The sequence below is a fragment of the Hyaena hyaena genome, unplaced genomic scaffold, assembly GCF_003009895.1.
Source record: "Hyaena hyaena isolate Hyena2069 unplaced genomic scaffold, ASM300989v1 scaffold_390, whole genome shotgun sequence".
Lineage (NCBI taxonomy): Eukaryota > Metazoa > Chordata > Mammalia > Carnivora > Hyaenidae > Hyaena > Hyaena hyaena.
The window spans coordinates 1,690,699-1,752,492 of NW_024081018.1; the positions used below are offsets into that span (position 1 = coordinate 1,690,699).

General features: G+C 39.6%; 2 protein-coding genes across 2 annotated transcripts; one reads left to right on the forward strand and one right to left on the reverse strand.

Annotated features, from left to right (window-relative positions):
- The first annotated feature begins 1,653 nt into the window (after positions 1–1,653).
- On the forward strand, positions 1,654–45,620 carry AKNAD1 (AKNA domain containing 1). The gene is made up of 15 exons (XM_039251119.1): positions 1,654–1,777; positions 5,713–6,807; positions 8,868–8,907; positions 9,514–9,662; positions 9,760–9,822; positions 14,764–14,894; positions 22,782–22,941; positions 29,590–29,675; positions 32,726–32,823; positions 36,373–36,495; positions 36,587–36,694; positions 40,671–40,752; positions 43,246–43,300; positions 44,052–44,150; positions 45,495–45,620. Exons 2-15 carry the CDS (start codon positions 5,821–5,823, stop codon positions 45,618–45,620), a joined length of 2,307 nt encoding a protein of 768 aa, XP_039107050.1. The 5' UTR covers positions 1,654–1,777; positions 5,713–5,820.
- Positions 45,621–50,467: 4,847 nt separating this feature from the next.
- LOC120244538 (syntaxin-binding protein 3-like) lies at positions 50,468–60,164 on the reverse strand (the record flags this gene model as incomplete). Its single annotated transcript, XM_039251121.1, has 6 exons — positions 50,468–51,179; positions 51,976–52,124; positions 56,246–56,331; positions 58,762–58,854; positions 59,398–59,504; positions 60,026–60,164. Coding segments are annotated over 6 exons (669 nt in total), but the record flags the coding sequence as incomplete, so codon positions are not given.
- Positions 60,165–61,794: the final 1,630 nt, after the last annotated feature.

The following is a 61,794-nucleotide window of genomic DNA, read 5'->3' on the forward strand; positions in this document are numbered from 1 at the left end:
CAGCCAACCTCCTACTATTGAAAAAAAGAAAGATGATTTGGAATTAAAGTATTGCTTATCTGTATTAAAAGCTTCACTGGTTCACTCCATGATGTCTAAAAACTCCAAGATGGAGGTGGCTTTCTATTGCTACTGCTATTGTTTTACCTCTTCATGTCAACTGTGGCATGTATTGGTTGAAGTCTTATAGAGCAGCATATTGTTTTAGGCAGTACAAAATATCATTGCAGGGGTACTTGGCTGGTTCAGAAAATAGATCATGGGGCTCTTGAACTCAGGGTTGTTGAGTCTGAGCCCCACATGGGTGTAGAGTTTACCTAAAACTTTTAAATCTTTAAAAAAATACATTGGATCATGAACTTAAAGCTCCTAACTGTAATTTATTCACATTCTTCATGACACACATATAATGGAAGAAGGAGAGTTTGGGTCCAATAGTCAACTATTTCTTTATTAATTAGTGGGGTTGATCTTACTACCTAGAGTGGGGTTCAAGACCTGAGTGTTAAGTGGTTCATACTTTAGTGCAGGGAGTTGTAGAAGGGTAGGTAGAAACGATGTCTGCTTTCTCCTCTGTCTTTGAGTCATACACACCGTGTCTGGAAGCTAGCAAAGGTCTAAACACAAAGTGGAAGATATTGGGGATAAGGTTAAGAGATTGTCACAGGCACATGGTCCCACAGTTTTCTTTTGAAGATGGCAATTATCATCCCTTATAGAACATGATATATAATGGGACGCCTGGGTGGCTTAGTCGGTTAAGCGTCCGACTTTCGCTTAGGTCATGATCTCGCGGTTCGTGGGTTCGAGCCCCGCGGCGGGCTCTGTGCTGACTGCCAGCTCAGAGCCTGGAGCCTGTTTCAGTCTGTGACTTCCTCTCTCTCTGACCCTCCCCTGCTCACACTGTCTGTCTCTCTCCTAGGGAAAAAAAAAAAAAAAAAAGAACGTGATATATAACATCGAATAAAACAAACATCACCCACTAGCCAAAAACAATGATTTGCTGACCATCTTTGGCCTCTAACCAGTAAGAAGTTTTGGTTTTCCCTTGTGTAGACATTCTTTTTTTTTTTTTTTTAATGTTTATTTATTTTTGAGAGAGAAAGAGAGAGACACTGCATACATGCACATGCATGCAAGGGAAGGGCAGAGGGAGAAAGGGGGACAGAGGATCTGAGGCAGGCTCTGTGCTGACAGCAGAGAGCCCAATGTGGGGCTCAAACTCACAAACCATGAGACCATGACCTGCGCCAAAGTCAAACACTTAACTGACTGAGCCACCTACGTGCACCCGTTGTATAGACATTCTTAGTTGATTCCATCAGATTCCTAGTCATCCCAGCCATGGTTACCTTTTTCTCTTAAACTAGTCAAAGTACTGAGTGTAAGTCAGCATTTCAATACCAAATTCAGACATTAAAAAAAAGTAAACTACACAGAGAATAGATGTCAGCATGGTGAGCGCCTTGTTCATCCCTGCTCAGGGCCCAGACTAAAGTGTTTTCACAGGGCTGGGTCCCTGGGATGTGCTAGCCTTGTTTGCTCAAAGTGTTCATGCTCATGGTGATTTGTGAGCTATTGCTGAGCACATAATGGTCAGTACAGCTACATAAATAGTCCTGGCCCCAAATGTGTTCACCTGAACTCAGTAAGTCAGATTGGGTCCATAGAAAGATTCTGTTGGGTTCTGACTGGAATCTCTTTGGATGTGCCTTCGGATTCCAAGACCAAGCTGGGTTTTGACATAAGAAGATGTTCCAGTTCCTTCCGGTTACCTGTAAGGGGCTCATTATAATGCCAAGGATGTAGATTGTCCTTTAATAGAAAAAATCCTTTTGATATTTTGTACACACACACACACACACACAACAATAACAATATAGAAACAGAAGCTGTTTTCCCATGTCTAATTAGAAAGTTCTTTAAACTTCTGGCTTATCTTGGTGGTCTCTTTCTATGTTTCTTAGCAAAAATTAGATTTCATCAGTTTAAGTGGGAAGGCTCTTTACTTCCTTAGCAAGAAAGGCTTAGAGGGCAGCAAGGGGCATCTCAAGATACAAAGAAGGCACAAGGAGGAGTTTGGGCTATAGCCTGGGTCACTATAGGTCTTGCAAAACTAGAATTCATCTTTCTTTTCTCTGTAGGTATTTAAAGATACTCTTTTTACCCTCAGAAATCAGACTTTTTATTGAAGTATATTTGACTTTTCATATTGTGTAATTTTAAAGTGTACACATTAAGTTTGATACATTTATATATATGACTGCCATTGTTTTGATAATTAGCATCTCTATCACATTACATTATTATCATTTCTTTCTAGTGGTTAGAATAATTAAATTCTAGTCTCTTAGCAAGTTTTATGATTACAATACTATATTGTTGTCTCTATTTACCATGCTGTGCATTAGAGCTATAGGACCTATTTGCCACTCAATGCAAGTTTATAACAGAAAACATCTGTCCTATTCCACCCCCCCCCCCCACCGCCACCCATCCCCTGGTAACCACCATTTTACTTTCTGTTTTTACAAGTTTGGCTCTTTTAGATTCCACATACAAGTGGTATTATTCAATACTTGTCTTTCTGATTGACTTATTTCACTTAGCATAATGTGCTCAAGGTCTATTCATGTTGTTGCAAATGGAAGGATGTCCTTCTTTCTTATCTTCTTCATCTACCCATCCATTGATGGGCACTTAGGTTGTTTCAAACCTTGGCTTTTGTGAATAATGCGGCAATAAACATGGAAGGGCCTATATCTCTTTGATATCCTGTTTTCATTTTCTTTAGGTATGTACCCAGAAGTAGGATTGCTGGATCATATGGTAGATCTACTTTGAATTTTTTGAAGAAACTCCATATTTTCCAGAGTGGCTGAACCAATTTACATTCCCACCAACAGTGTAACAAGGTTCTCTTGTCTCTGCATTCAAAGTTTGGTATCTCTTGTCTTCTTGATGATAGCTATTATAACAGGTGTGAGGCGATAGCTCATTGTGGTTTTGATTTGCATTTCCCTGATGATGAGTGATGTGTTGAGCATCTTTTCAGGTATCTGTTGACCATTTGGATGTCTTAGACACATTCTATTTAAATTTATTTAGTGATAGTTTTCAATGTCGAACAATATATTCATTTATGGGTAGATTTTTAACATAGTTTTAAAGCTCTTATAGAAATCATGTCTCATACATGCTGTTACTTCCTTTATTATTTAAATATTCCCACAGAGTACCTAACCTTCTGTATCTGGGCATTCTTCAGAATTCCAAACACTGAGATTGTTTGTGTTTTTTGTTTTTTCTTTCTTTCCTTCTTTTTTTTTTTTTTCTTTAAAGTAGGCTTCATGAGCACTGTGAAGCCGGCATGGGGCTTGAACTCCTGACCCTGAGATCAAGACCTGAGCTGAGATCAAGAGTCAGATGTTTAACTAACTGAACCACCCAGGAGCTCCTTGTTTTTCATTTTTCAACTACCAATTACTAAATGCTCACTCTGTGCCAAACACTATGCCAAGAGCTTTACATGCGTTATCTCATGTTCTCTTAGCAGTCCTGTAAACTAGGTATTATTATTCCTATTTTTCAGAAGAGGAAACTAAGACTCAGAAAAATTAAGTAACTTGCCCGATGGCATATAGTTAATGAGTAGAGAAGCTGGAGCTCACATTCAGGTCTCTTAACTCCTGTTTTCTCACTGTGCTCTTGACTTTCTTTGGGAAGCATTTTCCCTTGTTCTTCAATTTGGGTTGGAGTAATCTGTAATTCTGTTCATGAAGATATACCTCACTTTACGGTAAATATTAGGAACTAAATAATTCAAAGTAGTTCTGCAGTGATTCTCTTCTCCTCTTTCTCCCATCCTCCTCCTCCCCTCCCTCTTCCCTCCTCCCCCTCTTCTTCTTCCTCTTCTTCTTCTCTTCTCCCTCCCTCCTTCCTTCCCTCTCCCCCTCCCTTTTTCCCTCCCTCTCTCTTTCCCCTCTCTCCCCTCACTTTAAACAAAATATCTTTTTGATTTGAGTTCTCTAACATTGGCATATATCTATAAATTAAGATTTTTGAACAATGTTCTGTAGATTTCTTTACCACATTTACTTTGTACTCCTTTTTTTCTTGGAGAATTTAGCCCTCTCTCTCTTTTTTGGTCAAACATATTCTTTTAGATTTTCAGGTTATCTAATAAACCGCAAGTTCACAGACTCAGAAAAATTTAGAAGGGGAGAGAACCGCTGAGATCCACTCATCCAACCCTGTCATTATATGGGCAAGGGAGGCAGCTGGTGGCTGCAGGCCTCCTGGTTGAGTCAGAGCCTCAGTTACTCCACCTCAACCTAGAGGAAATCTTACTGTCTAAGGAGTTGTTCAACGAGTTCGCAAATCGAGAAGAGATATCTAAATGGACGTGGGCTTTTTTTTCATTCTGTTTTGTTTTGTTTACAAACAGGGAGGGAGGAAGGCAAACCATAAGAGATTCTTAAATACAGAGAACAAACTGAGGGTTAATGGGGAAGAGGAAGGCGGGGAAGGGGTAAATGGGAAGATGGGCATTGAGCAGGGCTCTTGTTGGGATGAGCACTGGGTGTTGAATGTAAGCGATGTATCACAGGAATCTACCCCGAAACCAAGAGCACACTGTATACACTGTATGTTAGCCAGCTTGGCAATAAATTATATTTAAAAAATAAAAATAAAGAAGTAAATGGATGTTTTCAATTTTACATAAAAGAAAGAAAGACTGATACCAAATAACAGATGGTTTTGTTCTAACCATTTTCAAGAGTATCCCTAACACACCCAGTTACCACCAGGCTGTGGCAACCTGTCGGGGACTGCTCAGAGCAGTCTCTGACTGGGCTCTGACTGAGTTTTAGTCAGAAGAGGGATGCTTGGTGGCAGACTGGCCTCCATGTACTCAAAAGGCCTTTTTGTTCCTTGGTTGTATTTCTGTTCTTCTCCTCTGCCTTTCTTTAACACATAAGAGAAAACCAGGAGAAGGGGACCAGAATGTCTGGAGGGACAGATGAAAAAGCACCAGAACAGAGAAGGATGGTGGTTAGGTTTGAGCTGAGCCAGCTTTTGGTGCCACACAGCATGACACATGGACAAATTACAGCCCTGCCACTTTAATTTTTTTAATGTTTATTTATTTTTGAGAGAGAGAAAGAGAGTGAGAGAGAGAGAGCGGGAGCGAGCAGGGGAGGGCAGAGAGAGAGGGAAACACAGAATCTGAAGCAGTCTCCAGGCTCTGAGCTGTCAGCACAGAGCCAGCTATGGGGCTCGAATTCACAAATCCATGATCATGATCACGACCTGAGCTGAAGTTGGCCAGTTAACTGACTGAACCTCCCAGGCATCCCTAGCCCTGCCACTTTAAAATAACAATCTTTCACTTTCACTCCAAGTTGCTATTTTGGGAGAGTAAGTTCCAAATAACATCTCCTAAGACAGTTTGATAAATATGTGGTCATTAACTAGAGATCAAATTCTACCTCAAAATTTAATGAATAAAACATGTAAGACCTCCTCTCAATTTTATTTTTTAATTCCTTGCTTATATGCCCCTTGGCTGAGCATACTTTCTTCATGTTTATAACCAAATTTCCCTAAATGAGAAGCATCCATTTTGTTCTGGCATAGACAGCAATATAAGCATAGTGTCATACATTATTCTAATATATTTAACAATGATATTCTTCTTGTTTTGCACAGACTAGGACACACAATGAAGACAACCAATGAGAACCAAAAGATCTGCAGTTATACTTGAGAACATCAAGAAGAGGTAGCAAAGGACAAAGGAGGTCAAGCTGCACATACATGGAGGAAGCCAGTTTCTCAGAAGACAGAACTTCTAAGCAACAGGAACGTTTGCCTTTTGGTAGAAATGTCTCCCAAATTAAGATACACAATGATTACAAATTTACCTCGAAAAATGACATCCTTGATGTCTCATATAAAATTATGTCAACAGTAGGTGAGCCTCAAGAAAAGGCTACATATAAAGAGACTTGCAGAAATGCAGACATGGCCAAGACTTCAGATGAAATGACCAAAATTGGTATCAACAAAAACTATGATAAAGAGAAACAATCCACCATAAATCTTGATATTCCAGCTAATGAAAGGGACCCTTCAAAGTCAAACCTTTCTAATATTTTACTCCATCATCTTTCCAGAGAGAAATTCTTAAAAGGTCAAGGCATTAATTGTGCAACTTTCCCCAAGATTTCTAATGCTGACCGTTCTGATGAAGCCGTTATTAAAAATATTATTTTGCGCTATACTAAGAATTCTTGCCCAAAAGAAAAAAACCCAGAACTCACAGGCCCTCTCAGCTCCAAAAGCGATGGTGAAAACAGCAATAAGCACTGTTGTTCTCGAACTATGAGAGAAGAAAACACCTCTGATTTAGAAGAGCCAGTGGTTACTGGAGAAAGCAGCTATCAAGAAACTTCAAATTTTCTAACTAAAATCAAGAGTCCATGTGATAAACCAAAAAGTTTCCAAGGGCAGCCACCCCAGAAACAGCAGACTGAAAAAGTAATTTCAGGCAGTGTGTTCAAATATGGCCATGGTCAGGTTCATTACCAGTTCTCTGATTTCTTTAAGGTTGCTGCCAAAGTGAAAATCCCTAAGATTAACATAGTTAATGAACCACTTATAGAGAAACAAGCCAGCCTTTCTCCTAAATTGAGAGATGAGTCAGTTATTGTGCAAGATATTTTAGAAAGCTTGTCTAGGTCAAATTGCATTGAAAAACAAAAGCAGAAAAGGAAAACTACCGATAATTCACAACAGATAGAGGTAAGTAAAAGTAGTCTCCAGGAAGTGCATACTTCCCATCCATATCAGTGGGCCTTTGCAAGGTGCATGGAACTGACTTCTAGTCTTGACCCCTCAGAAGCTCAGCGGGTGTCTTCCTAAGAAGAAGCAGGGGCTGGACAAACAATACATAATAATATAAACTCCAAATTCTTTGACCTGGAATTTTAATGTCCCCATTTTTTTTTCCTTCATCCTACCCTTATAAACTTAGCTCCCATCCCCCAGGAGTCAAATTCAATGACCTGGCTGGTTCCCAACCTCTCTGGCCAAGCACCCACTGAGCTCCTGTCCTCCATGGAACATTGCACCTCTGCTTATCAAAGATCTGCTCATGTTCATGGCCTCTTTCAATTCCGAGTTGGCCACAGGGCTTTTCAAACCCTCACTCCAACTCCCGGTCAGGCCTTCGCATCTTCTTTTGTTTAGTTTTCTCTGAGAGCATTTATCTCACCCTTCTTTGGATCATAATAAATTGGAAATATCTGTTTCTTCCACTAGATTTGAGTACTCTGGAGAGCAGTAACGTTGCCTTCATCTTTCCATTGTCTAATTCCCCTAGGGGCTTGGCCTTGTGTCTTCCATATATTACACCCTTAGTTATTAACACTAAATTGAATCAAATTAAGATCTTTAATAACATAATCCAAGCTTGCTATATTGGTAACTAGTACCATTTTTTAAATGCTTATGTTGGGATTCTTTTTAAGTAATCTCTACACCCATCATGGGACTCAAACTCACAACCCCAAGATCAAGAGGCACATGCTCTACTGATGGAGGCAGGCAGGCACCCCTGAAGACCAAATTTTGTTAATGTTTATACTATTTCCCCTTTCCTCATCTCCCCATCCCCCCATCCATCTCCCAACATGTTGAGGCTTGGGACCTCATTGATTATTTGAGGTTCGGTGGTTAGGTAAATTCACATTAATGATCAAAGTAAACATTTCAGTTCTCTGGCACTTTGCCAGGATGGTATGATCTTTCCCTTAAGCTTTGTTTGAAGGGCACTCTGGACTGAACACTCTCTACCTGTTTCCATTTCTACTCGTTCATGCTTCAACTCCCTTCTCTATCAACTGAATGATCTGGGGAGCTTAAACAGAACCCTTCCCTCACCTCCACCCCATACCTGAAGCCAGCAGCCCACCTGGCCTTGACTGGAATGCTTCTCGATGTCTGACATTGGCAAGTCTCAGGGGTCCTCATTCTGTTTACAGGAAAATACCCCTGGGTGTGCATAGTCCTCAGTGCCCTGAGGTTAGTAGGAACAGAGTGGATATTAGGCTAACCTCTCTCTGTCAGTGTGAGTCTAAAGTCAGGTGTCTTATTTCCTCTAGTCCTGCCAGTTGAGGTTGGAGAACTGGACTTTATCAGTTCTCTGTCCATCATAATAACTAAAGTCTAGTGTGACCATTTAGCTCTCTGGTACTGGCATGTTTCTGAGCTTTGTGTGTTAAGAACAATGGGAAGAGCCTCAAGGTGACTCACTCTGGAATTTAAGCTCCTGTCCTGTTAGCTCATGGTGAATAAACAATCACTATCGTGACACGCATTTTGAAACTTAATGCATACTACTATTTTATATTATTCTCTAGAATGTGGCTACTGTGTGCACAGTGTTAGAGTACCAGCGACAGAGCTAGCAACAAGGCCAACAATGTCCCCAGCCCTCATGAAGCTTATGGCCCAGTTTTAGGAGAAATGTTTCAGTATTCCCCATAATAGTAGCAAACATGGTAGTAGTAACAGATATGGTCATACCTAACATTTAATCCTTATATTAACCCTAGAAGGTAGGTTCTGTTTCTACCCTTATTTTATTGCTGAGGAATTTGAGGTTTACAGTGATGGAGTCATTGCCTTGGGTCACCTGGGAGGTAAGTGTCAGAGTGGAATTCAGCCTTGGCATTGGGGACCCAGCTCTTGACACAACTCTGGGCTGCCTCCATGATGATCATAACATTTTGGATCATTTTGAATAATGGCATCATTAATCTGTGTCAACAATAATGTTTTCTTCTCCTTTAATTGTGCAGATGGAGCCCACAATACATATTCATCGAGAACATCTCACAGGTACTAGCATTTTTATTTTATTTTATTTTTAATATTTGTTTATTTTTGGGAGAATGCAAATTCAGGGGGTTGGGCAGAGAGATGGGAACAAAATCAGAAGCAGGCTCTATGCTGACAGGCTGACAGTAGCAAGCCCAATGCAGGGCTCAAACACATGAACCGCAAGAAGCCAGCCACTTAACTGAAGTCAGACACTTAACTGACTGAGCCACCCAGCTGCTCCACTAGCATTTTTAAACCGATTTAGATCTACATTTAGAAAACTTTTTGTTTTGGGGCACCTGGGTGGCTCAGTGGGTTAAGCGTCTGACTTCGGCTCAGGTCATGATCTCGCAGTTTGTGGGTTTGAGCCCTGCGTCGGGCTCTGTGCTGACAGCCAGCTCAGAGCCTGGAGCCTGTTTCGGATTCTGTGTCTCCTTCTCTCTCTGACCCTTCTCTGCTCATGCTGTCTCTCTCTCAGAAATAAATATAAATTTAAAAAAAGAGAAAATCTTTTATTTTAATAGCAAATGGTGATGGTTGCCACAGACTTCTGTTTTTAGTACTTCATAAATCTGTAGTGAAGTTGAGATGAATAGAAGCCAAAACTTATTCTCTCTTATACAGGAATAGAATCTGAGGCAAGTTTCTTTAAGGTGTCATCAACCTCTCAGAAAGACCCTTGCCCAAGTTCTTCTTACATATTTCAAAAGATAACTGAAGGGAAACAGATGTGCCAGAAGTTAAAAGAACAGACTGACCAACTGAAGACTAAAGTAATATTTTTAAAGCTTACTATGACCAATAGAAGTGGCCAAATTCAGACATAAGACATCATGTCATTAATGAAATATTGCATTTTTTTCACCACAGGTACAAGAATTTTCCAAAAGTATAGCACATGACTCTTCTTATCATTTGCAAGACAAGAAGCTGGTAATAAATTTTATCCAGTTTTAAACATCTTTGTTAGGGAATTTGATGTGCCTGAATATGAATGAATTTATAGCACCATGTTTTCTCTACATTAGGGGAATTAGAAATGTTCTGGTAGAAATGTTTTGCCGAAGATTAAGGGCAGTGACCTCCAAGGCCTAGCCTTGTGTTTTACATATATTATGCCCTTAATTATTAATGATTAAGATCTTTAATTATCTATTTCAAGCTTGATATATTTGGTTACTAGTACAAAATTTTGTTAATGTTTAATTTATACTATTTCCCTTTTCCCTCTACCCAACCTCCCAACACGCTGAGGCTCAGGATCACATTGATTATTTGAGGCTCAGGGGTTTGTGTTACAAGAGCTAAAAGAGCTTAGAGCTCTATTTCTGTATGTATTTATCTCTCTCTCATTCTCAGAGGAATCTATTACTTATGGCTATTATTTCTCAGCAGCCACCCTACAATAAATCTGAGACCGTGGTAGGCTTAAGAGAATAACATGTCAGCTGTTATAAAGGGCAAGTCCATCCAGAGTTGATGGGTCCTGGGGGATACAGATTGTAAAATTTGCCAATATCTGACAACATATCAACATATATAACTTTGAAAACTTAAACCTGATCTTAAAGCTATACTTTTCAGTCAAAATCTGTGCTTTTCACATCCTTGCTTGTTGTTGCATTTAATGAAATCACTAATTTATATTGTAACCATACAGCCTTGTTCATCAGTGCCAGGGTGTGGCAAGTGGGGGTGGAGCATGGCAATGGGGCAAAAAGCTGAGATTGCTTGAGCCAGAAATGTGCAAAGTCAAAGATGTCATTCAGGCCACTGGGTCAGCAACAAGGCAAGTGGTCAGAAGCCCTGTTGTGAAGGACCACTAACAAAGCCAGGGCAGACTGTGTGGTAGACACCAGACAGCATAGACAAAGGAAAGGAGGACTCAAATGTTAAGAGACACAGTTCATCACTCTCATTCATTTATCATATTAATTAAATGACTCATTCATTCATACATTCATTTGTTCAACAAATACTTATCAGGTACTTCCTATGTCCAAGACTCTGTTCCAGGGACTAGGGATTTGGAGATCAAGAAACAATTTCTTTTTCAAGTGGCTTATAGTCTCCTAGGAACCACAGAGGGTAAAAGAGACAAGCAACATGAAGCTCAAGAAATTATGCTAACGGCAGCTTAGAGAGGCTTACTCTTGCCAGTTAGAGGGCACTTTGCAAGGCTCCCTGGAAGTGACTGACCTCTGAGTTTGGCATTGTAGGATGAATATGTATGAGATTGACAGGGTAGTGGCAAAAGGGTGTTCCAAGAAAAGGAATCAGCAGTCATGATGGCACAGGGGACAGAAAGCCCTGATGGGATGAGGAATCATGTGGTACTATAATTAGCCAGATGGAGCTCAGGGTTCATGTGGTGAAGAGGAAGAGATGAGACAAGGACTACTCATGAAAGACCTTTAAACCACGCTAAGAAAGTTAGGGGCACCTGGGTGGCTCAGTCGGTTAAAGCGTCCCACTTCATCTCAGGTCATGATCTCACGGTTCGTGGGTTCAAGCCCCGCCTTGGGCTCTCTGCTGACAGCTGGCTCAGAGCCTGGAGCCTGCTTTAGATTCTGTATCTCCCTCTCTCTCTACCCCTCCCCACTCATACTCTGTATCTCTCTGTCTCAAAAATAAATAAATTATTAAAAAAAAAGAATCTGTTAAAAAAAAGTTGGCTTTCACCCTGAGGTTGAGTGAGGGGGCAACACTGGAGTACTGAAAGCCAAGAAATGGTGAGCACCATGGGAGTAAGACTGTAGGGACAGCCTGGCTAGGAAGCCATACTCTAGGTAACAAGTTAAGAGGGCCTGAACCAAAATTAGCAATGAGGATGGAGAGGGGACAAATCTAAGAGTTTAACAAAGTGGTTGCACATTGAAAAGGGTAATGAAAGGAAGGGAGGAGGCTTGGATGAGTGTCAGATTTCTAGCGTGGGCAACCAAGGCCAGGACTCAAAAAGGAAGATCCAGTTCCTAATGGGTGTGGGAGGCAGGCAGGAGGCAAGGTGCCAAGTTCATTCTGAGGTCCCTGTAGGACATCCAATTGGAAAGATCCAGTAGGCAATTAGAGCAATGGATTTGGACCTCAGAGGAGTTGCTTGGGCCAGAAATGTAAATCTGGATATAGTTGTGGGTTGAAGCTATGAAGTATATGAGATTGACCAGGCAAACCTGCGGAGTAAGCAGTAAAGAAGTCCAAGGAAAGAATCAGCAAACAGGGGCAGGTAAAAGAGTTTTCCTCAAAGGAGACTGACAAGGAGTGACCTGAAAGCTCAAGGCAGACCTGCAAGGGGCAGAGCTGTAAAGCCAAAAGAAAAGAAGAGAGTGTGGGCCACAACAACAAATGTTCGAATAACGGGAAAAAAATCAAGAAGTGTATTGGATCTGGCAACCAAGAGATCATGTGGGACCTTGGCAAGCCCAGTTTTAACGAAGTGGTGAATCTGTAGAAACCAGATTGCAGGAGTGAAGCAGTGAATGATAAAGGAGATATCAAAAAAGCCTGGTTTTCAGGAACTGGGAGAACATAGATTTTTAAAGGGCTGAGCAAAGTAGAGGGAATGGGTTCAAGGCACTAGCTTTCTGAGGCCTTGATCCAGGATGTTTCCCCTTGATGCTAGAAGATATGTGCGGATTCGGGTTGGGATGAGAGGAGAGTCAAGGTGACTCCTGATAGTGTCAGCCTTGGCCTGAGAGTTCCAGGCTCATTTGTTTCAGCATTGGAAGAAGGCCAGAGAGGGCTAAAACTAACCTTCTCAGCATGAGCAACACAACAGAGTGGAAAGCATTTGGATGTTAGGATAGTCTAGTTCTATATACTGGCTGTACGATCTTAGGCACTTCCCATCCTAGAGTTGTAATGAGAATTACACGAGGTACATCTATGGCTAGAAAACCGTGCCCTATCTTCTTCTTAAATGTAATATAATTTAAATCCCAAGATCTTAAATTATAATTTGTAATTGGCTATCTCTCTTTTCTCTTTCCTTTGAACACCTAATTCCTTCTTACATTTTCACTATCTGCATGCTACCAATTCCTAAATTCCTGGTCCTAACTTCTCATCTACAGCTCCAAATGTTTGTGTGTATCTTTACTTGGCTCTCTCACTCTTGCTGAAAATTCTACGCGTCCAACATTGACAGCTCTGTTCAAACCTGTTAGCCTTTCCAAATTCCTCAGTTTAGTCAGGGGTTCACCTTCTTTCCGCCTCCCAAGCTAGAAACCTGAGCATTGTCTATGAAATTTACAGCAGTACCAGACAGGGTCCTGGCAGGAACTAGACATTTATTCTAACGGAGCAAATGAGGGGAGTTTAATAAGGCATCATTTTACAACAGCATGGGCAAGGATAAGGGAAACCAATAAGGGAAAACATCTCATAGAAGGAACAGTGGGGCAGAAAGGAAGGAGGAAGAGCAGATATTGGAGCCTAGGGAGAGTAGTTGTAGCGGTATAAGTAGCTGACAAGCTCTGCTTTTGGTAAAGAGACACAGCCAACCCACGGTGATACAGGCAGGAGGACATCAGGGAAATAAGGACCCCTACCTTATCCTTCTTAATTTTGTCTCTTCCGCTGTTGCCTTCCATTGGCTGAAACCAAAGCCAGGGCAGGGAAGCCTGTTGGTGCAGTCCACTGAAGGTCAGCTTCCTGGCTGGGGCACAGAGAAAGATGGAGTACGAATCTGGGCAGGAGGAGGGAACAGGGAAGACATCTACCACACTTGCCATTTTTTATGCCCTATGGCCAATATGTTTCCAAACTTGGAATAATAATCAGATTTAATAATGATGATGATGATGTTGATGATGATCCTGACACTAAGCACTAACTCACTTAATTTTCACAGTATAAGGTGAGGGCTATTATTGTCTCAGATCAGAAAAGTAAAGTTTAGAGTTCAAGTTGACTAAAACCATAATAATTATTAGGTGAAAGAGTCTGAACTTGAACCCTGGGGAGTCTGATCCTGTAACTTCATTGTGCTTTATACAGTGTCCCTCCAACTCTCCTATCCTCTCCATGTTCATGGACACTGCCTGGGTCAGGCCTTCCTGAGCATCTTTTAAGCCTGATGTATGTCTCATTTCTTCCACCAAGCCATGGCAAAGTCCTTGAATCCAGTCTCTTTTCCCAACTGGAATAAAATCCCTGAGACTGATGTAACTTTTATATCTCTCACACATTTGGCCCAGGGCCATGCATAAGCACTGCTCAGGGAATATTTAGCTATTGGGGCTGCAGAGCTGAAGCCTCTATACATCAAGACCAGACCTTAATCTGCACCATGTAAGTAAGTATTAATCCGCACAAGGCTGCATGTGTTGACGTCTAGAAGACCCATTTGAAGCTCTGGCTAAACTTCCTGATGTTCCATCCCTCCCAGTGCCATAGACTCAAACTCAGATCCTCTTAACTTCAGTCCCTTTTAAGGTCTATGTGGCTTCAGATATACCTCCTAGAGCTCTAATTTCCTCCCCTATATAACAGATAATAAAGTCTACTTTGCAACATTTATAACATTGACATGTGGATTAAGTAAGATAATGCTCGGGAAAGAGCTCTGTAAGCTAAAAACCATTCTGCAAAAGCACAGGACTATTGATATCCTGTTATGGAGTTCAGAGGTCTCTGAGTGGGCTCTGGGGGAGAAATCAGAAGTCACTGTACTGAAAAAGCTGTATGCTAGGAGGGCGTTGTGAATGTGGAGATGGCTCTCGGGTTGTCTCTGTTTTAGATGTCAGACTCTGAAACAAAGCAATTGCTGGGAGAAGGATGGTGGCTTCATTTTGAAACTACCATAGAGTACACCCTCCTTATATTTGGGGGGTAAACAAACACACGTGCATGATTCTGGTGACTTTACTGCTACAGGTCCTGGAGAAACTGCAGGGACATCTTGAACTACTGGAGCAGGAGTTTTGGGACAACAAGGAGATGCATCTAACTTTGAAGCAAGTTCACAGGCATGAATCCCCAGCTGTCGGTGACTTTGATCCCGAAAGGTCAGGCTTAAACTGTGTGAGGTGGAGGGGTCAGAGGCAACCTCCTTCAGGTGGGATTCTGATGTAGCTGCTGGCTTAATGCTTGCCCAGCCCCTGCTCTAGGGTCAGCAAAAATGGTGCCACCAATGAACAAGTGTTAGCGCATGAGCTAGGCAGTATGGAATTCCCGCTATGTATAAAGTCCTGTCCTGGGCACTGACCCAGATAGAGTCATCCAGATGAACAATTGTCCCCCAGAGGAGAGATTTTGAACTACAATCTTGCACTCTGTTGTGTGTCATAACTGATTCTGAGACCCAGAACAGCATAAGAAAATCCTGGAAAGGCTCACACGCTAACCCCAGAGGGCCTTCTCTCCAAGCTCCTCATGTCCTGTCCTTCACCCCACTTTTTCTTCTGTTTCCCCTGCCTGGTTCTCCTGTCCATCCCTTTCCCCCCCTTTTCTTTCCTATCCATGGACAATTCCAAAGGGGCAGTTGGGTATGAGGGGGTCATTGCTAGGTTGGTTAATGTGGGGGTGGGTAAAGGACCCATGAATCCTGATACATTTAGGGAAAAATGTTAAAGCTTAAAGTCAAAATGACTTCTGAGTTAATTCACATTAGAAACTTGGATGCAAACTCACAGAAGTTTCCAAGCGGCCATTTTTATGGCCCTGTGCTCCTCTCTCTCCAATCCAAACAATTTTAAGATGTATTCCAGGACTCAAGGCTAGGATTGTTTCCATTTAATATCCTGGTATGAATTAAAAGAATCCATTTAGGAGGCCTAATCTCTGTAAATTCAGTTCTTTCTATTCATAGCATTTTAACACGGAATCATTCTTGATGCCAGATTACTTTAATGGTTTATATTTCAGCACGGGTGTCCTGAGGTATTTTTTCCAAAGTACAATTTTACCTTTTCAAAATGAATGAAATCTCTGTCTACTGTTATTTCAATACTGAGTAATTAGACAGCAAGGATGAGGTTTTAATATTGATTTTCTTTCCCAAAAGCTTATTTTGTTTTCTGGGAAAAGAAAGATCTCTACATACTTTCACTATTTACTTAAAAACTAATAGAGTAAGGATATTTATTTTCTGAGGAATCCCACTTGTCTGGGCAGTCATTTTAAAGTTGGGCCTCTGTGCACAGTAAGACCAAAATTATGCAATGCTTTATTTATATCTTAGTTATACCCACAGTGTGCTGGCCCCAGTATAAGTCAAAATAGTTTCAACTGTAATTATGTCCCATATACAGGAAAAGTTTTCAACACTGGGGCCAGGGAAGGACCCAGTCTCTCCCAAAACTCAGTTCAAACCACCTCAGAGCAAGCAATGCTGCTCAGCTTGACACTGGGCCTCTTGTTTTCACATGGGTATAATGTGGTAATGAAAGGAACCCCATACAATGGTCCAAAGCTTTCTAAGTGTTGAATCTAAAGGCCATTGGAGATGGCTTTTGTAAGGGAATGGATTCTGCAAATTCATTGACTAATTACTTGTTTAAGTCCACAGGGTGCTCTTATTAAAACCTTCTTATTGCGGTGCCTGGCTGGCTCAGTCAGTTAAGCATCTGACTCTTGATTTTGGCTCAGGTCATGATCTCGAGGTTTGTGAGTTTGAGCTCCATGCTGACAGTGTGGAGCCTGCTTGGGATTCTCTCCCTCTCCCTCTCTTTCTGACCCTTCTGCACACACTCTCTCTTTCAATCTAAATAAACTTAAAAAAAAAAACAAACAAACCTTCTTACTGCCTTTAAGATGTAATATGCAAAAATAGTTGGTTGATTTCATTCATCCTATTTGTCAGAACGTGATCTCAGAGTCATTTCACACACTGACTCTAGAAGTCAAGGAGTTAAGAAATGGGGTTCTGCCTCCACCAATCCCTCTCTCTGATATTATCAACATACGGTCTTGTCTTCTGCTTTACAGAAGAGATCACAGATTCCCTCAAAAAATGACTTCTCTCCATCTCCAGACCTGCATGTTTTCACCACCTCTATCTTCTTTCACTCACCTCCAACCCATCTGGCCATGGTCCTTGAGCTCATTTCTTTCCTCTACCTTCAGGTCTATCTCCACCATTTCAGACATTCCTTCAAATTTTCAGCCTCTCCTCGTCCTCTGCCTAATTCTCATCTGCCTGCTAGATTAGAACATATTTTCCTTGATTATCAGTACCGTTTTCCATGCTTAGATTTTCGTCCCACCACTTTCTGAGTACAGCAGCCTTTCCCACTGGATGAAAAGAGCACTGCTATCAGATAAAAAACCCTCCCCATGTAGACAGGACTGGTTCCATTCCATCCCATTGATCTATACTTCTGTTTCTACATTAACCACACAGTTCTAAATCACTATAGTCTAGTGGTGCCTGGGTGGCTCAGTTGGTTAAATGTCCCACTTTGGCTCAGGCCATGATCTCGTGGTTCATGAGTTCAAGCCCCGCATTTGGCTCTGTGCTGACAGCTCATAGCCTGGATTCTGCTTCAGATTCTGTTCTCCCGCTCTCTCTGCCCCTCCCCCACTCATGCTCTGTCTCTCCCTCTCTCAAAAATAAACATTAAATAAATAAATAAATTACTATAGTCTAGTGTATATTTTGATATATTTCTTCTTTAAATTTTCTTTAGCTGTTCTTGCACATTCATCTTACTCATAAACTGTATAATCAGCTCACGCAATTTCCTTAATGACATTCTACTTGAATTTTGTTCAGAAATGTGTGGAATTTACAGATTAGAGTTAAATGTTTACAACAGGTAGTCTCATCCGGGAGCATGTTTTTTTCATGTAGATTTCATGCATGTTTTGTTAGATTTATTCCTAAATATTTTGTAGGTTTTCTCAGCATTATTAATAGTTATTTTCTGTAATTGATATACAGGAAATAAAGAAAAGTAATATAGTTATCCCGTGCTGGGCTATCTTATGCATTTCTGTTCTTAGTGTTTTTTAATTAGCTGTTGATTCTCTTAATTTTTTGGTATGACAAAATCATAGCATTTGAAAATAATGATAGGTCCCCCCAACTCCTGTTTTCCCCCTAAATATTTATACTTTATCTTTTCTTCCCTAATTCTTATATATTATATTTTTTATCTATTTATTTTATTTGCTAGGCTTTCAAAACAATGTTAAATAATACTGGCAAAAGCAATCATTCTTTTCATATTCCAAACAGTAATGGGACTTTTTTCAAGTATGATGCTTGCTGTAATTTCAAGTAGATAATCTTTATCAAGAAAGTTTTCTTCTATTCTTGATTTACTAGAATTAGATTTGGTTTTTTTTTTTTTATGTTTTAATGTTTACTCAAATGGGATTTAGAAATCTATTTTATTTCCTAACTCTATTAATATAATAATAAATGTCCTAATGTTTAATTATAGAATGATTTGGAAAATTTTCCCTTTTATTTTTATGTTTCAAAGAGTTAAAGTCTTACTAGAACTCACCCAGAATCCCACTTGGATTCGATGGCTTTGGGGAAGGTAGTTTTTGATTACCTTTTCTATTTTTCTCTGGTTATTAGTTTTTTCCAGACTCTCTTCCTCTTTTTGAGTAGACTTTAATAATTTATGTTTTCACAGAGACTTGTCTATTTCATCTAGATTCTAAACTGTATTGGTATAAAGTTGCTCAATCCCATTTGATTTAAAAATTTTTTCTTCCGGTATCTTTCCTTTCTCATTCTTAATGTTACTTATGCTTTTCAGTCAGACTTTCCAGCGGTTTCTTTTATAGATATTTTCAAAGACAATGTTTTATTTTGTTAATAAAATTCTTTTAAATTTATATTTATTTCTCCTTTGGGGGGTTTATTTTGTAGTTCTTTACTCTATCTTCCTGTTTTGGATACTTAGTTTATTGATTTTGAACTTTTCTCCCTTGTAAATGCATTTTAAGGCTATAAATTTTCCTCAGAGTACTGCACTAGCTACATTACATTGGTTTTCTTATTTATTATCCACTTATAGAGTATCCTTAATCTCTATTTTTATTTCCTATTAACCCAAGAGATAATAGGGTTAATAATATCTTAAGGGAGATAAGAGATAATAGGATGAGTGTTAAAATTTCCAATTAGTTGTTTGTTGTTCTTATTGTTGCCATATTTTTATTATTAATTTCCAGTGATCAAATTTTTAAGACTTTAATTTTTCAAGACTTTAAGAGCATTTTTAGCTTCAGAGGAAAATTGAGAGGAAGATACAGAGATTTTCCATATACCTCTGCCTATACACATGCACAGCCTCCCCCATTGACACCCCCCCACACACACCAGAGTGGTACATATGTTACAACTGATGAACCTACACAGGTAGATCATAACTGTCCAAACCCCAGTGCTTGCATTAATGGTTTACTGTTGGTGCTGTAAATTCTATGGTTTGGGACAAATGTATAATGACTTGAATCCATCTTTATAGCATCAGACAGAATTTTCACTGCCCCCCAAATCATCTATTCTCCACCTATTCATCCCTCTGCCCCCACCCAACCCTTGGCAATCACTGATCTTTTTATTATTGCTATATTTGCCTTTTGCAGAATGTCACATAGTTGGAATCATGCAATATGTAGACTTTTCAGATTGGGCTTCTTCCACTTAGTAATATGCATTTAAGTTTCCTACATGTCTTTTCACGACTTAATAACTCATTTTTTAAGTGATGAATAGTATTCCATTGTCTAGATGTACCATAGTTTATTAATCCATTCACTTCCTGAAGGACATCTTGGTTGCTACTAAGTTCTGACAAGTATGAATAGAGTTGCCATAAACATCTGTATTCACGTTTTTGTGCTGACATAAGTTTTCAACTCCTTTGGGTAAATACTGAGTAAGAATATGTTTAATTTTGAAAGAAACTGTCAAACTGTCTTCCAAAGTGGCTATACCATTTTGCATTCCCACCAGCAGTCAATGAGAGTTCCTATTGCTCCACATTCTTGCCAGTTTTTGGTGTTGTTAGCATTCCATATTCTGATCATTCTAATAATGTATAGTGGTATCTTGTTGTTTAAATGTGCATATCTGGCACAAAAAAACAGACATATAGACCAGTGGAATAGAATAGAGAACTCAGAATTGGACCCACAAATGCATGGCCAATTAATCTTTGACAAAGCAGGAAAAAAGACAGCCTCTTTAACAGATGGTGCTGGGAGAACTGGACAGCAACATGCAGAAGAATGAAACTAAATCACTTTCTCACACCATGCACAAAAATAAACTCAAAATGGATAAAGGACCCGATGTGAGACAGGAAACTATCAAAACCCTAGAGGAGAAAGCAGGAAACAACCTCCTTGACCTCAACTGCAGCAATTTCTTACTTGACACAACCCCAAAGGCAAGGGAATCAAGAGCAAAAATGAACTACTGGGACCTCATCAAGATAAAAAGCTTCTGCACGGCAAAGGAAACAACCAATAAAACTAACAGGCAACCGATGGAATGGGAAAAGAGTTGCAAATGACATATAGGATAAAGGGCTACTATCCAAAATCTATAAGGAACTCACCAAACTCCACATCTGAAAAACAAATAATCCAGTGAAGAAATGGGCAGAAGACATGAACAGACACTTCTCCAAAGAGGGCATCCAGATGGCCCACAGACACATGAAACGATGCTCAGCGTCCCTCATCATCAGGGAAATAAATACAAATCAAAACCACACTGAGATACCCACATCATGCCAGTCAGAGTGGCTAAAATGAACCAATCAGGAGACTATAGATGCTGGCAAGGATGTGGAGAAACGGGCACCCTCCTACACTGCTGGTGGGGATGAAACTGTTGCAGCCCCTCTGGAAAACAGTGTGGAGGTTCCTCAAAAAATTAACAATAGGACTCCCCTATGACCCAGCAATAGCATTGCTAGGAATTTACCCAAGGGATACAGGAGTGCTGATGCATAGGATCACATGGACCCCAATGTTCATAGCAGCACTTTCAACAATAGCCAAATCGTGGAAAGAGCCTAAATGTCCCTGAACTGATGAATGGATCAAGAAGACGTGGTTTATCTATACAATGTAATGAAATTTTTTTTTCCATGTGAATGTCCAATTGTTCCAGCAGCATTTGTTGAAAAGACTATCTTTCTTTGCTCCATTGTATCGCCTTTTCTCTTTTGTCCAACATCAGGTGTCTATACTTATGTAGGTCTATTTTGGGGTTCTCTATTCTGTTCCACTCATCTATTTGTATAGCCTTTCACCAATTCCACACTGCTTTGATTGCTGTAGCTTTATAGTAAGGCCTGAAGTTGGGTGGTGTCAGTCCTCCAACTTTGTTATTGTTTGTCAATATTATGTTGGTTATTTTGAGTCTGGCTCTTCATATAAACTTTAGAATCATTTTGTCAATATCCTCAAAAGAACTTGCTGGGATTTTGACAGCAGTTGCATTGAATCTATAGATTGAGTTGGGAACAATGGACATCATGACTATATTCAGTCTTCTTATTCATAACCATGGAATATCTCTCCATTTATTAACTCAATAAATGATTTTATTCATCAGAATTTTATAGTTTTCGTTATATAGATCTTGTATATATAGGTTAGATTTATACCTAAGTATTTCATTTTTTAGATCTTAATGTAAATAGTACTGTCTTTAATTTCAAATTCTACTTGTTCATTGATAGTATATAGCAAAGTGATTCAGTTTTGTATATTAACCTTGTATCCTATAACTTCTCTGCAACTGCTTATTAGCTTCAGTTTTTCTGTTGATTCTCTTGGAGCTTCTACACAATCATGTCATCTGTGAATAAAGACACTTTTATTTCTTCCTTTCCAATCTGTATACCTTTTCTTTTCTTGTCTTACTGCATTAAGTAGGACTTCCAGTGCAATGTTGAAAAGGAGTGGTGAGAAGGGACTTTCTTGCCTTTTTCCCCCCATTCAAGTACTAACCAGGCCCAACCCTGCTTAGCTTCCAAGATCAGACGAGATCAGGCGTGTTCAGGGTGGTATTGGCTGTAGACACCTTTTTCCTGATCTTAGTGAGACAGCATTGATATAATTTTCAAGGTTTTGGAATTTGTTGAGATTCTTCTTTGTGCATTAATATAAGGTAAATTTTTATAAATGTAATGAACTTGAAGAAAGTGGATTCTTCCTGGGTAAAATATTTATATATTTTTTATATTTATTAATAAATATATATTTATTATATTTATATTTATATACGTATATATGTGTGTACATATATACGTACATATGCATATAGACCAAGCTTGTTAATCAAATTATTCAGATAGTTCATGTCCTTCCTCTTTTCAATTGATATAAATCATTACTTCCACAGAATCATAGCTGTTAGAACTGTAAGGGATCTGGCGCACCTGGGTGGCTCCACTGGTTAAGTGTCCGACTTTAGCTCAGGTCATGATTTCTTAGTTCATGCGTTCGAGCCCTGTGTTGGGCTCTGTGCTGACAGTTCGAAGCCTAGAGCCTGCCTTGAATTCTGCATCTCCCTCTCTCTCTGCCCTTCCTCCACTTGCACTCTGTCTCTCTCTATCTCTCAAATGTTAAAAAAATTAAATAAAAAGAACTGTAAGGGATCCCAAAATAATTAGGTCCAGATAAGCAGAGTATTGTTATTATCCTATGTTATAGTTGAGACATTGGAGGCACAGGAAGATTAAGTGATTTTCTCAAGGATACACAGCTAATGAATAACAAAATGAGGATTAGAGCCCAGACCTTTGGAATGAAACTCTAAACAGGATGCATGTCAGGGCGGGTGTCCATTACCCTTCCCGTCTGAAGCCAAACCACATTAATCATACAGATCAATGCTATATTCAAGAACTGTTGTTGCTAATTAGAATGTTGACTGCATATCCAATAAGATGCTTGTTTATGTTTATTAGAGAAGTGGAAGGTGAAATTTTCAAGTTGGAGATGCTACTTGAAGATGTCAAAGAGAAAATTAATAAGGGCAAATATACATCAGCCGTCTGTCTTTCCGGGAGTTCTCCTCCAATTATCCCAGATGACTTGGCATCCACATCCTCTCCACCCTCAAATGAGGTAATAACAGCAACCTACAGCCTAATTTCATGCCAGGAAAAATGTTTTTTATGCATTTATAGAATCCTAATTCATGAACTCATGAATTCTATTTTAATATCTCATGAAAATTTAACTTTCCAAAGTCTCATGGAACCAGCTTTTAAAAATTAGAAGCTATTTTAAGTGTTGGTTTTTGAAATATCTTAATAGTTTAAGATGTAATAATGCAGTTTAAACTGATGAACCACTGAAAAGCTATTTCTTCTGGATGAATAGCAACATTTTTGTGGATCGTGCCTGGAAGAAATAATTTTTCTTCTTAATAGTTTTATATTCTGTCTTCTACATAAAGAATAACACACTCAGTGGGAAGAACTATTTTCCATTGGTCCACTTCTGCATTTTCCTTCTTTCAAGTCCAATTCTTTTGGATTGTCTACACATGCAAGAATAGGAATTCAAATCAGTCACCACACAGTCTTTCTGCGCTTTTTGTTTTTGTGGCCTCAACTATCAGAACATTCAGACTAAATTAAAATTCTGAGAAACTGAATCATCTGGATAATTGCCTTAAATTGACTCTTTTGTTTCAGACAGTTTTTGCCTGTGGCTGATATTCAAAATCCGAATAGGATTTGTCAGAGTTAAGAACAAGATGCTGAAGATTATATAAATACTAGCCTTGCCAGGGACATGCCTTTGACCCTTTAAAACACTTAACCTGCCTAGCAAAAAGTTCATCCATTTGTATAACCTCAACACAATGCCTCCCCACCCCGGGCAGAATTCTTTGCTCAGACCTCTGTGTCCTCACAGGACTGTGCTCATTGGTCCCTGTGCCTTTATACCTATATTTATATCCCAAACATCTGACTAAACGCCTGGTTAGTGTGAATGCTCAGTATAGTAACCTCCGAGCCCCTCGTGGATTTAACAGCTCCAACACCTCGCAACTGTCTCCAAAGTTCACAGCACTTTATGCCTCCAGTTCTGAACCTGCATTAGCTTCCAGGTGGTACAAGGGAGGCCAGGGAGTCAGCCTAGCCTTCCGCCCAGCAGCTCTCTCAGGTCTGGTTTTGCTCTTCTTTATCTGGTCCCAAGTTTACAGCACTTGCTATGAAATAATGAGAACTCTCTAACTTTGTGATAAATAGCCCTGAAGAGAGTCTACTGCCAGGATTATTCATTTATTCAACAAATATTTATTGCTACATGCTAGGTACTTTTGATATTGGGGTAGAACATAAACAAACCAGGGGCACCTGTGTGGCTCAGTTGGTTAAGCATCCAACTTCGGCTCAGGTCATGATCTCACAGTTTGTGAGTTCGGGCTCTGTGCTGACAGCATGGAGCCTGGAGTCTGCTTCAGATTCTGTGTCTCCCTCTCTCTCTGCCCCTGCTTACACTCTGTCTCTCTCACTCTCTCTCAAAACTAAACATTAAAAAAAAAAAAAGCAGACAAATAACTTGCCCTCAAGATACGTATATTTCTGTGAGGGACACATAACAATGAACAAATAAAGTTAACATGTGGTTACAGAATGTTAAAAGTGCAATGCACTTAACATTATACATTACTCCGACTCTGAAGCCGAACTGCCTGGGTCTGAGAACTGGCTCTGTCACTCATCAGCTTTGTGACCTTGGGAAAGTTTTGTAAACTCTCTGTGCCTCAGTTCCCTCCTCTGTAAAATAAAGATAATATCTGCCTAAGCTTCCAAGTCCTCTTCTGCAAAAAGTCTTTGCAAAGTGTAAATCTCTGAACCAACAGAATTATTGCTGTTTCTTTCTCATTATAATTTTGTCATTATCATTTAAAATTTTTTTAATGTTTTATTTATTTCTGAGAGAGATAAAGAGACAGCGTGAGCAGGGGAGGGTCAGAGAGAGAGGGAGACACAGAATCTGAAACAGGCTCCAGGCTCCGAGCTAGCTGTCAGCACAGAGCCTGACGTGGGGCTCAAACCCATGAACTGTGAGATCATGACCTGAGCCGAAGTCAGACGCTTAACCGACTGAGCCACCCAGTCGCCCTGTCATTATCATTTTAGACCCACAGAGTTTTAATCCCAGCACTTCCAATTAATTTATGATGAAATAATCTCAAGTGTGGCCCCCAGAACAAGAGCCTTAATATCACCTGGCAGTTCATTAGAAATTGTTATGATGTTGTTATGGTGTCGTGTTCATATAGGTAAAGGACTTGAAACAGAGCCTGGCTTATGGGAAGCATACTACCTGGGTGTTAGCTCTTGTGACTATTAGGTAATGGCATGTGACCAAAGTCACTCACTATGGGAAGGCAAAGTTACTCTGGAGACATGGTCAGGGAGGGTAAGATTTGAACTGAGTTGTTTGGGAGGGAGGGATGAGAAGGTGGCAGGGAGGTGGGGGGTCCGGGGACAAGGACCCCAGGCAGGATGTGATGGTGCCTGAGGGTGGGGTGGGGATGCTCAGCTGACTGGAGCCCTTTCCCATGAGACTGCAACCCTAAAGGCAGTCCCTCTGTGTGGCTCCGTGGATTCCCAAGGAACACTGGGGCCGTCCTTTGGAGCCCATGTGCGTGTGAGGGGACAAGGGCCCCCTGGCAGGAGGACCCTCCTCCGAGGGGCTTGGTGGGCTAGCCCCACAGCCCTGAGTCCTCGGCCCTGCAGGCCCCTCACCCCAGCTCCCTCAAAGAACACAGTGACAGGCCCCTTCCTTCTCAAACAAGTTCCCAGAGGAAAGAGAGAGAGTGGCCACATGATGCCCCATCACACCCTACCTTAGGTTGCTCCTTCCCATCGTCCCAGGAATGCCAATTCTTAGCCAAATAATCTCCCAAAGTGAGACTCCCACGTAGCTCAAGAACTGATTCTAAATTCAAACTGCCTTAAAAAAAAAAAAAAAAACAAACACTAAAACCCAAACAACAACAATAACACAGAGTAACTAGATCAAATGACCATAAGGTTGTCCTCTGATTCCAGGGTCATGTCCAGCAGCCCAGTCCTGCTTAGTTCAGTTCATTGTTAGATCTCTGACCATAACCAGTGTTACTGAATGTGGCTCTGAAATTGGCATTGTTGAGATCACCTGGCTCTTATACTAACACCTGGAGTGTTAGTGCTGGAGACAGCTGCTGGTATTGCTAATGTTTCCCTCTCAGCACTCAGGAAACACCAGCCTGAGGCACCTGTTCTAGATCAGGTCTTCTCCAACTACAGTGCACCCAGGAATCATCTGCAAATCTTACTGGATGCAGGCTTGATTCACTGGGGTGAGCCGGCAATTTTACATTTCTTTTTTTTTTTTAATTTTTTTAATGTTTTATTTATTTCTAGGAGAGAGAGAGAGAGAGACAGCGTGAGCAGGGGAGGGTCAGAGAGAGAGGGAGTCACAGACTCTGAAACAGGCTCCAGGCTCTGAGTGCAGTCAGCACAGAGCCCGACGCAGGGCTCGAACTCACAAACCACGAGATCATGACCTAAGCGAAAGTCGGACGCTTAACCGACTAAGCCACCCAGGTGCCCCGAATTCTACATTTCTAACAAGCTCTCAGGTGATGCCAATGCTTCTAGTATGGGGACCACAGCTTGAGAGTGTTTCTTTTCTTTTCTTTTTAAAAAATTTTTAACATTTATTTGTTTGTTTGTTTAAGTTCATTTATTTACTTTTGAGAGAGGGGAGAGGGGCAGAGAGAAAGAGGAAAAGATAGAATCCCAAGCAAGCTCCACAGTCAGCATGGAGCCCAATGGGGTTTGAACTCACAAACTGTGAGATCATGACCCGAGCAGAAACCAAGAATGAAACGCTTAACCAACTGAGCCACCCAGGCACCCCAACATTTGTTTATTTTTAAGAGAGAGAGAGAGACAGAGGGAATGAACACAGTATGAGTGGGGGAGGGGCAGAGAGAGAGAGAGAGAGAGGGAGACACAGAATCCAAAGCAGGTTCCAGGCCCTGAGCTGTCAGCACAGAGCCTGATGCCGGGCTTAAACCCACAAACCATGAGATCATGACCCAAGCCAAAGTGGGATGTTTAACCAACTGAGTCACCCAGGCACCCTGAGAGTATTTCATTAAGAATGAATTGGGAGTACTGGGATTAAAAACCCCTGGGTCTAAAATGATAATGACAAAATTATAATAAGCAGCAGTAAACAGTAATAGTTTTGGTGGTTCAGAGCTCCAATTTGTGAAGACTAGGCAGAAGAAGAGTTGGAAACTTAGGAAGGTAAGATTTACCTAGGATGAATATCAGGGGACAATGGATCCCCCAGTTCAGGTGGGGGGCACCTGCCTACACTCTGCTCATGTAAATCTGCCTTATATGTGAAGTGCAGGGAACCCTGTAGGCCTAGAAGTGAGAACTGATCAAAGAAAACACAGGGGAAAACCCTTTATTTTTTAAATTACAAAAATGATTCATGCTTATTGTAAAAAATAGAGGATAGAAAAAAGTATAAAGAAGAACATTTCACAGAGGGAAAAATCATAGCTAATATATTAGTGTGTATCTTCCCAGTCTTTTTTCTTGTTTGCATACACATATACATTTTTGCAAAAAATGAGATCATACTATACGTATTAGTGTTTCATAGATTTTTTAAATGTTTACTTATTTATTTTGAGGGGGGTGGCATGGGGGAGGGGCAGAGAGAGACGGAGAGAGAGAGAATCCCAAGCAGGCTCCACACTGGCAACACAGAGCCCAATGCAGGGTTGATCCCATGAACTGAGATCCTGACCTGAGCCAAAATCAAGAGTCAAACGCTTAACTGACTGAGCCACCGAGTCAAGCTATACATATAGTTGTCCCTGTATGTATTGTTTTATGACACTTTTTTTCATTTAACATTCTATTGTGGGCATCTCAACAATCACTTAGAAAAAATCTATAGCTTCATTTTTAAGGATCGCATTGTATTTATTATACCAATTTATTTAACCAATCCCTTGTTGTGGACATTTAGGTTTTTTCCAGTTCTTTGATACAATAAATACTGCTTCATTAACATCATTTTATATGCAAGCTTTTGACCGTACTTGTTTATTTCCTTAGAATAAAAGCCTAGGAGTGCAGTTAATGGTTCAAGAGGCACACAGTGCAAATTCTAGTAAGCCGGCCCTTAACAAAGCAGCATCTGCCCCAGCTGTGCCTGGGAAAGGAGATGTGACCACCTGAGTGCACCCTGGGTATTTTTTTCTTTTTTTCTTTTTTTCCCCCAGCCTTTGCTAAAGTGATAAGTGAAACCGGTTTCTCATTGTTTTCATCTCTATTTCTTTGACTACTTATGAAATTTACCTCATGTTCATGTTTCTTGGCCATTGTTAACTCCTCTTTTGACAACATCAACATTTTGTGTAATATTTGCAAAACTGAAACTGCAGCCACTTTTTTTTTTTTTAGAGCAGACACACTGGAAAATATTAAGAACCAATAATGTTCAAGATTGAGATTTTTACTATACAAAGTGCTCTGACAAATGCACAAAGGAGCAGTAAAATTATGGCTAAGAAAACAGACATATGAGTAAAGGTTCAAATCCCAGCTCTGCCACTTATACTCTGTGTGACCTTGCCAGGTTGCTTAAGTCCTCTGAGCCTCAGATGATTAAAAATGGGCATTAAAATGGGTACAATCTGCCAGGATGGCAGGAAGGAACAAAGGGGGCTGTTATGAGAAGCACGTGGCACAATGAGAGATCAATAAATGGTTGTTTTTATGAATATGGAAACACTGACATCCTCCAAAGGATATGAACTAAAAGTCACAAGTAGGAAACACAGCCAATAAATAAGCACATGGGAAAATGTGTATCTCCTTTAATAACAGAGGAAATGCTAATTAACACAAGGTACCAGCTCCCCCCCTCTTTAAATTACCAAAAACATTTTCAAGGGTAATTCCTGATGCAGAGGCAGGTGTGGTCAAACTGAGCTGCCCACATTGTTGATGGCTGTGTAATTCTTACCACCTTTGTGGAAAGCAATTTGGCAATATGTGTCATCACGCAAACATGTTCACTACCTTTGACCTAGACGTTTCCTAAGGAAGTAATTCAAAGTATGGAAAAAGCTATCTGTACAATGATGCTTATGCCAGCATTGTTTATAATGGTGAGAAGGGCACGTTCTCTGTTTACATAAAAGGTAGAAACATAGTAAAAAATACACACTGGGGGTGGGGGCGGCAGGCCTTTTTGGTGAAGAAGTGTAATTTTTCTGTGCTAAAAAAGGACATATAAACACTTTAAGCCTCTAAATAGTTCCTAAGCCTCATTTTAATTCATAGTTGAATGCATTTCTTTGGAAAAGCTTTTAGACCTCTGTTAACAGGGGTAAGACTGATGGATTTAAAAATGATCTTCTTAAATCTGTTCATCCCCTGGTGGAACTTGGGGTCATTTGAAACTAAGGAAAGAAAAAAAGGGAGGGGGGTGGGGAAGTATTCTCTCATCTGTAAACTAGATTTTCAAATGTTTGGAGAAGGAGAGGTGCCAAGACAGTGTTGCAGCCTTCTTTCTCTGAGCCCCAGGCCATTAGAGCACGGACCCCAACGAGGGAGAAATCAGAATGAAGGAGTCCTGGAGCGGTGAGTTGGTCTGCCGCTGTGCATGAGCAGCAGAGGGATGAGTCACTTCCTCGGTCACATCCACATCTGTGTGTGCTTTGTGGTTCAGGAGAATCCCAACAACACCTCGGAAAGGCCGGACCATGCAGAGACAACCAGTCCAAGCTGTGCCTGTAGCCACCCGGTCCTTGAATGGTGAGGGCTTCTCGCTGCTAGTTAAATTCCCAGGGTGGGCGGGAGCAGGTGCTGGGATAATAGCTCCAGCGAGAGTGGGCGTCAACTACCTGAAAAGGTGCCAGAAGCCACTGGCCAAGTTACAGAATCACGGATGTCAGGGCTGGGCATGCCCAGCCTCCCTCCTGATTCACAAATCCTTCCAGCAGTGGCTCTTGAGTGGGGAGAGCATCAGAGTCATAGGGGAGATTTTTGATTGTGCACATTCCTCAACGTCACCAAGTGTATCAGACTCACCCAGGGCTGGAGTGCTAGTAGGAATACTACTTTTAAATCTGTTCAAATGATTCTCCTAAATTCCCTTGGTTAAGAATCATGGCTGCGACACACGGAGGGTAGTTTGCCCTGCAGGCTGCATTTGAACATTATCCACATGGAGATTATTGGGCACCATTGTACAGCAGCTTCTCATGATGAGTGAAAAATCTTCCCTGTCCCACCCTCTGTCCCCAGTCCCACTGGAAATAAGCCTAATTCCACGTGTCATGTTTACTTCTCCCCATTCTTCAGCAAGAAATCTTCTAGAGGTTAACAAGCTGTAAATTATGAAGAAAAAAAAAAGGTAAAGATGTAAAATCCTAAGGAGAAATCCTTACTATTCTTGAAACTTTCTTTGGCTCAACTGTTAGGCCATGTGGAGTCAGAATCCTTTATTGAAGCTTCTATCAGTTAGTGAGAGGCACCACCTCCAAGTTCAGGAGGTACTATGAACTTGTGCCAAAGCTTGGCTAATTTACCTTCCAAAGGTCAAGAGTCAAGGAGGGAGGAGCTGTTTAGCAACCACTATTACATGTACATAATAGGCTCTAATAGAAGCAGATGACAAGGTCTGAAGTTAGAAAGCATTCTGCTATGGGAATGGGCACTTCTCATAAGTGCTCTATTGAGTTTCCGCCCCCTTAAAAAGGAAACAGAAGGGTGTTTGTGCTAAATATGACCATGTGTCATCTGGCGTGGACTATTACTTTAAACTGACATGCCAGTCATCAGCTTTGACCCTCCTTTAAATAGGAGGCAATAATGATGCCTACTCCAAGTCACCCCAGGCCCACTAATTTTATTTATTGAATAAAACCTAGGCTTTTAAATTTTTTAGATTTTATTAAGTATAATAAAAATAGTTTGACATTTAAAAAACATTCTGATGAAGGATTCAAGGTATTAAATGTTTGTCTGTCAAATTCCTACTCTAGAACCTCATATACTCTTAAGTACCAAGTCAAGGACCAATGTCCCAGACTAAATATTCTGTTTTATCATGGACTAGAGGGAAGTAAAAACACAACCAAGTGAAATCAGATTTAACAACCCATCTATCACTGGAGTGTGAAATGGAGACACACATGGTTTATAAATTAAAATCTTGGTAAACTACCTAATAATCTGAGGAATTAATTGAACAAAGGGATACACACACACACACAGACACACACACACACACACACACATATACTCTTTGCTCTTCTAGAAGACTTGAATGAAGCTAAATGAAGGTAGCTGGCCTTTGAGGGGTATTTTTATATATATGCAGATCAATGGTCTATATGCTACATATAAAATGCATATCCCTTTGTGTTATGTCTGATACAGGATTTGGGATTTAAGAGTCCACTTTAGCCACTCTATATTCTTTGAAAACTGTCCTCTCAAGTAGAATTGCCCTTGGCTCTTATGTTTGGCATGATGATTTTAAGTGCACAAAGAAGTTTAAAAGAAGCAATAAAAGAAAGTCGTGTTGGACTGAATGCACTTGAAAGAGATCCAAGTTTCCCACTTTGGAGAGCAGATGTTCAAATGCCCCAAAGGGGGAGGGTGGAGACAGAAAATGAGGTGTGAGAAAATATGTGACTCAGGAGGAGGGCATGTTTTTCCAAGGGGAGGGGAAGGGCCCAGCTCCTCAGCCCCCAGCCCCACCAACTCTGCACAGCAGCTCTCTCCACTGCAGGCAGGCCTGGGCACAGCTGGGTGTGCTGCATTTGCCAAGCAATTCCTAGGGTTCCGCACCCCATCCTCGGGGGAATTGGCCTCATTCTTCTCACCAGCCGCGTGCAGGATATCTTGGGCACAGTGTCTTCGCTAAGAATGAACTACTTTCCTGGAGGGCTATTACTGTATCTCAGGGGCTGAGCAAGGGCTTTGTTAAGAATTGTGATTAACTAGAATTCCTTTGAAGGGGTTAAGATTTCTGTGAAGAAGCCAGGCTGAAGCTACAGCCAAGTCAGAGGGTGTCCTGGTAACTGAGAACTGAAAGTCATCTTTCTGATGCCCCCTGGTGGCCTTGTACCGCTAAAATTAACCCAATGTGCTCCCTTAGCTTTTAGCCCCATACACACTGGACAAAACCCATCTTGCTAGACTTTTTAGACACATTCAGCTTGTACTTATGGAGACAAAGCACGGACCTACTACTGCCATGTAGCACAACTTCTTCCCCTGATAAGAATTGAATTTGAGGGGCATCTGGGTAGCTCAGTTGGTTGAGTGTCCAACTCATGATTTGGCTCAGGTCATGATCTCACAGTTTGTGAGATGGATCCCCATGCTGGGCTCTGCACTGAGTATGGAGCCTGCTTAAGATTTTCTCTCTCTCTCTCTCTCTCTCTCCCCCTCTACCCCTTGTACATGCATTCTCTCAAATTAAAAAAAAAACATTTAAAATAATTGAATTTGAGACATGAGTATGAAGAAAACTCCAATTATTATAATTCCATACTTCAAATTTCTATATTGCATATGTGTGCATGATGATTGGATATTGTCCTCTCGGGAACAGAACAGATTTATTTTTAACATCTGGTAGACACATTCTTACCAGGCCAAGTTGTCCAGTTTCTCATAGAGAAGCTCTCAGAAAGGCAGGCAGAAGGGATCTCTGTTGAGGGCAACATGCCACTCCTGTATCATCCCAGGCTCTGATATAAGAAATTTAACATTTCAGTTTTACCAATACTCTCATGGCCTCTATTAGAAGTACGTTAAATGTTTATTGAATCTTATGCACCTTTTTTTAGGAAGGAAAACATAGAGAAAAAAGGGCACAGAAGGCCCAGCTGTGGAAGGTGTTCCACTTTCATTCAAAAAAAGACACTGCACACAGATTCAGTACTCGGTAAGTTGAGGGGCCTGGTGCTGTGGGTGCTCCGTCTTCAAGGTCCCTCTCCATGGGTCTGCTCATGGCAGGCAGACCATCTCCACACCAAACAGAATTACCCAGACTAGGGTGTTGCATATTGTTTTTTTGCAAACTTTATAATAATACAAAGTTTTTTTATATTATAATAATATAAAGTTATAATATTGCAAGTATTAATAATCAAATAGACTCAAACAGATCAAATGTGGTCAGAGAGGGTGAAAGTGCCACCTCTGTTTGTGCAGGAGCCACAGGACTCCATGCACTCAGTCAAGCGGTGGCCTCAGTTCTGTGTGTCATCCTTGCCACACGACCCATAACGTGCACCTGGTGAGCTTACCGGACGTGGGAGAGTTGCTGCTGACTTGTCCATAAACATTTTTCAGAAGCAAAGAAAATGAGAGCTGGGAGGAGACCCAGAGAGCACCAGGGCATGGAATTCAATGATTTTTAGTCATAGGAGCCTTCCTCCAAAGGTAGTTGAAGCAGAAAAACATCCCCGGCAGAGCCGCCTGCATGAGGAAGAGGTGAGGCCAAGGCCTGCCTGTTCAGGCAGCTCCTGAGCATGAAAATCACCAGAGCCTCATCTACCCTGTTTTCTAAGTGAGAAACTAGGTCCAGAGACCTAACAAGGCTTGTTTATGTTCATATACGCTGTTAGTTAAGAGTCTTTCCTTCAACTTCGTATTTATCACTATGTCACATGGAGTTCTACTTCTCTGCAGATGATTCATTTTTTTTTTCTTTTCTAAATGTTTATTTATTTTTGAGAGACAGAGAGTAAGCGGGGGGAGGGCAGAGAGAAAGGGAGACACAGAATCCAAAGCAGGTTCCAGGCTCTGAGCTGTCAGCACAGAGCCCGCTGAGGGGTGGGAATCCACAAACCACGATATCATGACCTGAGCCGAAGTCTGACACTTAACTGACTGAGCCGCCCAGGTGCCCCCAGTTTTTAAAATTTTTTGGAAATGTTTATTTTTGAGAGAGAGAGGGACAGAGAGACAGAGACAGAGCATGAGTTGGGGAGGGGCAGAGAGAGAGTGAGACACAGAATTTGAAGCAGGCTCCAGGTTCTGAGGCATCAGCACAGAGATCGACACCAGGCTTGAAATCACAAATCGTAAGATCATGACCTGAGCCAAAGTTGGCCACTTAACTGACTGAGCCACCCGGGTGCCCAGATGATTCATTTTCTAGTGGTAATAGTAATATTTCATCAACTGAACACCTACTATATCAGATGCTGTAACAGAGCTTGTGTGATTAGAAGGCCCCTGGGTCCCTGACACCCTTTCAGGGGACCGTGAGGTCCTCTCTTTCCCAGCTACATATCTGTGTAAGGCCAATACTGCAGGAGATTGAATGGAGGTGCAGCTATGCAATCCAGCTGCCTTCTTTTAAGCCAGATATTCAAGATACTTGCCAAAACATAAAATACTGCCACTCTTCTAATACTCTTAATTAAAAAAAAAAATGGCCACTTTGCATTAAAAACCTGTCATTTTGTGAGCATGAAATGAATTACTGTTGGTTTTAAATGACATAATAAATTCTATTTTTTTTAAAAAAAGCCTTGGGGCGCCTGGTAGTTCAGGCAGTTAAGCATCTGACTCTTAATTTGAGTTCAGGTCTTCATCTAAGGGTCATGAGTTCAAACCCTGCATTGAGCTCCATACCCAGCATGGAGCCTACTTAAAAAATAATAATAAAAGAAATAAGTAAAGGAAAAAATGTTTAAAGCCTTAGGACTGTCCACTCAGTCTTGTGAAAATCTGAGTGATTCTGCACAAGCAAAATTGACTTAAAATTTATAAATGGGTACCTCTGTACCAGCCCATCTTCAGCTGGCTGAATGTTGTATAATAGCTATTCTCCAATACAGGGGGAGATTTTCCACCACAGGTATAAAAAAAGGGCACATCTTATGATATATGGTAGATAAAAACTATAATAAGCAGAAGCTCTTTAAGGTCCTCAATTTTAAGAGTGTAAAGTGGTTTTAAAAAAAAATTTGAGAACTGCTGACATAGTGTATAACATTTAGCTATCTTAATAGCCCTGTGAGTAGGAATTATTATTTTTATTTTACAGATAAGGAAATGGAGGCTCAGAGAAATTTAGTGACTTGCCAGTCAAAGAGCAGTTGCATTATCTGCTGCTGTGTGATAGAGTCTCCTAAAACTTAATGGTTCAAAACAACAGACATTTTCTATCTCATAATTCCTATGGGTCAGGAATTTGGGAGCAACTTAGCCGGGTGACTCAGGCTCAGGTTCTCTCATGAGACTGTGGTCAAGATGTTGGCCAATACTGCCATCATGTGAAGGCTTGACTGGACTGGAGAATCTGCTTCTAAGATGGTTCTCTTACATGGCCATTGGCAGGAGGTCCTAGTTCCTCACCGTATGGGCCTCTCCAATAGGTTGCTTGCATGTCATTATGACATGGCAGCCAAATGATCTAGGTCTTTTATGACCTAGTTTTGAAAGTTATACACCATCACTACCGCTTTATCCGTGAGAAGCAAGTCACTAAATCCAGCTCACACTCAAGGAGGGAGGAATTACGCTATACCTTTTGAAGAACATACAAAAGAATTTGTGGACATATTTTTAACCATCACAGCTAATTAGCTGTAGACCCAGACTTCAATCTTAGGTCTATCTGAACCTCATGCTATTTTAATTTCCTTGTGTTCTGGATTGAGAGGGAATTCAATGACTATTGATTGACTGAGATTTGCGGGGAAAACCATCCCTCGAGCTCATTCCATTTGTGACTTACTCTTTGAAAGATTATGTTACAAAGGAGTGTAATCACGAGAGAAGCAAGGCAGGTAGCCCTGGCAGTTGCTTTGTCGCCTGGCTTCATCTCTCCTGGAGCTGAGATGTTGCTTGAACATCCAAGCCTGTTGTGCTCACTGCTCTGGCCCAGGATCTCACGTTCTGGATTATCTGGAAGGCTCCACTTCCCACAGCCTGCCAGGTTCTAGACAGGTACCGGACATGCACACTCTGTATTACTAACCCCTCTTTGGCAAAGATGAAGGCAAAGCTATAATTCAGTTTCCCATATCAGATCATGAATTTGACAGTAGAGTAAAACCATCTTTTCAATTGTCTGGTGACAAAACACAAGTTCTTGGCCACACAGGGTCTGAGAAAAGAATGTGGGTGTGTCAGGGCAAATCTGGGAAAATACCATCTTCCATTTGTAGTTAATTCGGGAGGCCAAATTCTCACAGACCCATCGATTCAGCAGACCTTCACAAAGTACATACATATGCAAGGAAAACCTTGAGACTTTCCTATCAGATCTGTTACTTCTGAAAACATCTCTTAGTTGTCATAAGGGGATTCCAAATGCCATCCTGAGGCTGGCAACTTCCCTTGGTAAAACAGCTGGGGAAGCTGAACACTTTGGCGCCTAACGCATACCTCTCGTGGTTAGAGCTCTACTTTTCACACATTCTGTGACTATAATGAAAAAACTCACCTGTCCTTTGTGTAACTTGGAACTTTTCAGGTTCTGATACAGGCCACAGCTGCTCTTCTGCTCCTGAGACTGGACTGTCGAGTGATAAAGGTCAGAACTGTGGCACTAAGAGTCATAATTCCGGAAGAGCCTGTGACAAAAAAACACTTGAAGGTGAGTGAGACTCAGGGGCCCTAGAAGGAAGGTATAAGTGGGGACAGCTGTTGTTCCCAGGCAGTGAGTTGTATTTCTCTTTTCTTTTTAGAGTTTTATTATAGATACAACACCCCAGGAGAGAATTCCTTAAATCATAGTGAAAGAAGCGACTTTGTCCAGCTCTGCTTTTTAAATGAAAATAAAAATTCTTCATCTTGTAAGTACATCTGCTGCATGATCTCATCTTTGTAAACAATCTGCTCTCCCAGGCCTGGAGGACCCACGTCACACCAGCCACTGCTTCCGCCTGGGGAGCCCCGGCCCTCTCCGGTCTGCTGTCTGGACCTCCTGTACTCATCTGACACTCCCACATCCTGGATGGCAAAAGGCTGGGCCAGGGCTGGGAGATATGAAATCCTAGCAATAAAAGACTCTGAAACTTGTGAAGGGCTAACTCAGTGTAAGTTGGTAACAAATTGTAAATATTTGCTAAACAAATGACCAATTAAATAATTGCCACTGTTATTCCTATTGTTCAGGAGTGGTCAAAGCTTTAAATATATCCCTACTGAAAGTCAGCATGTAAATAGACTATTTTTATACTCCTTAAATATCATATTACTAATTTAAATGTAAATTTTTGCCGTCTTTAAAAAAACTAAAATCCCACATTTATTTATAAAGATGAATAAGGCATGGCTCTTGCCTCCCAAGGATTTCACAATCTCTTAAAAAGAATTCATACCCAAACAAGGAAAGTTCATGGCAAAATGTGGTGCTAAGATGAACAAAGTCAGAGTGTGCTAAGGGCACAAAAAGGAGGGAAGGACATACTCCTTGTTTTGCTTCTAAATGATGGCCATATCTTCTTTGACATCCTCTCTTGTGGGAAAGTTGATACCTCCAGAGCTCTTTCTCTCCAGAGACCTGGGGACAGAGTGTCAGGGAGGATGTTTCTTATCTTTCACAATTGCCAGTTTCTAAGATGAAAAAATGCCATTTACCTGACTGAACTCAGCTGGTTGCCCCCTACACTGCCACCCCCAGTCCCCAGCTGCTAACTTCTCCAATTGGACGTATTCTCTCAAGATGACAGCCACTAAAACTCTGCGGGAACAACAGGGCAGGCTTCTTTACCACCTCCTTGGCCTTTGGGTCTATAACCCATGGGACTTGTTATTCCAATATATGAGGGCATGAGGGAATCAGCTATGTCATCTGAAGTGTGACCTTGAACTACATTAGTAAATGTATAGTGGCCAAGAGGGTAGAGTCATAGGGAGGCATATTCGCTCAACGTTGAAAAGAACCTCCCAGAAACCGGAATGGAGTGGGCTTTTGTAGGAGGACATTAGCCCCATCTGTAGAGATGTTTCTACAGATCCCATCCAGAGACCATGTACTTTGTCAGGATGTTGCACATCTGTAGACTGGACTAGAATCGTAACTGATGACTCTATGGTCCTACCCATCTCTGAATTTCTATGTTTCAAGTAAAATCCAAAATTATATTTGGAGACTAGCAAAGGATTAAGACTGAACTCATTAGTGCTCATCATGACTTATGTTTGGGGGGCCAGCCTGATTAATTTGGACTTTCTGGCTTCTACCTTCCATGTCTTAAGGACAGTATCTTCCAGATCCCTTGTCAAATGGCACCCTCCTGAGAGGAAGTAAAGCCTGGCTACAAGAGACTGATGAATGACAGGAAACCTGGAAGGAGAACCAGCAGCAAGAAAGGCAGATTTCTTAGCCATTGGCTATTGACTATTCTCCCTTCCTTTTCCTGGCTTTATTCTTGTCTTCATGCTGATCCTACATTTGTCTTCTTCTCTGTTTAGTCTCTATTTTCTGGAATTGTCTTTGTACCATCATCTAGTTTCCGACTCCCAGAATCCTTGCTCCTGGATTTTAAGACTTCCAGGAATCCATTTGGTCCATGCTCTTGGAAGGAATCATCCCTTCACTTGTCAGATGAAGTAGTTGAGCCCACAGAAGTTGGACAGCATGCCCAGGTGTCACACAGTTAGCACCCAGGGAACCTAAATCCAGACTCCTTGTCTCTTGTCTACTGAAAAAGCTCCTTTTAAAGGGGCATCTGGGTAGCTCAGTCAATTAAGCATCTGAATCTTGATTCTCAGGGTTGTGAGCTCCAGCTCCACATTGGGCACCACGCTGGGTGTGGGTCCTACTTAAAAAAAATTGAATTTCCTTTTTTCTTTTTTAGAACTTAAAGACTCTTTATTCTAAGATGCCATTTTCCCCCCAAATAAATGAATAGATTCAACACAATCACAGAATGTTAGAGATGATCAAGGGGTGCAGAGACTACCCCTAATAACCATTTTGCTCTCCCCAGGTAAGAATTCTGAGAGTTTTATTTATTTATTTATTTATTTTTCAGTGCAGAAGGAATTCAGTTTATCTATTTTTTAAAATTTATTTATTGTTTAATTTACATCCAAGTTAGTTAGCATCTAGTGCAACAATGGTTTCAGTAGATTCCTTACTGCCCCTTACCCATTTAGCCCATCCCCCCTCCCATCACACCTCCTGTACCCCTGTTTGTTCTCTATATTTAAGTCTCTTATGTTTTGTCCCCCTCCCCCCTTTTATATTATTTTTGCTTCCCTTCCCGTATGTACATCTGTTTAGTATCTTAAATTCCTCATGAGTAAAGTCATATATTTGTCTTTCTCTGACTAATTTCACTTAGCATAATACACTCTAGCTCCATCCACGTAGTTGCAAATGGCAAGATTTCATTCTTTTTGATTGCCGAGTAATACTCCATTGTATATATATACCACATCTTCTTTATCCATTCACCTGACAATGTACATTTGGGCTCTTTCCATATTTTGGCAATTGTCAGTAGCACTGCTATAAACATTGGGGTGTATGTGCCCTTTCGAAACAGCACTCCTGTATCCCTTGGATAGATACCTAGTAGTGCAATTGCTGGGTTGTAGGGTAGTCCTATTGTTAACTTTCTGAGGAACCTCCATACTGAGGAACCAGTTTGCATTCCCACCAGCAGTGCAAAAGAGATCCTTTCTTTGCATCCTTGCCAACATCTGTTGTTGCCCAAGTCATTAATGTTAGCCATTCTGACAGATGTGAGGTGGTATTTTATTGTGGTTTTGATTTGTATTTCCCTGATGATGAGTGATGTGAGCATTTTTTCATGTGTCAGTTGGCCATTTGGGTGTCTTTTTTGGGGAAGTGTCTATTCACGTCTTTTGCCCATTTCTTCAGTGGATTATTTGTTTTTTGGATGTTGTAAGTTTGATAAGTTCTTTATAGATTTTGGATACTAACCCCTTATCTGATACATAATTTGCAAATATCTTCTCCTACTCTGTCGGTTGCCTTTTAGTTTTGCTGAGTGTTTCCTTTGCTGTGCAGAAATTTTTACTTGATGAGGTCCCAAAAGTTTAGTTTTGCTTTTGTTTCCCTTTCCTCCAAAGACGTGTTGAGTAAGAAGTTGCTGCAGCCAGGGTAAAAGAGGTTCTTGCTTGCTTTCTCTTCGAGGATTTTGATGGCTTCCTGTCTATGTTTAGGTCTTTCATCCATTTGAATTTATTTTTGTGTATGGTGTAAGAAAATGGTCCAGGTTCATTTTTCTGCATGTCGCTGTCCAATTTTCCCAGCACCATTTGCTGAGTAGAGTGTCTTTATTCCATTGGATAGTCTTTTCTGCTCTGTCAAAGATGAGTTGTCCATACATTTGTGGAGCCGTTTCTGGGTTCTCTATCCTGTTCCATTGATCTGAGTGTCTGTTTTTGTGCCAGTACCATACTGTCTTGATGATTACAGCTTTGAAATAAAACTTGAAGAACAAGAATGTGATGCCTCCAGCTTTAGTTTTCTTTTTAAAGATTGCTTTGGCTATTCAGGGTCTTTTCTGGTTCTGTACAAATTTTAGTATTGTTTGTTCTAGCTCTGTAAAGAATGCTTGTGTTATTTTGATAGGGATTGCTGAATTTCTTAAAATAAGTAAGTTGAATTTCTTTTCCTGAATTCAGAAAGAAAGTTCTTTGTTTTCTGTGTTCCCTAGTTTTCTTACTTTAATATTAAGATTTCATGAACTATTTCATTCATACAGAAAAGTTCGGGAAATGATATCCATATACCACCATTTGGGGATCATTTTTGATGCTCTGAATTTAATCATAGCTAACATTTTTCAGCTTGTTCAAAACCAGAATGGATCTGTTCCCAGACATCGAATCCAAAATCCTCTCAAGATGAACATGAGCCCATACCAGGAAAGTAAGTATTATTTTATTAGTGATTACAAAAATGACTTAGTTGGGTACATACAATGTGCTTAGTACATTAAATTACCAGCTCAAGATCACCGAGATCATAAATAGTAGAGCCAAGATTCAAACCAAAGTATGGCTAATACTTCACTTATTCATCCAACAAATATTTTGAGTGTCAATAGCAGGGTCTTGTGCTAAGTCCTGAGGACACAGTGAAAAATTAAACTACTGTCTCTGCCCTCATATAAATTACTTTTTTTTTTTTGTAGAAGAGCCAGTCTTTGAAAGTGCCAAAAAGGGGGGATGAAGAGTGTTATTACCTAACTTGGGGGTTCAGGAAAGCTGAATACCAAAAGATAAGTGTGAATCAACTAGCAAGGGGATATGGAGGGTAAGAGTGAAGGGCATTCCAATATACTAGGGCTTCCTGGAGTGGAAAGTCCCCTTGGCAAGTTCAGGAACAGTGTAGTGCAAGTGGCTGTGGGGCAAGATGGGACTGGCAACTGGAAGCTGAAGGGATGGGCGGGGTTAGACCATGCACGGCCTTGTCAGCTACAGGAAGGAGTTCAGACTCATGGGTATAATAAGCCAATGAAGTTTTTTTAACCAGGGTGTTTTTAGAGTTCCTAGTGTTGGGGCACCTGGGTGGCTCAGTTGGTTAAGTATCTGACTCTTGATTTTGGCTCAGGTCAGGATCTCAAGGTTCATGAGATTGAGCCCAGTCAGGCTCTTCGCTGACAGAGCAAAGCCTGCTCGGGTTTCTCTCTCTCCCTCTCTCTCTCTCTCAAAATAAACTTAAAAAAAAAAAGTTTCCCAGTGTTTTAGAAAGATCACTCTAAAGAAAAAGTGAGAATGGATTAAAGGAGTCAAGGATTGGAGCACAGAGGCCAAGTAAGAGGCTGGTGCAATAATCCAAGTGGGATGATGGTAGCTTGGCCAAGGATGAAAGTAAAGGAGAGGTCTAGTATTCAAGAGCTATTTAAGAGGCAAAATCAATAGTGTAGCAGAGTGGTTAATAGTTCAGGCTCTGCACTAACTCAGTCTGAACTCACTAGCTACTATCATATGCAGTGCAGTGTTTAAGAATGTGGCCTCTGGGGAGGTCTTGGGTTTGCATCTTGGTTCTGTGTCCTTGGGCTGGTTGCTTAACCTTTCTGTGCCTCCCTTTCCCCACTGTGCTTCCTCAATATTCCCCAAATGGGAATAATAATACTGCCAAACTCACTGAGGATTGGGTCAATACATATAAAGCACTCAGAAAGGTACATGGCACTCAGCAAGTGATGGCTATTATTGTTGATCATGGTGATGACTGGATGTGAAGATGGACAGGACTCCATACTGCCCTGCCTTGCCTGGAGTTTTTTATTATTAGCTAGGGGCCACTGATGCTAATCCTCTTTGATGTTCTCAACTGGACAATAGATCCAAAGTGTTAAATCAACCTGCAGAACCAACTCCTATGTGGTAGGGGAGATAGATGAAGGGAGGCTTAGAGTCACATTTGAAATCAGACTTCCTGGAGATGACTGCTTACAAGTGCTGTATGTACCAAAGAAGTAATGCTTAACAGAAGGATTCTCAAGCCAGGGAGATGTGAAGATGGCTCCATGGCCCACCTGTCAACAGGCAAGGATCTGTGGCATCCCCTAAGACCACTATTTATGGTTGTGCAAAGCATAACTCCAGGCAGTGCCCTTCACACAGACTGTGTGAATGAAACTTCCTAGAGTTGTGCAGTGCACAACCGGAACAACTGTACATAGTGACCTGGCTCTCCTTATTTACCCAGACCATTATCAGAGATTCATACTTACAGTGTAGTAGTCCAGGCATGCCTATTTAAAGAGATGCCTCTTTTCTTTTGTTTATTTTGAGAGAGAGTGCATCCAAGTGGGGGAGGGGCAAAGAAAGGGAGAGAATGAGAATCCCAAGCAGGCTCCACACTGTCAGTGCAGAGCCCAATGTGGGGCTTGATCTTACAAACCATGAGATCATGACCTAAGCTGAAATCAAGTGTTGGACACCTAACTGACTGAGCCACCCTGACACCCCAGCTTTTATTTTTCTATTGCTGCTGCCTCATTGCTGTTTAAACTCACTGGTGCTAGAATGAACTCAAAGTGCCTACAATTGGCAAATTTGTGTGCATTTGTTTTATATATATGCAGGGTAGAAGGCTGGCCCCCAAAGAACAAAAACTGCATAAATTGGAGTGTTGCCTCTTTCTGTGACAACAGAAGAGGAGACAGATTCTGGGGGGAAAACACCTCCCAGATCACGGTCATGCAACCGCCTTTTTCTAAAGCTCATCTGTGGTCGGCCACATGAGACTATAAGAGCTACACATAGAGCCATTACTGAACCACAGAGCTAGGGAAGTGAGGGGAGCTTCATACAAATATCAATGTGCTTTTGCCTTCCAGAAAAAATCTAAGATTTTCATGACCTACAGTTCAGACCTTGCTATACCCACACCCCATTTCCACCCCTCCAGGATTTCTGGAATCAAATCCTTAAGCAACTTTGACAGTATGGAAATGGAATCTGAGGTGAGGACTTAGAAAAAAACCATTCTAAAATGCTTGCAGCTTGTAAGTATGGTCTCGGTCACAAAACTGATAGCTTTTAAATCATTCCAGTATGGTGGCACCAGAAAATGCTCTAATTGAAATAGTTTGTGCTCAGCACTAACATAAAGACACAGCCTAAGCAGCCACATGGTTTGTATTATTCCTAAATTGGTTCCAAGGGAAATTTCCTGGAGAAAGTGTTTTGTGGGTGGTGCCTCCACTACAGGATCTCCCTGGCCCTGGAGTGAAGTAGTGGAGTGTTCCCAGCCGCTCACAAGTCTGTTCAAGTGACACTGGGGTTAGAGCTGCCAGCACTTCCCTATTTTCAAATCAAATCCCAGGCCACCTTCAAATGCTTTGGAATGCAAGCACTAATGCCTCTGGGTGCCCTCTCAGGGGTTATGACCCCTAAACCCTCTTTCGGCAAGCCCCAATAGCTTTCCTTCTTTCTCAAGGTCTCTTCCTCTGTGGCAGAGCAACAGCCCCGTCAGGTTGCTGACCTCACCCTCTGATTCACGCTCATCAGTCATGTGTTGGGTCTTTTTTCTGTCCCTTTCTCTAAAAAATATATTCCATCTCGGACTGGTTTCCTAGGAAACCAACAGTCAAAAACAGGAATAGACTGGGTGGGAAAAGAATGCTCCAAAAATTCCACCTTGCAATGTTTAATAATGAGATAACCCAATTAACAGAAACAGTAACTTTAAATATGTGAACTTTTCCTCTGTAGATTTTAAATTCATCTTTGGATCATGCCCTAAGGACAGCAACCATTTTGAAAGAAACTACTGATCGAATGATTACAACTGTTGCAGAAGATCTTGCCAAAGTACAGAGATGGAGGAATCAACTGAAATACTAGTTTGACCCAAGACAACCAAAGACTTTAAAAAAAAAAAAAGAAAAAAAGAAAAATGCAAAGGAAACTTGATCTTCCCTCAAAAAGTATCTTATTACACAAGTTTGGAAGAGGACTTTCTAAAGAAAATACCAAAACCATAGGAAATGTGGGGCCCCACATGCTTGAAAAAAAAAAAAAAAAAACCAATGGACCTTGATTCTTAAAATTGAAATCAACAAGTATTATTTTCAAATAAATCTGTTATTCCTAACTCGTAATGAAAGAAATTAAAATAATAAACTAGGGGTAGCTGGGTGACTTAATCAAAAGAGTATGCAACTCTTGATCTCAGGGTCATGAGTTCGAGCCTCATGTTGGGTACAGAGATTACTAAAAAAAGAAACAAAAACCAAGAACAACATTTAAAAAAGAGGACAGAATGAAACAGTAGACTATACTTTTGCCTTTTAGTTTAGAAGACCCAGTGTGAGCAAGGCTGGGGATGACAGGGCTCTCCTACACTGAGGGTGGAAGTATAAATTGGTGCAATCTGGTGGGAAGAAGGCAACTTGGTACAAAACTTTACAAATGTCAAAGCACTTAAATTCTGAGCAGCAATTCCATTATTAGCAATGACTTTATAGGTAGCTCCCCACAATAGGCCATGGTATTAGTACACAGGGATGGCCACTGGAGCACTGATGGGAAGAGTCCCCAGGTGGGATGAATCTAAACACCCTAGATGAGAATTAATAAATAACAGTAATGCAATAAGTCAGTACTCAGCAGCCACCGAAAAAAATGTAGCCATGGGAGAGGTGGCGGGGTGGGGGGGAGTGAAAAAAGCAAGATGACTAATAATACATGTAGTGTGACGTTTGTGTATGCTTTTCAAAGGGCATACATATTTTCTGCAAACATACACAAAAATATCCAGTGGACTTCTAGGAAATGGAGCTAGGAGTCATCCAGAGAAGGAAGAATCTTTCCTTTTCATTTACTTTCTGTACAATATGAAATTCTTAAAATATGTATTCTAACTTAATCTCTTAAAGTAAGAAACAGGCAAACACGTTTAGTCCTAGATTAATGAATTTAGGACAAAAGTAAAGACAATTTATTAAAACTATGTACCAGGGATTAATGCCAGAACAAGATTCTGATTTGCTTCTTTAAGGCTGATTTAGAACCTCTTTAATGACAGAGCAGCACATCATTGACTCTTTCCCTCTTTCCTGAGGCCTGTATTCACTCAAAACAGTCAACAAATGGTTTCCTAACCCCCAGAGCTTTACTTAGTGGTACAGAGTTAAATCTATTCCTACTTTGAAGATCTTCGTGGTGACCAAGGCAGCTGCTATTTGTCTAGGGCTGGCTGGAGAACAGGCTATTTTTAACTTTAGGGCTTGGAAACTTGTTACGCGTGCCTTAGAAGAGATAAAGCAGAGGCCGGCCTGAAGATACCTCTGATTTTGTGGCTAAAGGTACTTTAAGCTGTGGCACTATAAGGAAGATAGTGAACACTGTTAGTAGGATTCTAAGAGAAAAAAGGGAGTTTATAAACTGCGTATATACTCTTTTAAGAGGCTTTTAGATTCATCATTTACCTAAATTTAATCACAACTTGCTAACCTGTTTTATGTGCCAAGCACCACCATCCTGTCCTCAAGTTTAAAATTACACTTCTCTGGCTTGCAGGGTTCTTATATGATTCATAAGTTCTTAACTTTTTTGGGTTCAACCCTCTTTGAGAATCTGACGAAAGGTATGGAGTCTCCCTTACTCCACTCTTGCAGGGAAAAGGGATGTAAGAACACACAATTTTGCACACAGTTTTTAAAAGTTCACAGACACCTGAAGCAAATCCATGGAACCCAGGTTAGAAAGGACCACAATAAGTGAATATTCCTAAGCCCTCAGTTAACCTTTATAGAAAATTAACTACTGTAATCATTTCCTTAAAAATATGGCCCATCTCTACTTTATTAAACTATATTCTAAATGTTAATTTTATATTTCCTTAATGACTGAAGATCATTATGAACAATCACTGCGACATGCTTATTCCAAGAAATAGAAATAGGGCAATGTCCCTTAAGAAGTCCTGGAAGTGCTAAGCTCTGGCTTATAAAGGTAATTTTGTATGTACTGATTATGTAGCCTTGGCTGTCTCCTCCCTTCTTTGTGTAAATTCTGACAGATCTCTTTTAATTCTGAGGCTGTAACAGACCAGAAAAACAAGCTTGTTAACTAACTGTTTATTTCTAATGCTGAGTCAAGGGGCTCACCATTGCTGAGGGCAGCAGTGTGGTAAAGACACATCTGGCAGCTTCCACTGTTCACAGGCCTCTCTGTTTACTTCCAATGTGTAGCTGTGCTCTGGCTGCTTCAGGTTGCCAGGGGCAAGACAGCAGGGTGAGGGGGAATGCTTTTATCTCTTTAATAAAAAATTCTAGGGGTGCCTGGGTGGCTCAGTTGGTTGAGTGTCTGACTCCTGATTTTGGCTCAGGTCGCAATCCCAGGTCATGGGATCAAGACCAGCGTTGGGGTGCGTGCTGAGTATGAAGGCTGCTTGGGATTCTCTCTCTTCCCTCTGCCTCTCTGCCCAGCTTGTATTCTCTAAAATTAAAAAAATTAAATGCTAGGGGGTGCCTGGCTGGCTTAGTCTGGAGAGCACACAATTCCTGATCTCAGGATTTTGAGAGTCCCAGGATGGGTGTAGAGATTACTCAAAAGTAAAATCCTAAAAAAAAAAATTCAGCCATCCACTTTATTATACAAATGAAAACATCTTTTTATCACTCCTTTCTACTGCAATCTTACTGATATGAATGAATCTTAATGATTTAAAACAGACCTAATTCATACTAAATATGAATACATTTAATATCCAAAACATTGTTTTGGTAGCAGAAATTTTACTGTGGGATGAAGACTCTTTTGCTCCTTTGGTTTTAAAAGAAATCTGCCTGTAACCTGACAGAATTCACAGAAAGTCACAAATACCTATAGCAGAAGTGAGTTATAGAGCCATCACATCTTACAAAAATAAGGTGTCAGGCTTTTGGGCTGAAATCCAAGAATTTTTGTCTTTGTGAATGATATTCTTCTTATCTTTTTGTGAATATGGCTGAACAGTCTGAATCTGCTGGATTTTATAAGCCAAGCACTTATCAACAGGAAGCAAATGTGGGCTTCAGAGACAGTGAATAAATGGTTTCAATTAGTTAATGGCGAAATGTCTTCTTCAGGGTCTTGGTATCGGAATTTGTAATTGCTAATCTGAAGGCGGAATTAGCTTGTACTAGGAATTTATGTAAGATGAACACTTACATTTTCAAATTCAGTAAGAGATTTAGGAAACAAAGGATCTCTCCAATTCTAAGCCTAAAATATGTGTAAAATGGAGGCCTGAAAGGATCTCACATCGCTGTGATAGGACAAAGTCATCACTGAGTATGAAGTGACTGAATGAATGGGCCAGTGTTTCCAGTCATCACACTTTTGGTTCCATTTGTCACAGGGCATTGGATTAGTGTAGATCTCTGTTCCACACAAGTACTAACCCTGGACTGCTAGTAACCAAGGCATACAAGGACCGCAAATAAAATGCAGATACCCAAAACTAACCCTTTCACTAGCAAAATACTGTTCTCATGCTTGATATTCAAAGAGAACTGTTTATTAATGTCAAGACTTTCCTCTTCAGATACACATCCAGGTTGAATTACATAACCTCTATGTGCCCTAGTTTCCTCAGCTTCAAAATGGAGATGATAATAATAGTACCTATCTTCACAGGAATAAATAGGAAGATTAAACGAGGTAATATAAGCATTTCAAAACAGGGCTTGGCATATATAAAGCTCTAAGTAAGCACTTGCGTATTATTATTGTTATTTAGCAAAACAGCAAGTTATGAAATTAATATATCAAAACAACTTTCCTATATAAAAAAATGTTTGAAAATAACATAAAAGATACAGTTCACATGGAATCACAAAATAAAGATATTATGGAAATATGCAGTTCCTATATGAATAAAGGTTCTGAAGGTTATAAAGATTTAGGTAAATAAAAAGATATATATATCTAAATTTAAAATTTTAATATTATAGAGCTATCAATTTTTCCTAAATTAACCTACAAATTTACTGCAAACCTAATAAACATACCAAAATAACTTGTGGTATTAATAAAATGATACTAAAGTTCATTTAGAAAAATGTAATAGCTAGAAAACTTCTGAAAAGTAGCAGTGACTTAGGTGGAGTAGAGATTATATCTACCACACATCAAAACACAGCATGAATTAAAATAGGGAAAAACACAAACTACAGGTCAATAAAACAGAATTCAGATATGGACCAATATGCATATTTAGTCTATGATAAAGGTAGTATTTCAGACTAGTTGGGGAAAGAGGGATTACCCAGTAAAATCTGTACAATATCTGGGTGTTTAAGAAGACAGCTGGATTCCCATTACATAATGTATCAGTCAGGGTTCACTGTAGGAACAGAAACTCTGCTAGGTATTTTAAAGAATGGGATCGAATATAGGTCTTAAAAATCTAGAGAAAAAGTTGCAGGGGCAGAAACTAGGGGCTAACATGCTTTTATTAATTTTTTTTAAAGAGAATGTTCATTTTTTTTGAGAGAGAGAGTTACAGAATCTTAAGCAGGCTCTGCGCTGTCAGCACAAAGCCCAATGTCACGAACTGTGAGATCATAACCTGTGCTGAAATCAAGAGTCAGACACTTAACTGACTAAGCCACCAGATGCCCCAGCCAACATGCTTTTAGACTCAAGGTTATTAATCACCTTCTGTCATGCAGAGAATACAAATTCAGTGCTGCTACTGCCACCAGCACTGTCTCATGCCCATGCTGCAGCTAACAGACACTAAAACATGGAGTCTGGTTGCTACAAACTTCAGATGGCAGGAGTTTGCTTATCCACTAGCACAGCCAAGGTAGATGGTCTCTACCGTCCAAATCCTGACCTAATGCAAATCACTGGCAGAACCTAACCTGTTCAGAACAAACCCTACTTACCTTAGAGTCTGCAAAACTTCATTTTTGGCCTCTCATCCCCTTTGGTATGAGATGGGGAGGCATAGGACATAATGCCAAGTGCTAAGAGACTGTACCTAGCATGTATTCTCACACTAAAGTCAATTCCAGATGGATGAATTATCTGTAAAAATAAAATGAACTCATCGAAATATACTAAAACAAACAGTGAGTGGCTTTATAATATTGGGCGTAAAAAGTATTTCTAAGTACAACATATAATACAAAAGCCATAAAGGAAAAGTGATGGATTTACTACATAATAACAATGGTTATACCTATCAGCACAGTTGACCCTTGAACAACATAGATTTTTTTAAAGATAAATACAGGACAGTATTGTAAATTATTTTCTCATGATTTTCATCCATCCATCATCCATCCATCCATCCATCCATTCACCCATCCATCCATCCATCCATCCAGAGATGGAAAGAATGCAGAAGCAGGGGAGGGGCAGAGAAAGAGGGAGAGATGCGAACCAGGTTGTGTGTGCCGTCAGCACAGAGCCCAATGCACAGCTTAAACCCTAAGATGAAATCAAGAGTCGGACACTTAACCAACTGAGCCACGCAGGCTCCCTGTTTCTCATAATTTTCTTAACATTTCTTCTCTCTTTACTGTAAGAATACAGCATATAATACATGTAACATAAAATGTGTGTTATTCGACTATTTACGTTATTGGTAAGGCTTCTGGTCAACAGTATGCTATTAGTAATTAAGTTTTTGAGGAGTAATAGTTACATGAAGATTTTCAATCGTTTGGTTGGGGAGGGTGGGTCAGCGCCTGTAAACCTGTGTCGTTCAAGGTCAACTGTATTTTAAATGCCCAAATATTTTGACCAGCTATGCCATTGCTAGAAATTTATATTATAAAAAAAGTGTGTCTGCAAAGGTTATGAACCCAAATAATGCAGCATTATATGTAAAAGCAAAACTCTGAAGATGAATAATATATAAAATTATGGTCCATAATGCGACAACACCACGAGGCCAGGTTAAAAGAGATATTTGAAATGAAGACATTTCCTTTGAGTAACACCAGTGAAGACACATCCTTATATCATCCTACTTTATACAAATATTACATTGTTTTTATAGAAAATCAACTCAGGCTATCTTGGTGGGAAGATTATGGTGCCTTCTTTTTCTTTTTATAACTCTGATTTAGAACTTTTAAGCTTCCCAACTTCCCTTTCTTCCCCTGACCCCAAAAAGAAAACTTTTGTAACTATATATTTATTTTCTCTTAGAATATTCACAATTATTTTTGGTTTTCTAATTTAAACACACATGACTTTGAATTTACATAAAACTGTGTTCTTCAGAAGTATCTGGGAAGACAGGATATAGTGTAAAATTATTTCTATTAATAACAAAAGAAATTATGAATTTCAATTGGGAAAAAACCTGTACTTAAAAGAAAATCATTCTATCACACACACACTTAAACTTTTTAATTTTACCACCTTTTCTTTTAAAATAATTCTTTCCCAAAAAACTATACTTCAGTTAAGACAGGTAAGTATCTGGTAAGTACTTAATATGTACATAGGTAGTTGTGAAAAATCACCCACAATTCTAATATATTCAGTTCCAAACATGAAAAATTTCCTTTTAGAAAGCATTTTAACATTTCATCTCATCATCTACAAAGCAGCAACACTATTTAAATTATCAAACATGGCAAATCCAAAGATATGTAATCATAAAGTCCATTAAGAAGTATGTTTGAAAAATCATTACTCCATAAAATATTTACAGTGTTTAAATTACATGGTAGCAACCTTGTCTTGATCTATTTTCGTTGAACATGTTAATAGAAATCTCAAAAAAAAAAAATCCTTATTCATCCTTAATAAAGGAGACTTTATCCTTGGATTTATTCAGCATCTTTATATCATCCAAAAGCTTTCTGGGTGTTAAAATATGCGTAGAACCTGGTAGGAGAAAAGATAAGATTTTCAAAAGCCAGCACTTAAATAGATTCTTTCTGAATAATTATATTGCCCTGTCACAATATATTATATTGCAAAGTGCCACAGCTTGGGGCAATTTAACAAAATTTCTATAGGACACATTCCTGAAATCTGTCTATACCACAATATTTCAAGTCCTTCCTCTTCAATGAACAGCAGACTTAGTAACTCACTCCTAGGGCTCTGTCTCTTTTGTGCTATATGTTGATATGCTGAAGAGCAAAACTGGAGGTTATTCTATCCCTGTGGCAGAACAGGATAGTCACCGTTCAATCACAGGACCAGTAAGCAGTGCTCTAGATTTAGACCTGGTGTACAAATGTTGCATTCCATAGACGAGGTGAGGTTATATCTCAGTGGCTTTGATTGAAATTCTTAAAACTAAATTCCACACAGGACTTGCCAAAGTCACATCCACAAAAACATTCAAAATATTTCTGTAATTGAAATGTACTTATGTCTCAAAACTTATTTAATAGTAAGAGCAAGTAGAGAACATAATATTTTTAAAAAATTAATATTTAAATAATATAATATCTTGAAGATTATTCCTTCAAAATCAGAATATTTAAAAATCAAATTATCAAAAAGATCAACCAGGAAAAACCAGGACATCACATAAAACCACTATGATTAATTACACGTTTGCACTGAACAATTTAGTTCTACATGTAAAATACAACATAAAGTTTTACATATATTCTTGCATTTAGAGTTTATTTAAAATAAAATTGAAAACAGGAAAAAAAAGTCTTACCAATAATAACTTCACAGGATTTATGTGCCTGAGAAACTTCATAAGCACAACGCATTTCAGAGTACGTAATTCCTCCAATTACAAAAATAATCAGCTTTGACCCATTTTTCCTGTCCTCTAAATAATTAGCTCTGGGTTTCTGGCGAGCACTAAAAAATAAATACAAACATGTTAAAAACATTTCTAAAGCAATAGTGCTTGTAGATTTCTTAAAAAGGCTAATTCAAGCAAACTCAAATTTGGTACCAATTACATTGATTTTATGGAAATGACTGGAGAACCAAGAATTAAGTAGGACAGCCCCACTTCAAATTTACCTGTCATCAGGGATGCCTGGCTGGGTCAGATGAAAGAAGGTACAACTCTTGGAATTCTCTCTCCCTCTCTCTCCCTCCCATGCTTGCTCTCTCTAAACAAATAAACAAACTTGAAAAGAAAAATGGGGAGGATGCCTGGGTGACTCGGGCGGTCTAGTGTCCGACTTCAGGTCAAACAGCCAAGACATGGAAAACACTTAAACGTCCTCTGGTAGAAAAATGGATAAAGAAAATGCAGTGTATGTATTCAGGGGAATATTATTCAGTCTTATAAAAAAGGCGGGGGGGCGCCTGGGTGGTTCAGTTGGTTAAGCGTCCGACTTCGGTTCAGGTCACAATCTCATGGTTCATGGGTTCAAGCCCCATGTCAGGCTCTGTGCTGACAGCTAGCTCAGAGTCTGGAGCCTGTTTCAGATTCTGTATCTCCCTCTCTCTCTGACCCTCCCCTGATCATGCTGTCTCTCTCTCTCTCTCTCTCTCTCTGAATTTAAAAAAAAAATTTAAAAAAAAAAGAAAGAAAGAAATTCTGCTAATGGCAACATGAATGAACCTGCAGGGCATTATGCTAAGTGAAATTACATTGGAATCAAAGACAAACACTGTCCGATCTCACTTCTCTGTGGAATATGAAACAGATTCACAGAAGCAGAGAATACTGGCTACCAGGAGCAAAGGGCGGGGAAGGGAAATGAGGTAGTGTTGATCAAAAGGCACAAAGTTTCAGTTATCCAAGGTCAATTAATTCTAGAGATCTAATGTATTGCCTAGTGACTATAGTTAAAAATTATATTGTATATTTGAAATTTGCTAAAAAGTTAGCTCTTAAATTATTAATTGAGCCTTCTTAACACACACACACACACACACACACACACACACGAAAGAAAATGGTAACTTGGTGGAGGTAACAGATATATTTATTACTTTGTGATCATTTACAATATACATATATCAAAATACCAAGTTGTAGATCTTGAACATATACATTGTTTTTAAGTCAATTACACCTCAGTAAAGTTGTTAAAAAAAAAAAAAGAGTTAGATCTGGGTTCCAACTCTGATTCTGCTGGCTTCTAAATCAGATGGACTTTCAGCAAGTTATAGAACCTCTCTCTAAACCTCAAGGGTTGTTTCCAGATTAAATTAAAAAATGTAAAGGATAAACAAAGCATGGAATCTGGTGCCAGGGAAGCATTCAATAAAAAAATAGCTATTATTTATATATCACTTCCTCTCCCAGACTGCTCTACATCTGCACTGTCCAATACAGGAGCCACTACCTCCTGTTTAAAATTTTTTTTTCTTATTAAATGGTTTATTGTCAAGTTGGTTTCCATATAATACCCAGTGCTCGTCCCAACAAGTGTCCTCCCCCATGCTCATCACCCCCCTTCCCCTGTCCTCCAACCCTATTGCCCTCAGTTTGTTCTCAGCATTCAAAAGTCTCTCATGGTTTGCCTCCCTCCCTCTCCTCAACTATTTTTCCCCTTCTCCTCCCCCAAGGTCCTCTGTTAGTTCCTCGTAAGCCACCTATATGTGCAAACATATATAGGTATCTGTTCTTCTCTGCCTGACTTATTTTGCTCAGCATAACACCCTCAAGTTCCACCCATGTTGCTACAAATGGCCAGATTTCATTCTTTCTCATTGCCATGTAGTATTCCATTGTATAGACGAACCTATTTAAATTTTTTTAAAGTTTATTTATTTATTTGGAGAGAGAGGGAGGGAGAGATTGTGAATGGGGTAGGGGCAAAGAGAGAGAATCCCAAGCAGGCTCTGCATTGATAGTGCAGAGCCTGATGCAGAGCTCGAATCCATGAAGTATGAGATCATGACCTAAGCCGAAATCAAGAGTCAGACACTCAACTGACTGAGCCACCCAGGTGCCCTGAGGCTACTTAAATTTAATTAAAATTAAATAAAATTAAAAATTCAGTCATACTAGCCACATACCAAGTACTCAAGGGGTGCATGTGGCTAGTGACTACCATATTAGAGGGCAGATATATATTTCCAGGACTGCAAGAAAGTTCTATTGGATAGCACTGCTATTCATAGGAATCATTTTTTTGTTCCCATCTTCACTAGTAAAAATTCTGAGCTTTTACTTGAAAACTATATATTTCAAAATAAAATTTTTGTACATCTAGAGGCACCTGGGTGGCTCAGTCAGTTAAGTGTCCCACTTCAGCTCAAGTCATGATCTCACAGTTCGTGGATTCGTGCCCCGTGTCAGACTCTGTGCTGACAGCTAGCTCAGAGCCTGGAGCCTGCTTCAGATTCTATATCTCCCTCTCTCTCTGACTCTCCCCTGCACACACACTCTCTCTCACAAATAAATTAAGACCTTAAAAGAAATAAATGTTTAAAAATTTTTAAAAAATTTTTGTACATCTATTAAAAATATATACTAGTTTAAAAATTATATATGTGGGGGCGCCTGGGTGGCTCAGTCGGTTAAGCGTCCGACTTTCGCTTAGGTCATGATCTCGCGGTTCGTGGGTTCGAGCCCCGCTCGGGCTCTGTGCTGACTGCCAGCTCAGAGCGTGGAGCCTGTTTCAGATTCTGTATCTCCCTCTCTCTCTGACCCTCCCCTGCTCACACTGTCTCTCTCTCTCTCTCTCTCTCTCCTAGAAATAAATAAAACATTAAAAAAAATTAAAAATAAAATAAAATAAAAATTATATGTGTACTGATGCATATTAATGAAGCTTTAATTTCTTCCTTTTTTAGTAAAAATAAATACCCTCAAATCACCTTGTTACCCATTTTGGAAACCATGTTCTAGAGGGCCTCTAAGATCCTGCAATGTAGGATCCCATGGTAAACTTTTAATAATGTTCTGGTCTATGTCCATCTGACATCTTAAGAAACAATGAAGGAGTAAGCAAAAGAAAAAAGTAAAGAGAATCAGTAACTGGTTTGAAATATGAAACAGGAATTAACATACACTCATGATTCCCATATAAAATAAATCAAGGAGATACTAAAAGTGCAATTAAAAAAATTTTGTTTTATTTATTTTTGAGAGACAGAGAGAGAGAGCGAGCGAGCGCATGAACAGCGGAGGGTCTGAGAGAGAGGGAGACACAGAATCCAAAGACAGGATCCAGGCTCTGAGCTAGCTGTCAGCACAGAGCCCAACTCGGGGCTTGAACCCATGAACCGTGAGATCATGACCTGAACTAAAGTCAGACACTTAACCAGATGAGCCACCCAGGCAACCCTAAAAGTGCAATTTTGGTTTAAAAACTATTTCAAAAGAAATAGAGTAAGAAAGCAAAAAAAAAAGGGGGGGGCATGGGGGAGGGAGATTATACTGCTCAAAACAACTATGTGATTCTATTTTTAAACTTCTGAATAGAAGTTTATATTTAATTTGTTTCACATACATGTATAAGATGCTCTGCTAGTGATTTACATTCTGATAAATACAAAAAATAGTAATTAAAATCCCTAGATCCTGAAAATCTCACTCTAGAAAGCTTCTAGCAGCTTTGGTTAAAATAAGAGTAAACCTCTTTTTAAAAGCACAGCTGAAAGTAAACAAGTAAGAGAAATCTCCAAAAGGCCAGAAGTAAAAAGGAAGCCAAAAACTAGGCTGGTTAACTGAGTTAAGGCTTGGTCTGCCTCACAGAACGTTAGCTTAATCTCATCAAACAAGGGTGTTTACCCATTTAATGAACAAAGGAGACAGTCTTAGGCACCAGGCAAAGTAGGGTCTGGGAGTTGACACCCCTGCATTACATAAGGTCAGGACATTCAGTTGTTCTATGGTATAGTATGCTTTCATATTGCTTACCTAGACTCATTTAAAACAGGTCACAGTTAAAGAAAAACTGCTAGTTAAGTAACTATGCTTCCAAGAGCATTCTCAATATATGAGTACTTCTCAATATAAGAATACTTTCAATAATTAGTCTATAATATCATACTTTCATAGGTTTTACCTTACAGCCCCTGAGCCATTCCATACTGCTGGACACTGGGAACAATATGGCCATTCTTTTGAATCTAATCTATTATCGATGGCATCCTAGAGAAAAAAAGAATTAACACCATCAAAAAATGTAAATTCCAGGATTTTTTTCTTAATATTTATTTTATTTGGAGAGAGCGAGAGAGAGACAGAGCATGAGCTGGAGAGGGACAGAGAAAGAGGGAGACACAGAATTCAAATCCAGGCTCCAGGCTCTGAGCTGTCAGCACAGAGCCCAACGCAGGGCTTGAACCCACAACCCATAAGATCAGGACCTGAGCTGAAGTGGGAAGCTCAACTGACTGACCTACCCAGGCACACCCTCTAGGATTTTTTATTTGTATGTTTTGCATAAAACTCAAAATTTGTGTTAACAATTAACCTCAAGATATATAAATATTTAATAAAATAAGGTTAACCCTCTCTCTGAAACTTACAAACCTTATTTGCTCCAAAAATTAATGTAATCCTTTACTTATTAAATTAATATTTACAGAATGTCTAAACTTCTTCATTTGGAGGGTCTACTGGTGTAAGGACTGCAGACACTTTATCAACACCTTTATCTCTAGAGCACTAGGGGTTTCTATCTACCATCCTAGTCCTGACAAACTTCTTAGGCTACTGGAGAGTCCAGTCCTTGGCTTTCGTTGCAATGGTTCTATAATAAAATGTACACTCCTGACCTCGTGGTAATCAAGACAATCTAAGGAGATAAGAGAAGTTTTCCTTTATGTTTAAGAAAATTTCCTTTTTTTAGGGTTATATTTTATGACATATTTCTATGTATGGGTGTACTATATATAGATGCTTCATTAGTACAGTAATACATAGCTTATAAATAGCTCATATGCTATAAGCTCATGTTCATAATTTTTAGTTCAGTGTACATGATTACAACAGTTTGGAGACCACTGCTTTACAGCATGGTAGTAATAAAAGGTATTACTAAGTGGGCACGAGGAATGAGCGCAAGGTACTGAGTAGTCCAAGAATATTTCATTAAGACTGTAAGAAGTCTAACTTGGATGTAAGAAAGTAAATAAGCAAGTAAAGTTTACTTACTTAAACTTAATGTTTAATTGTAAACATTAAATAAACAAATACATAAATAGATTCTAAGAAGCAAAGAAACAAAGTTTTAGGAGAAATTCTGAAGGCCTTAAAATGCCTAAAATGGATTTTATTTTTTAATTAACATGTAAATCCTTGTTATAGGGTACAGGAAAGTCAATTCTTATTTTAAAAGTACTAGTGAAGGGGCACCTGGGTGGCTCAGTTGGTTAAGTGTCTGACTCTTGATTTTGGCTCAGGTCATGAACTCATGGTTCAAGAAATCAAGCCCTTCATCAAGCTCTGTGCTGACAGTGCCAAGCCTGCTCAGGATTCTCTCTGTCCCTCCCCTGCTTTATTTCTTGCTCTCAAAATAAACATTAAGAAAAAAAATTTTTTTAAGTAGTAGCCAAGAAAGACTACTTAGTTCTACATCCGTGTTATGGATAAGAGAAAAAAATCTTATGCTGTATAACAAAGTCTAAATTCTTTAAATTTTTACCTATGATTAAACATGTGTGAGTGACATAAAATTAGCCAAGCAAAACAGGAAAATCATAGTAATAAACTATAAATGTTTAGTTTCCAAAGCAAAGTAGAAATTGGGGTTTAAATCAAAGGAAAACTGGAATAAATAGAACTATATGATTATAACTGAAGAAGCAATGCCATGATTTTATTGTTCATAATATAACTTCTATTAGTTCATTTTCTAATTTCCTATAATTGAATATTAATTTCTAAAAGGAAACAATATTAAAGGCATAAACCATCTGTTGGATATAACAGCAAACTATAGTTTACAAATGTATCACAAATACATTTCCAAGAATACTAGAACCTAACCTTTTTTTTTTTTTTTTTAACATTTATTTATTTTTGAGAGAAAGAGACAAGAGTATGAGCCGGAGAGGGGCAGAGAGAGAGGGAGACATTGAATCTGAAGCAGGCTCCAGGCTCTGAGCTGTCAGCACAGAGCCCGACGTAGGGCTTGAACTCACTAGCAGTGAGATGACCTGAGATGAAGTCAGATGCTTACTGACCAAGTGAGCCAGGAGCCCCTGGAGTCTAACACTTTCTAACAGTGGTCACATACAAATGTTATTTTGTTGACCTTCCATTCAAATATATTATTTATATTTGTGCTACCTAGAGTTATTAAAACAATAGTTTTTTTTCATAAGGCAGTATGTGTACTTATTTTTATTTTGAGGCCATCAGTGTGTAAGTTTGTTTGATATCTTCATGGAAAGAATCTTCAAGTTTCCTTTCCTCCCCTGGCCCCAGATACAGCCTTCTTTTGTGAACCTTCCCAGTACTGCAGAAAATTCCTGACCCACAGATATGCTCAGACTAACAGATAAACATACAAAGAGTAAAGAATACTCTACAGATAGGCACTTAGGGTATAGGTAAAATATAAAGAATTTTTACCTCCAAAATATCTTTGATAAAAGGTGTCCATCGAGAGAGTTGAAAAGTTTCTTCTGTAGACCTATCCTTTCTTAATGGTTTGCCTTGTTGAGACTAATACAGAGGAAAAAATTCAAAACCAGTAATTTTTATTTAGTAATATTAACTTATTACATTTTCATAAAAAGATAGGCAATTTATAGCAAATACTATGTATATTTGACTTAGAACTAAGAGTGGAAATGCTTACTCAAAAAAATCTGAATAAGAGTGGTCACAAAATTTCACAGTATTTTGTGCTCTAATGATAACATCTGTAATAGTATCAGAAATTATGTTTACTCAAAAGTGCTATAAAACTTGATGGTAAAGACCAAGATTTTAAACAGAGTTCTTTCAAAATTTGCTGTAAATGAATCATACAGAAAAGTATAAAGCAAATTATAACAGAAAACATAAGGTATAAATTCACTAGAAAATGTATTTGCCTAAATTACTCATATACAGACAACAAAATTAAGATTTTTTTGCTTAACAAATCTATCAAGTCAAATTGAGAAGACTATCCACATAGATTTCCCATGAGAAAACATATTTAATGTAAACAATCACATATGTATGTACATCAAGATATATATACAAATGTAAAATTCTTACTGGGGGGACAATGGGAACACCAAGGTAACTCCAGTTACGGATCATGTCACTCTCATTTTCTATCTTTACATTCTGGATCAATCGGTCCAAATTTTCTTCTGTAGTTCCTTAGATAAAAATATGTAAGTACACAGTCACATAATTGCTACCACAATCATCTATAGGCTTAGGTAGTACTCATGAATAAAGTTTTTTAAATAAAAAGCAAATGTTTAATTACATAGCCCATTTGATCTCCCAATTTCCTGTTTATATTTATCTTAATCAACTTCAGCTACAACCTTTGAATTTTCTGAGACTCCCTTATGATGAACAGTAAAGTACTTATTATAAAGTGATTTTAAGGGTAACTGGAGGGCTCAGTCGGTTAAGCGTCCGACTTTGGCTCAGGTCATGATTTCACAGTTCGTGAGTTCAAGCCCCGTGTCGGGTTCTGTGTTGACAGCTAGCTCAGAGCCTGGAGCCTGTTTCAGATTCTGTGACTCCCTCTCTTTCTGACCCTCCCCTGCTCATGCTGTGTCTCTGTCTCTCAGAAATAAATTTAAAAATAAATAAATAAATAAATAAAAATAAAGTGATTTTAGAGCAGAGTATTTCAATATATTCATGAAAACAGAGTCTCAATTACCATTAATACTGAAGATGTAAAGTAGAATTGCTCTTATTTTATCGTAATTGTCATGATTTTTGTTGAGAAGAACTGGAAGAAGCACTCGCATAGAATCTTTCACCTTCTGTCCTTCCGCATCGGTTCCAAGTGCCAGGTCCTTAATGAAAATTAAATATAGTCAGTGGCCTATAATCCAAATTCATTTTTCAGTTAAAAGCATCTTAAATCCAGGGATGCCTGGCTGGCTCAGTCAGTAGAGAGTATGACACTTGATCTTGGGGTTGTAAACTCAAGCCCCATGTCAGATATAGAGATTACTTAAAAATGAAATCTTCTAAAAAATAACCTCAAATTATGCCAAATTTTAATGTAACACTGATAATACTTCACAAAAAAAGTAGGCATCACTTAGAAACTACTGTTTAAAATATAAAAGTCAAAAATTAATTCAAAGAAAATCATTAATCTAAACCTATGCTAACATGATAGCCTTGAGCCACATGTGGTCAAGGAAAATTGGAAATCTGGCTAGACTAATTAAGATGTGCTTACAAGTGAAAACAACAGATTTTGAAGATTTAGTTTATAAAAAGGAATGTAAAATATTTCACTAATAATTTTTATATTGATTACATGTTGAAATATTTTGAATTTGTTAGGTTAAGTCAACTACATTATTAAAATTAACTATACATGTTTCTTTTTACCTTTTAATATGACTACAGCTAACCCTTGAACAACACAGGTTTGAAGTGTGTGGGTCCACTTATACATGGATTTTTTTTCTTTTTCCTTTTAAGTTTATTTATTTTGAGAAAGAGAGACAAAGAGTTTGAGCATGAGCTGGGGAAGAGCTGAGAGGGAGGGAGAGAGAGAATTCCAAGCAGATTCTGTGCTAACACAGCACAGAGCCGGACACAGAGCTTGAACCCACAAACCCTAAGATCATGACCTGAGCCAAAATCAAGAATCAGACGCTTAACTGACTGAGCCACTCAGGCACCCTGGATTTTTTCAATAAATATAGCATAGTCGTTTTTTAATTTTTAATTAAAAAAAAAAAAACTTCTTTTTCGAGACACAGAGCATGAGTGGGGGAGGGGCAGAAAGAGAGGGAGACACAGAATCCGAAACAGACTCCAGGCTCTGAGGTGTCAGCACAGAACCTGATGTGGGGCTCAAACCCACAAACCTTGAGATCATGACCTGAGCCGAGGTTGGATGCTTAACCAACTGAGCCACCCAGGCACCCTTATTTTTTATTTTTTTTAAAGTTTTTATTTAAATTCCAGTTATTTAAAACACACAGTGTAGTTTTGGTTTCAGATGTAGAATTACATGACTCATCATCACTTAAATACCCACTGTTCATAACAAGTGCCCTCCTGAATACCTATCACCCATCTAGCCCATCTCCCCACTCCCCTACCCTCCAGCTATCAGTTTGTTCTCTATAGTTAAGAGTCTGTCTCGGAAGAGGGCAAGATGGCGGAGAAGTAAGGAGCTCCGTACTTGCACTCGCGCCCATACATCACACAGAAAATATCTGAAGCCATTGGAAACCTTACAAAACCTGAGAGATTGGGAGAAAAAAGACGCAGAATCCACTGAGAGAGCCTTCTAACGTGAGTGCGAACCAGGGAAGATAAAATCGGGCCGGGATCGGAGACTCCAGGGTGGGAGGTGGTCCCCCTCTACCCTCTACGGGGAGTGAGAGGGGAAAAGGTGAGAGTCCGAAACAGAAAAACCTCCGCACGGGGGAGAAAAATTTCCGTTGGAAAGACCGT

What these genes read in the sequence shown, in the direction of transcription:
- AKNAD1 (XM_039251119.1), top strand. Translation starts at nt 5,821, where the DNA reads ATGGAGGAAGCCAGTTTCTCAGAAGACAGAACTTCTAAGCAACAGGAA. An exon ending in ATTTGCAAGACAAGAAGCTG is followed by an intron (nt 9,823 to 14,763) that starts GTAATAAATTTT and finishes TTACTGCTACAG; the next exon opens with GTCCTGGAGAAACTGCAGGG. An exon ending in TGACAAAAAAACACTTGAAG is followed by an intron (nt 36,496 to 36,586) that starts GTGAGTGAGACT and finishes TTTTCTTTTTAG; the next exon opens with AGTTTTATTATAGATACAAC.